Genomic DNA, 72,089 nt, shown 5'->3' with positions numbered 1-72,089 from the left:
TTTTGGAGCTAGGTTTGCATTCCCGTATCGATAACGCACTGAAATTTGCTGTAAAATTAGGCATACAGCCGACCGAGTACGTTTGCATTTCGTGTGATTTTAAATGCAAATTATATTATCGGAGTAATAGAGAAAGCTGTTTCTTGCGATGTAGTAAGTGCAGAACGAAGACTTCTGCCTTTGAAAAAACATTTAAAAGTAAATTTGGCCACATTTCTTGGGGTTGCATTCTGTCGTTTATATGGCCACGTAGTAATAAATCGAACAGAGAGAAACGCCAATCGATTGATAAAAGAGCAGCCGAATCGAAAAGAACAAGGAAAAAAAGAGCCGCACCAAGGGAAAAGGAAAGTATCGAGGCTGGCAAAACCGAAAAAAGAATGGATCGGAAAGGAAAAAAAAGTAGGAAGAAGTAGGCAACCACCATCGAAAAGTGAGTAAAAGAATTTTTTTTTGTTATTTTGGTTAACGTTCACGGAGTCTGCAGAGAAATTCAAGATTGCAGCTGGAATCGCGGCTATCTTAAATCAAGGGATAAATTTTTCCCTGTCGCAGTCTCCAACGTAGGGAATAATTTTTTTCGTCGCCATCTTGGATCCTAGGATAACATTAACTCATTTTTTAAATCGAAGTCAAAAAACTCCCGCATTTTGTTTAAAATTACATTTTTTCCCCCCGTCTATTTTTTTGTTTTACAATTCAAAGTCATGACCTACCAAAGACAACTTCATGCGACTAAATTGTAACTTTCTTTATTGTTCTTACTTTTTTAAAATTTTTAGTGTTCAATAAAAACCCCTTTTTTTAAGTTATAAAAAATAGACTTTTATTTGAGTGAACTAACGCTACATTGATTACATTTAATTTATATATTTGGCGGTATTTTACCAAAACAAAAATTTTTGTGTACAAAAGTTATTACATTAGCATCGTTAAAATATTTACTATTAGGTTGTAGTTCTTGTAAATCTTGATTTCTGGATATTCGGTAGAGAAAAAATAAGCAAACGTATTAGCAGGTAAGACTATACGGGCCCTGGAGCGTTTTTCGATTCCAGCATAACTCCATAGAATTCTGTCTAATTGATTTTATAAGTTTCGGAATTTTTGGAGATAAGCCATAAGGGTCAAAATAATGAAAAATTGAGTTTCGAAAGTAAATACATATCCAGTGTTGTCCTGGACTTTTACTGCTGTCCGTATTAACGATAAATCCTCTCTTCTTTTCGATTGTTTCAGGTAATAAATCCGATGGATAGACATTTCCAAATGTTTTGCTAATTTTAGCATCTCCTAATGCCACTTTCCATAGCGTAATTGTATCCAATATTTTTAGTAGTCGACGTAAATATTCCGAGATCGATCGATTTCTATTGTATTGCGATATTCTAAGAAGCATATGATGTTAATTGTTTCTGGTAGAAGTCTTTTAAACTTTAAATCAAAACTAACATTTCTATGTGTTAAAATAGAGGTGTGATTTTCAGACGCTAACCGGTCAGAGGGGGGGTTAATTAAATGTTTTTTTTTATCAGAAACAACTCTCTCTTTCTTCAAAAAAACATTATCATTTAAACAATGGGATAAAATATTACAAAGACCTCACCTTTAAACAAAAAATCAACTTAGCTTATTTCAGGTAAAAAAGAGGTTTTCGCGAGTAGAATCAGGAATTTAAAAATTATTTACAATGTTATCATAAATGTAATCTCGAATATGTTAATCTGAGTATTTTTTTCAGAGATATAAAATAAATATTTTCTATAAAATAGATATTTTCTATAAATTTTAAGTATTTTCTATAAGTAGATATGATGTATCTACTTAAAAAATATTTAAAATTTATCAATTGTTTGAATTTTAAACTTCCCATTTCATTTGATCAGATATCAAATTTTGAGAAATCAAATACTGTTGGTACGAATGTATATGGTTATAAGGATATTGTATTTCTTTATTATATAAGTAAAATTAAATTTGATAAAAATTTAAATTTATTATTATACAAACATCATTATTTTTTAATATGAAATTTTAATAGGCTTTGACACAAAAAGCAATGCTCTCTTTATTACTATTGCAAAAATTGTCTGAACAGATTTAAACGCAAATGAAGTTTAAATTTACATAGAGAAATATGTACAAAATTCAAATTTCAGAGACTGTCGGTTCCTATAGTCAAAAATTCTAATTTTAAATTTAATGATTTTTGTAAAATGCTTAAACATTCTATAATAATTTTCGTAGATTTTAAATGTTTAAAGGAAATGGCTAATGCAAAGAAATCTAATGCAATGCAATCAACCGATACTAGTTTTAGTACTGTTACACAACTTCATAAACCGATTTGTTATGCAATGATCGTATTATATAAAAACGAAAACATTAATCTATTCTAAATTTCATTGTGGTCTAAATGAAGTAGAGGATTTCCTATCGCAATTGAAAAGACTGTCAGAACGTCTTGCTGAAGAAATAAAACTGAATATTTCATTAGATCCTCGAACGATTCCAAATTGTATGAGCCAAAATAAATGTAATCTCTGTGGAGAAAAGATTTCCTCTAATGATGTAAGCATAATCGATCATAATTACTTAAATGGCTGATTTTGGGGGGCATAGCCTGTCACGAATGTAATTTAAATTTAAATTTAAAACTTTTGATTTTTGTTGTTCTCTTTAATTTTTCTGGTTACGATTCACATGTAATTTTAAAAGATATTTCTAAAAAGTATATATCCTCTCTTAAAATAATTTTCATACATATGAAAAAATACACTACATATTCCTTAGATTGTTATAAATTTTTAGACTCTTATCAGTTTTTAAACGCTTTTTTAAATAATTTGACAGATAATCTAGTAATGTCAAAGTATGACTTTCCAATCTTTAATCAATATTTTTCGATAATAAAAATAGCTATCTGTTGAAAAAAGGTGTTTTTCCATATAGTTGGTTTAATAATATTTCAAAATTAAATAGTAATACTTTTCCCGACAAAAAATGCTTTTATAATGATTTAACTAGAAGGCACATAAGTTCGGAAGATTACGATGTAGCTTGTCTTGTGTGAAAAGCCTTTAATTGTAAAAAATTTTCTGATTATTTGCAATTATATCAATTTGTCAATACAATTTTACTTGCAGATATTTTTACAAATTTTCGTACTTTATTATTAAAATATTATGATCATGACCCAATTCATCTTTTAACTATCCCAAATCATACATTTATTGCAGGATTAAAAATGGCTAAAGTATAACTAGAGCTAATTACCGATTTAGATATGTATCTCTTCATTGAGTTTGGAGTTTGAGAAGGGGTTTCACTGGTATTTAAGCATTATAGTTGTACTAATAATCCTTACATATCTTCAACTTACAATAGTTCGAAACCTCATAGTTATATAGTGATGATTGATAGCAATAATCTATATGGATTGATTATGGTTTAATATCTCCTATATAGAAAATTTCGTTAGTTACGTCAAACAGAAATTTACTAATTCGATATTTAAAATGTCTTCATAGAATTTAACATAGGATATATACTCAAAGTTGATTTAGAATATTTCGTTTCGCTACATAACCGCCATAGCTATTTTTTTTCGCAGTAAATCATAAAAAAATAGAATACAAAGATTTATCTGAATATCAGAAATCACTTTATTTTTCTTTAAGTCTAAAATTTAACAATAATATTAAGTACTTTAAAAGATAAATTTAGTTATATGATACACTTTAGAAACTTAAAATATTATCTAAAAGAAGGATTAATTTAAAAAAATGTATAGAATACTTTTATGTAAACAATTTGCATATTTAAAATAATGTATATTTTTTAATAATGAAAAACGAAAATTCAGCAAAAGCCAATTTGACAAAAATTTTTTAAAATTAATGAATAATAGTTTTTATGGAAAATGTATGCAAAACGTTTGTAAACGAATTGATTTAAAAGCCGGATTGAATAAACCTCAATGTAAAAAATATGTAAATGTTCCTGCGCTAGGGAATTTTTCCAAATAACAACCGATGAGTGTAGCATTTTCAGATTAAAGATAAAAATTTATTGCTCGATAAACCGCTATACACAGGTTTTTGTGCTTTAGAGTTAAGTAAGTTACATATGTGTTACATATATTACGAGATATTTAAAAATTATTATAAAGATAGGGTTAAACTTTTGTATACAGATACCGATTTTTTAATATTAGAAATTTATACGGATGACGTCTATATTTATTTTAAACACAATCTTAGCAACATATTCGATTTTAGCAAGTATCCATTAGATCATACATTATTCTCTGAAAAAAATAAAAACAAATTAGCCTATTTCAAAGATGAGGCGAAATCCATGCCGATTTCGGAAATTTATTAGTCTAAAAGCTGAAATGTATTCAATTTCGGAAGAATGTTTTGAAAGAAACAGTAAAAGCTATAAATAAATCAGTTGTTAGACAAACTTTTATCATGATCTTAATAAAAATACACTATACACTACTTAAGAAAAAACAATTTGGTCACACTCAAATGCAGATAGTAAGTAAGAATCATGTAATTATGATGCAATTACAAAATAAAATCTCACTTTTGGCTGTTTATGATAAAAAATATATTTTAAGTAATGGAATAAACATGTTATCCTACGGTCATTATTTAATTTCTTCTTAAGCATTTTTAATACTTATTATCGATTTTTTTACATATTATTCGTATAATTTCTATTTTAAATAAAAAAATGTAATCATTTTGTATTATTGTAATTTTTTATCTTTAATTCATAAATGTAAACATTTTTTAATTATTATAACCCTTTATTTTTAATTTGTAAATAAAGAAATGTAACCATTTTAATGTAAGTGTAAGTATTTTTATTATAACGTTTGTTCTATATTTCCAATAAAAGAGAGAGAAAAAAATTATTGTTGCGACACGAAAAAAACAAAAATCTTGTTCAGACCTAAAAAACTAACAAAATAAATATAGCGTAAAATAATCGATAAAAAAGCAAATAGCAAATTGCATGATTTGATTAGCGATGGTTCATGTTATTTGTCATCTTTTTAACATCTAATTTCGAAGGAAAAAATAATATATTAAATAATACAAAAAAATGATGTTTAATATGTTGGCAAGAGATGGTGCCACCAAGCAGAAATGTTTAAATATTAAAGTTATATATAAATATTGATCTCTTTTAATATATATAACGTTAAAAATATTGATTCTCTTAAGGAGCAAACATAAATAAATATGTTAAAACATATCAATTTTCTTATATTTATATAAAACAACGATTTATTTCAAAAACGCTTGTTCAAAACATGCTGGAAAGTATATCCAAAGGGGCACCATAAATGGGTATAGTTTTGATGTCTAGAAGAGTTTATGGGATGCAAACAATTTCAGAAATGCTCGAACGATTTACTAATTATCATAAAATCCATCGTGTTTTTGCCCCTGCTTGACGTCTTTCCTGCCAAATCATAAGCAATACTATGATAAAAGTTATAAAATGTTAAATATATAACAAATTATCTCAGTTTCTTAACTCTATACTACTTATAACTAAACCTACGATACATATAACTAAACCTAAGATTCGATGCCATTAGATAAGGTCAAATATACACACCTATGGCATGAATTGACAAAAGTTTTTTATCGGCTTGCATGCTGACCTAATAACCTAGCTATGTCACTACTAACGTTGAGAGGGACTTTACAAGAATCTATAGATTCCTCAATATTCGTTGCTCAAATTAGGTGACATTCATTTGATCGGAATGAAAAAAATTGGGAGAGGATTGGCAATTGTGTGACGGGTTTCCTTTTCATTGACTTGCATGAACCAGGACAGTTTGTTTGTGGAGGTCTGCTAAACGTGGCACCTAGTTGTTGATTACTCCAAGCACTAATTAATTTATTCACTTTCCTTCGGACTTTGTATGGGACAACTGACCGGAACTTCGGTGTCTTTGCCTTTTATGCCCGGTGCCTGGAAAAATGACCATGCGATCACTATTGACATGTTGAAGATTAATTCCAGGTACCAGCATAGGTTTCTTCTGTCGACTTTGATGACGTTTGATTGCAGCTTTCCCTCGTTTAGAATAAGATGTTTTATTTTTGACATCTTTTTAAAATTTCCTTCTGTTTGTTTAGAGAGGATGTCATTTTATCTGTGATCCCGCAAGTTTTGATGAGCATAAATTCTTGAGTTTAAAGAGGTTCATGACCGGCAAGTTACCACGGAAATCGATCAGATGTCATCTTACACATCCGATCTGATCGAAAAGAGAAAAAAAAAACGCAAGTCATTGTACGTCAACAAATTAGTCATCGTACGTCAACAAATTAGTCATCGAACGTTGAACAACAGGTTGGCTTAGTCCGACAACGAATGTATTAAAACCCCAACGACACTGGAAAGAGCGCAATGGTCGAGAAAGGTCTGAATAGTGTCGCCAGTTTTGATCCAGTTTGAGGAAGAAACAGGTAGAAAACATAAGACTAATTTCAGCTTGCATAGTCCTGGAGGTCGTCACATATGATGATTGGACTGTATATGGCAGTAACCTGATGTGCATGAACCTTTGCAAACTCTCTCCCGCTAGAAGTTAAACACGTGACAAATTTACTAGTTAGATCACCGTCAGTGACAGAGATATATTTTATCCCCATATTAGCAGTAATCAGTTATCTTTATTATATGTGTATTCGCTTTTATTATTTAATAAACCTTTATTGTTATTTGTTAAACCTGTCTCCTGTCAATCTAAAAATGCCAGTCGACTCACTCACAACCTCCCCACTCACGTTTTGTTCTCCTAGCCATCCATCGACGCCGAGGTCAAGCTCTACCAGCCCATGCAGGGTAAGTGATCAGGAAGGGATTAACCCCTGACCCACTGCTTATCTCACACATTCGTTCTAGTGCAGTGTTTTTTTAACAGTCACGTTAAAAAATTAAATTACAAAGTCGTAATTTTGCGAGAAATTCGCTCATTTCTTCGCTCAGGCTCATAGATAAGTCTGCGGGCTTACACTATATTTTCCGTGTGTACTTTTAATATAAAGGAATCACGTATATACAAGAACGACGCTAGCCATTTTGCCAGGGGGGCAAGATAATGTAAATTGATAGAGAATATGAATTGTAAGTAGGTAAAATAAAAACGATTCATAAAGTTTTAATCATTTACTATGTACCGGTGAAGAAATATCTTAATTAAAACATTTTTTTAAACTTACAACAAGCCTAAGAAGATTATTTTAATTAAAACTTAGCATTTAAATAATTTTTCGAATTTCTAGGGGAGAGCAGCTGCTTTTCTGCTCCCCTGGTGACACTCTTGCGTATGTATATTATCATTTTTTCTATTTTTGATATTACATTTGTTTTTTGTAAATTCGGACATGTATTTATTTAATAATTTACTTGAATAATTGTTTAATATAAATGTGATTTTTAATTCACTTTCTTATTTTTCTCTAACTTCTGCTTTAGATATTCTGTTCCATATCTTAGATAATGCATTACAGAATTATTTTTTAAAATTGTTATAGAACAATTCGATTTATAGTTTACATTTTTATTCACATTGCAACTTTTTTTATATGGTTTTATATTGAGTACATTTTTTTGCAGTTTATAGCTATGTCTAGATAATTAATTTTATTTTTAGTTTCTATTTTTTTTCAAATTTTAAAGTATTGCTTAAGGTATTCGCATAATTACATATTATATTTTTATAGTTATTAACGTATCATATATTACTATGATTGTAAGATTTGCTAACTATAAGGAGGTGCAATCAATCCCGCATCAGAATCCAGTGTAAGATTAGAACTGGTGTGCGGTTATAGTTTTAAAAAATAACAGTTATCTTCTGTTTTAGCCTTTGAAGTGTTTTAATTTTTTAAGAAGTTTCTTTAATTTTTAAAAATTTTTAAGAAGTTTTTTATAAAGTGTTTTTATTTAAAGTAATAAAACCGAACCATAAATAAGTATATATTTGTTAATTATATAAAATGTTTATTTATTTCGATATAAATAGTACACTTTTATAGCAATAATACACACAAAAAACTTTTCTGTGAAATTAAACTTCTCATAATTAAACTTCTTAATTTTAATCACACAAACGTATCTATCTAAGAGAAAAGGATAAAGTAAATAAGTTGTCAATTATTTTACTTAACGGACTTTCTTATATGTTATGTTAAATTTACTTAGAAAAATTTGCTTTGATTAAATAATAATTGTGCTGTACTATGAAAAAATTGTTGACTTATAAATTCTCAATGTCATCAGTCCAACTGTCCACTTAACCGTGGGATTGCAGTTATGTAGATGAAAGTCAAAACTAGATTTGGAAATCTTAGGAACTGGAAGCTTCGATTAATTATATAAAAACTTTCGATGAAAACCGAAAATTACGTTATTTCTATTCAAATATTTCCTCTGGAAAGGTTAACACCTTTGTTCAGTTAGATAGATGATCGGCACGGCTTTATTGTTAACAGAAAAGTGTCAGATACAGGGGCAAGCCACTACTAACTTGAGGTGGAAAGCATATATTTTAAATTAAATTAAAAATTGCAGTCTTGCATTGTGACGATGTCACAATAAATAATTGCTCGTTGTTGCTTAAAACCTTCTTACAAGTATTAACATTGAATGTAATTTACTTGTTAAGGTATTACTACTACAGTTTCTGTTTGCTTTCAGTTCTACAGGTGTTAGATAACTTTAAAATTTCAGTAAAACCTGTTCATGGCAACCACCCTCGGTTTATTCAAAAAGTGGTCTTTTACACAGGTGGACGTCCAATACAGGTGGTGCTATAATAACGTATTTTCGTACGTATTTTGCCCACTTTTCGACCATTTTTATTAAGCAAAACTCGAGGTGAGCAAAAATAAGCGAATTTTTTAACGATAGAGCTATATTGGTAATAGCGAGGTTGAGGCCAAAGTTTTCAACTTGAAAACATATACGTCAGACATACAGCGCTGCTTTCCTGTAAGCCTAGAAGTTTGACAATGGCGTTTGGAAAGTGGAAGCATGATTCCACTGACTTTGCAAATGCCATTGTCAAAGTTTTTGGCTTACAGGAAAGCGGCGCTCAACGTCCAACGTATACGTTTTTGCGTTTAAAACTTTGTCCTCAACCTCGCTGTTGTATTTTATTTTTATTGGCTAACTCGATTTACAGGAGTCGCTGTGATTTTATAAGACAGGTTTAATACCAATATTTTAAAGATTAATACAGTACTCGCATTTTCTCGATTATAATGCAGACTTTCTTTTTTCCGACTTAATTAATTCAGCGTGGTTCTTTTCATTTGCTCCATAATTACATGTATTACGTCTTTGATATACAATTGGTCGCGTTACACAGGTGGTTGTTAAATACAAGTAACTTATACGAAAATTCTATGAGTAAAATATTCTGTGCCAGAAATGTTTGCCCATTTTGACAGGTGCCTGTCAAATGAAGGTGGTTGCCTATGCAGTTTTCACTGTATCCTCCGATATATAAAATTTATAGAGAAAAACTTTCACTGTAATTTAATTTTGTGGTTTTCATTCGATTAATTCTAATTGGTGTTTTTACTTAAATTTAGTTATTGATTACAAATTGTTTAATTTCATGTTTTCGTTAATAATTCGTGAAAAAACAGATTTTATATACTGGAACTATTTTTTTTACCAGATGTGAAATATCAAGATTTCCATCTCATGAACTTTCGAAATTACCATTAATGGACAATAATCAGTTTCAGCTTTTGCAAGTAAAGAGAAAGGTATTTTGTTTATTTTCTCATTTAACAGATATGTTTACAGTGTCTTTTATATACACTTTATCAGACAGCATTTAAAGAACAGGTAAAAATAATCTATTTTAAATCTTTTTTTCATGGCTGTTTTACAGAATTTTTTACTCATGAGTGTTATGGGATAGATTATGCCCATTAATATGGACGTAGTTTTGAGGATGAGAACGATATATTTTGCCCAAATTATAAATGAAAACTACTTGAGTTTCAATTTGGGTCAGATTTTCGTGAAGTAACCTTTAAGCTTTGAACTATCACACGTTTTGCAAAGCTTGTTTACATCTGTCATTGTTCGTAAGTCTACTATGACTTTTAACTGAAGTTTATACACAGTATAAACAAGTTAGTGTATATTGTAATGTAGTATAGGCTATAAAATTTACATTTGATTTAAATTTCACAGAAGTTGCGGTAACGATTAATTTTCACTTAAATATTATAAATATGAGATTTAGACTAACAAAGGATTTTGTAATTAATGTTTATAGAAACATTTTCTGATTGGAAAGAAAATGTATTTTAATTAAAGGTTGACAAGTTAGATGCTAAAATTTTACCTATAAATCGAAAAATAAGTATAATTAAATCAGTATAAAATCTGATACATATAGAAGTAGATACGCATATTAAATTTAGATGTCACGGAAGCATTTTTATTCTTAATCTGTCAATGATACTTACAAACTATTAGTTACATATATTTTATCACTGCTAAGCAAATATTCCTAAAAAATTCTGTTGATTTGAATTTATTTAATGAAAAGTATTTTTAATGTAATTTTTATTAAATATTTAAATGTAATTTTAATTAGTAAAATCGAAAATATTACCAAATAAAATAAACTATTCTAATGAGTAGACTGTTTCTACAAAAGAAAATAAATTGCAATAGTTATATGGGTGATAAATTTTATCCCAGATATCACCTGTCATGAAGTTCCCGATTCTGAAACGGGAGATCTGATATAAATTTTAAAAACGTGAAAATAGTAAAGTGTTATAAAGCGCTATTGCTTCTCGTGATATATAATCTTCAGAGCCATGCCATGTCACTGGAAACATCTGACAATATTCCTATCGTGCAATTTGCAAAAATGCCAAAATAAACATCTTACGTTTGACACGTGCAATATAAAGAAATCGAATTTCATTTAATTTCCATTATAGATAAAATACAAATTAGATGTTCATTGCAGCATTTCACAATAAACACTATGTAGTTACTTGTGAGGCATAAAAATTAGGTTAATGTGAGCTTAGGTATACAAAATGGCGGCACTTCCGATAATCTCGAATGCAATGACTGAATGACTTAGGTAGTAGAGGGAGCTGCTGACGATCGTGTCGTTTTATGCAAATTAATTTTTGAAACGCCTTTTGTGAGGAGACACGTTAGGAGAATTGTATATTTTGCGTTAATACCGAATTTGAGTTTTTTAAAACTCCTAATTTTTCAATTTAGATATTTATTAATAGTAATTTGTTAAAAATGGGATCGTTTAATTTTGAATCCGAAGCATTTTGGGCTGAATGCACCTCTCAATCGTTTTTTTAATTGTTCGAATCTGACTTTTCCGAATTTGGTATTGATACCCGAATTGATAGAGCTTTTAAATTTGCAGTAACGTTAGGAATTCAGCACGTACGGGATTTGTGTAAAAAGTGTTCTAATTTATGTAAAATAATTTATCGAATTGACAGAGAATCATGTATTATGCGATGCCAAACATGTAGAAGCAATACTTCAGCTTTTGAGGGAACGTTTAAAGGAAAATGCGGCAAAATCTCATGGAATCGAATTTTTTCGTTAATGTGGCATTACATTGGATTAGACTGTTTTACTACAACTGCTGCCTTAGCTCGGGTACTTCTAATAAAGCCGGATAGACTGGTCAAACCACATCCATTTTGTAATGATGGTTGCTATGCATATTTTAACTACATTTAAAATTGGCTGGCCAAACAAAACAGTAGAAATAGACAAAACAGTCATATGCAAACGCAGATGTGAAAAAGGACAAAAGTTAAAAAGTACAAAATGGGTTGTCGGTGAAATATGCAAAGAAGACAGGAACTGCTGTCATTGTCAAGTGAATGATCACTCCGAAATCACTTTAAACTGGATAATTTTTAAATTTGTGAACTCAAGGAGTACAGTGCTGACCAACGACTGGAAAGGCTATATGCATATAGACGATCTGCATGGAATCGATATTGAGCACAGAACAGTCAACCATTTATAAAATTTTGTTAATCCAACTACTGGTGATCACACCCAAAACATTGAAAGACTCTGGGGGTATTTAAAAAATAAACAAAAATTTACCGAAACATTATACCGACAATCTATCTGATTCGTACATGTATGCCTTTATGTACGAGAAGATTTCAGATTGGCCATGTAAGAAACCCAACGAAAGGTTTTATATATTCTTACAACATTTAAAAAAGATATTTCCGGGATCTGGCAGAATTCCCAAATAGAAAATACCAAAGACTGTTCCTGCCGCTCCTGTTAGTACTAATAAGAAAAAAGTGAAAAAGGAAACATGCAAGAAATGTGATGTTACAAAGAAAGCGAAAAAACCACTAAGAAGAAACGAAATCAGACCGATTCGGCAAAATTGACTGTTGTAGAAAACAAGCGTTGGAAAAAAGGGAAAAGAAGAATCTTAATGTAAGTAAATCTGTTTTTTCAATTTAATAATTATCTTTTTACATAAAATAGATTTAAAATAGGGATTTAGTGTCTAATAATCTGCGAGGCCTAATTTGCATAAATATTTTCGCCGATAGTCGTAATTAAGATGGCGGCCAGAAGTGCCGCCATTTTGTTATATGTAAGCTTACATTGACCAAAAATTATAACAATTAATAAAATTGTTCCAATGGAAGATGTGAAAAAACTCAGAATTTCAATTTTATTTTACTGATTTATTTGATATTTATCATTTTATAAAATACACAGACTAATAAAGGTACATCACCGAATTTCTGGCACCATTCGTTTCAAAGCCTTGTCAAATTAATTATTTTTTAGACCATTTATAAACACATGTAATAATATTTGATCAACATGCCTCCAATTCATAAATTTGACACTTTCCATTTGTCCAAAATGATATCGTAGGCTACTACAAACTGAATGTAAATGACTGCGTAATGAAATACAGGTACAGCAGTAGTATAGAATTGACAGCTTCTGAAATAATTTTGTAAAAGTTCAACAGTTTATAACTTTTATTCCAGAGTCTATCACCTTCTTGAGGGAAAGATGTCCAGGAGCGGAAAAAATACGATGGTTTCTGGGATAATTCCAATTTCGGTGCACAGTTTCTGAGGTATTTTCTATTCCCGAATTCCTCATGTACCCCAAAACCCTCAATTTTTTCGATGCCCTTTCGAATATACTTTTCTGCATGATTTGAGAGAGAGTTTCTGAAATAAAAACTTAGTTACATTGGTTATTTAAATATATATATTTAAGTAATTAACGCGACTAAGTCCTTTTTCAAGAATATATATACAGTAGAGCAATGGTGGCCAACAAGTCAATCGCCAAGCCAATTTTGGTCGATCGCTTGCGATGTCTTGACTTAATGTATTATATTTGTAACCGAACACAACTGTATGCATGCAGTTATGACTGGACTCATAAGCAGTGAGTGCACTTCGTACTGAAACAGTGTATAAACATAGTATGTATTTCACACTTCCCTCTCCCCACTTAGACTATGCCTATGACAACAAGTCGATCGCAACACATTTTTCGATAAAAAGTAGATCTTATGTGCACAAAAGTTGGCCAACCCTGCAGTAGAGCATCTATTATCCAACTCCCAATCCACCATGACATCGGTAACCGACCACGTTCTAGTCGGCAAATTTAAATGTTTGCTAGTGATGTGGCACTACAATGTTTGGCTATGTCTTGGCTACTTTAATATTATTTTTGTTAAAGTTTTGCGTGTTTAAGCTGGCAACACTGGCTCGACCATGAAAGAGAAACCAGTATTTAAACCAGGCTTAATTTTATTTAATGATGCTATCCAATTGCTATTTTTAAAATGTGTGCAAGATTCAGTGGCAAAAACGAGTGTCAGCTGTGAAGGAAAAGAAAATTTTGGACTTCTTTTTCTAATGTATAGGCTTAATTTATGTAAAATATGTAACTGGAATATATATATACATATTTTGTTTTATATTTTTTAATATACCGTTTAGTACTGTATTTATTTTGTGCAAAATAAAGAAATAATTTTTAACAATACAATAGCGACAATTATTATTTTTAAAAATTATTGTTAGGTTTAACATCTATGAAAATTTAAGGGGAAGTAGGTTAATAGCTATATACTATTATAGTAATTACATGGGATATATTAATAATGCATTTTTCATACTTGTTGGTAATCCGTTTTTTTAGTTATTCGACCATCGAATATCTGACCAGTTGGAGATTCCAACTGGGTCAGATAATCGATGGTCTACTGTATATATATATATTTTAAACTAATATTTATTTAAATTTTATATTTTAATGTATAAAAGATTATTTTGTAATCAGTGCCATTTGTCAATGAAATTATTATTATTATTATTATTATTTAGATATAAAAAAGTAGCAAATAGTCTGTACCTATAGACTTATCCATTGCTAGTCAGAACATGCTACTCATTATTTTACATTTTATTTATTTTTTATACTACATATACGGTTTTTGTTTTGTTTAAACAAATGACAACTATGAAACTCTTTCTCTCTTACTCTCTCTCTCTATCTTTTTTATTAGAATAAAAAAAAACATTTGCATGAATTCAGAAATAACTTTTAAAGTTGATTAATTTGAAATTATACAAAAAACATACATAAGTGTATAAATTTATTAATTATATTCAAAAAATGTATCGAATTAATATTATATTAAGTTATTTAGAAAAAAAGATTAAAAAAATTACAGCTTTTCACATATTTTTGATAAAACATAGATAAGGGTAAGATTATAATTATTTCCTAGAAATTTTGCTGATAATTGTTTCTGATCACCAATGATGGTACACTGATGATAAAGTTTATGCTTGCTTCCATAAATTATTTAGATAAAGGTAGATATTTTGAAATAATATCTCAATCCACATTGTTTTCAAGTTCTCTAATAATTTCTCCATGCAATTGTTGATATCTACAAACAAGTTTCATATTGAGTAAATGTTTAAAAGTTAATATGAAGTTTTGACTAAGCCTTTGATGTTGAGAAACAAGATCCCAGTTTAGGCGATCATAATATTGAGTCAAAGAGTTTTCTGTTAGCTGTTGATAATGGTAAACATAGTCTGAATTAATTCGATGAACATACTTTTATAAAAAATCTGAGGAGTATCGCCTGCTTTAGCAAATTTTATTCCAATTTTATTTATGTTGGAAATCATTAATAAATTCATTACTGAGATTTTTTCAGAAATAATATCCCAATAAATGTTATCTTAAAGTCGTCTTATTACTTCTGTCAAATTTAATCTAGAGAATTTTTACTAATTAAAATTTGAATAAAGTTTGCCAGTTAGCATGCCTACATTTCTCAGATTCATCACAATATGAAATGATAAATTTATTTCTGTCTTTTTCCTGTGATATTAATATGAAGAGTCATTAGTTATATTAATTGTGTTGCTTTATATAATCTTTTATGATGCAATTAACTAAATTTTTAAGGTTTTTGCTAATAATTTCGTTTTAAGTCAGTGAACATAAAATATTATTTACAATTAATATTTTTTATTATTAAATAAAACAAGACACGAAATTTGTTCGAAAAATGTATTCTTATTAGTTTTTACATTCGTATTCAAAATACATTTAGAGAATATTATTTTTTGGTCCACATCTTAGATTATTTTTTTCAGAATTAGCCAAACAATCATCAAAATTTTTGAATGTTTTGCTAGATTCTAATAGGATTTGGACACTTCGATGATTGTAAGTTTCCTTCATTGTAAGCAGCCATCAAAAATGTTACTTTTTGTCAATAACTTAGATTTTAATTCTACAGAATATAGAAGTTTAATGATCAGCAGAAAGTTTGGTGATCTAGCCAATTTTTCTGCGAATTTGATGCAAGGAAATTTCTTAAAAAGAGGCATAGGGGACTAATAATTTTTCACTGAGTGGAAAAAAACCAGTCCAAGTGTAGAGAGGTAATATATCTGCATTATACTCCTCCATTTTTCTAATAACATAATTTTGAATTTGCAAGATAGCTTTATTGTGTTTTCACAAATGCGCATTAGTGTTTTTGTTTCATTTAATACACTATGATTTGGGTTTCAAGCATTATTTTTACGTCGTGTCATGTAAACTACTGGCTGCAATCGCTATTATAAGCTGTTTAGAAATATTTTCGGTAATAGTTTTTATAGTTTTATTAAGTAGACCAGGTTTTAAGAAAATTAATGTAAAAAATACTTTCGAATATTTTTTATAGTTAGATAAAATCTTTTATTTACATAAATGTACAAATGCTGGATGACTGCATATGATATTCGAAAAATTAACGACTGAAGGACTACCTTATAAATATATCAGTGTGCAACTATTAAAGAAGGAATTCAACTTACTCTGAATAAAATGCATTTAAAACATCCATCGATTTGTATAGTTGTCGATCTGTCTCAATCTGGAAAGGCTTTTTTAGTTCGGAAAATGCTACGTGAAAATATCTGTGTGTGAGTAAGTCGTGGGTAAAATAAAGTCTGTGAATGACGTTTATACCACTTACGCAACTAAACCAATTGGTGAAACCAGCCTTGGTTGTCAGTTAAGGATGACTTCTTAAGATAATATTATTTATTAGATCTTCGCGGATATCTAATATCAGAAGTTCGCGAAAACCCTACAATGACGTTTTCTCCTGACACAAGTTAACCTTTAAGAAGTTAGCGGGTTAACGCGCTTTAAACCTCGCGAAATAACGAGTGGGAAGGTCGCGAGTAAGTTTGGAAAGGTGCTGGAAGAATTTAAGTCATTGATGAATTCATTTAAACAACAACAAATAAGATTTGACGAAATGCAAAATTGATACAGAACAAACGATAAAAATTAATGCTATTTTAACTCTAGATTGTAACCGCGTGAGAGTGAGTTTACATAAATGACTTGAACATCATAATACCTCATTAATATTAGCAGCCTCGTTGTCTTTCGATTTTTCGCACAATATTCGAAGCACGATATTACAGACATTTTATTTTTCTACTTAACATCAGGCATATATTTGTACAGAACTCAGGAATTAAAGTTTAAATTCAATAATGAATTTTACCAAGCGTACCTACAGAACGCCAAGACATTAATGTTTGCGAAGTCCTGGTATTTGTTCGTATTTTAGAAGTTTTGACTCATGTCCAGCTGCAAAGGTTCCTGACGGAATAAAGAAAGAAAATAAAAAAAAGGACTCGAACTTTTTGTTTGTATACCTTGGAAAATTTATTATTTAATTAGGCATATATTTTAGAGTAGGACTTGTAACCATATTTAACTATTTGAGAACGTTGCTTAGCGGTCAAAGCTTTAGGCGGACTGCTCTAAGGTCTATGTGAAGAACTTCTCGTAGCTTTCTTATTGAAACGACGTTCATGGACGATCTCCTCGGTTATTTATTTGGAAAACCCTATTGGCAAACTCTTACGATGAAAGCTTTTGGCTTACTTCCCGATTTGAGTGCGAAGCTTGATGATAATCTTCAGTTCCACCTAATCAAATCAGTCAAATCTTACATCATAAAAGGAATAAAAAAAGGGGTAAAGTCGCTTGATGAGTCAATAACAAAGTTGATGGTAAGCTATCTTTATAACGGAAACTAACTTCTTTTTTAACTGAAAAGAGTTAAAATCCTCCCTTTACAAAATTAATGAATTTAAGATATTTTTGATCCTTCTGAAGTTAAATCAATACAATATTTGGTTCAGAAAATCAACTAACAAACAGATTGTATACAAATTAGGACTTTTTATGATTATTATTAACAGGTTGATGTAAAGGGAGGAAAAATGACATAATTGTGTTTATCACATCAATTTCGTGTCAACACTTTCTTCTAGATTCTGACTTGTTTTGTCAAGTAAAAAATATTCAGATAATATTTTAATAATAAATTTAATAAAGTGTAAAAATATTTACTTTAACTCTTAAGAAATTAAAAACAGACAGCTGGACCTCACATATGAAAAACCGCTAAAAAGAGTTATGTGGTGTTACTCTATGTTTCAACTATGGTTCGTGAAAAAAAAAAAAAATATTCATTTTAAATGTGGCATTTCTGAAAATATCGAAACTTTGAATTTAATAAATATAGGCAATTTAATGTATTCTATAACCGAAAAAATTGTCGAATTATTTACTGTTCAATCTCATCATTAAAATAGGTGTTATATTGATAATGAAAAATTTATTTCTTTGTAATAAAGTAATGGGAGATATAAGTTTAAATAATTATTATTTGATAATATTTGAGAATAGAAGAGATGAAAGTCAAATCAACTGTTTTGCTCTTCAAGCAAGTAAGACAAACTTACTTTAAAGATGCATATTTAACTGCAGCATCCAAACCGTACAGATATTTATTAGTCAATTTCCACCTGTCTAAAAATAAAGAATTATGTTTAAGAGATTCGTGTTTTCCTGACAACCAAAACATGCATTGGGTTTATATTCCACATAAATGAAGAATATCAAGAAAAATCATCATTTGTTAAAGGCGCTTGCAAAGGTAACACCCACTAAAAGAAAAGCTTAGTTAAAAGAAGCAGTATCAGATTAAATATAAGTCATATGTGAAATTTGCGACAACGCACTTAAAGGTCGTTTACCTGTTAATGTCAACAAGTTGAAAAATATAAAAAAAAGTATATGAAAACCCACAAATAAAAAATAGGTCTCCATGCTAGAAAGAAGATTTTGGTAAACGAATCTGGAAAATTTTCAGATGCGATATTAGATCTAATAATATTATTAGCTATAAAAATTTTTGGATTATAATAAAAAATAGCTCCTTGAATGGCATTATTATCCCTGAATTAGTTCCTGAATATTAACTACAAAGACCAGAAATACGGTTACAAAATAATATTCAAAATTTATTAAGAGAAAGTACTTTGTGAGATGACTTGAAAATTAAACTATTAAGTCAACCAATTTCAAGATTTAAACAAACTATTCATGCATCAAAAGAACCGATTTGAGTTTCTTTAGTATCACAACCAATTGAAGAATCTTAACAGCAAATGTCTGAACCGATAAAACTATCATCTATCGAAGCTCAGATAACAGTTTCAGTTTTACTAGCATATCAAAAACATGTTCAAAATATTCGATTTCTAAAGCCTTATTAATACAATTAGAATAAAAAACGAGAATTAGCAATTAATAATGAACCAATTATGAACATTTACGTTGTTGATTTAATGTCATATGTGAAGAGTACGAGAAAACCATCTATTATGCCTGTAGGATTTAATGAAGTTTTGTAGGAAATAAAAAAGTGAATGTACCATAAGAATGGATTAGAAATAAAGTATTACCAACTCGGTTAACAATAGGAAAATTGCGCATACTTTTTCTCCGAACACCTCTGATTTGAATACTTCTGATTCTATCACCTCTGAATTGATCAATTAGTGTTAGAAAAAACCTGTGGGAAAATCGGCTACAAAAATTCCTAAACGTATTGCATTATCTTAAAAAAGCATATTTCGTAGAAAAATTATTGAAATCTGTTTATTATACTCCATCCCACTCCACATCGTTCGGTGGTGTAACAAGCTTAACAAAAGCAGAAAAGTTGCCGAAAAAAGTTGTTGAAGAATGGCTATTCAGTCAAGATACATATATGCTACATAAACCAGTACAAATAAATTGTGTGTCATAAAACTAAAGCTCTATATCAAAAAAAATTATTTTAATCCAATCTTTTGGATGCTTGACAATTTTTGAAAGACAATAATGGAATAAAATATTTATTAACAACTATTGATGCTTAATCAGTAGTTGTTAATAAATATTTGTGTTCTAAATATGCCTGTGTAATTCTGGTTAAAGACAAAAAGCCTGAAACGATTTAAAAAAGTTTCAAAAAATATTTATAAAAAGAAATACCCGGGTTTCTCTATACTGATGAAAGAAAAAGTTTATGAATTTTGTTATTAAAAATTTGTTTAAAAAACATCAAATAAATCATTATTACAGCAGAGCGTCGGAAAGTGGAACCGATTGTAGGCTGGGGTCCTTCCAGTTAATGATTTGTTTCAGTTTCCGGCTTTGTACTGAAAAAATACATTAACCTGTCCGATGTTCAAATTTTTGTTCGTTGCGTATCGCTTCCTGTTGAATTTTTCTCCGTTGCGTGTCGCTTTGTGTTGAATTTTCGTCGATTTTAAGCCTAACGAAAATTTTTATAATAATCATCAAGACTATAGTATCGTTAAAAATTATTTCTGCATTTTGTACAAACAAAATAAATATATTAAAGAATATAAAAAACATGAAAATTATACTTTAGAAGTAAATTTAGTATCAAAAACATTCGATTCAGCACGACACAGTCCGACTGAAAATCGTTCCACTTTCCGGCCATTCTACTTACCGACGTTCCACTTATCGACGCTCTACTGTATATTTATTTTAAAATGAAAGCATTGGTAATAAAATGAATTAATAAGACTTTAAAAATAAAATTTATCATTTTATTACTTATTGAAACTGTATAAATATATTGATAAATTGAATTGGTTGGTAAATTCAAATAATCATAGCATACATCAAAGTATATAAATGTTTCCAGCCAAGGTCGAACCTAAACATCATTTGCAAATTTTAATCAAAATTTTTTATGGTAAAACTAAAGCTAAAATAAAATATAAATATAAAGTCGATGATAGAGTTAGAGTTTCTAAAAAAAGAAAAACTTTTATGAGAGGTTATTTACTTAATTCGAGTAAGGAAATTTTCGTTATATAAGAACAACATTCTACAATACCTTCCACTTATGTATTGAATTATTATAATAACCAGACAATTTAAAGTCAATTTTATAATAAAGAATTGCAGAAAGTAGAAAATGGAAAATTTTTATGTGACTCTAATAAACACTGCAAGTATGGATATTTTCCAAAAAATACTCAATCGTTTTTCATATCAAAAATAAATCTGCCTATAAATTTAATGAGATTTTTGAAAGTGGCATTATCTCAGATAACAATACCTCCTTAATGGTTTAATATCTCTAGTGAAAATAACAAATCTCTTATTACTACTAAGGAAATGAAATCATTTAGAATGAAAGCTGAAGATTTATCTACTCTAATTCCAACTACAACCTATAGGAGAAAACAAATCATGTAATATACTCGAAAAAATAACAAATACTTTGAAAGTTGTAAAAAAGGATCATCTTCTAGTGCTACGCTGCTATTGTAAAAATTATTTATCTTGTTTTGTGATATTTCTATGTATTCGTATTCTATTAGCCGTGTCAGGTTTTTGTTTGTATCACGTGTGTGTTTCGTTTTGTCACATTTTACCATTTATCGGGTCATGCAGCTACGCATTGCAAACTAGCTAACTTTTATGTCATGTGATCAGAAAATCCCCGGATGGAGGGAATTATAAAAGCTAAACATACGACCAGAGGAAGCATCTTTTTCTCTAGCGCTTTTGGATGTTCAGACAGATTTTAAGGGAATCCGAGTTATTATCAAGTGAAGAATTGATGTAGTCGTTTTGCTATTCAAAAAAGTGCGAATCCCCAAGTCTCAACGGAAAGACTAAAATAGTGAGAAGATACGCGTGAAGGAAACTTATAAAAAAACAGTTATTGTAATACAATCGGTGTTTGTTTAAGAGCACATTGTGAATGTATATGACATTCAAGTAAAGAAAAGATCAATAACCAGGAAGGACCCCTGTTCTGTGCCAGGAGGACTAAGGTACACGTGTTGTTTAATCCGGTAAATATGCTCACTCTCACGTGTTATATCCATTTGATTGTCAGAAGAACCTAAATTTTGTAATTGAATAAGCATGGTATTTAATCTTTGTACTTCATAGCGGTCAGTTAACAGATACCTGAGGTGTATATAAATAAATTTGTTACCAATCTCCTAATGATTATCTTGTGAAATCTTATATTCTACCCCTCATATAAGATATAATATACCTTCGTATATATAAGTCTCAACAATATTGTTAAAATTTTTTAACAAATCCGATAGCATGGTGAAAATTTAAGTCACTATTGATTGTGAAGTCACAATCAATAGTGACTTGAATTTTCACCATGCTATCGGATTTGTTAATAAATTTCCTATATCTCCAGATACTTGTCCTATATTTCTCTCTATACTGAATTTAGATAATCAAAATTTACTCATTATAATAGGAGAATAACAAACATTTCAATATACTCCATCGTTAAAAGATTTTAATGGAGGATTTATTTCTTTAATGAAAAAAATTTACAAATAGTAGAAATAAGAACCAAAAATGTTGAAAGTATCTAATAATATAAGCCATTGATTGCTCTGTTTGTGGGTTTGTCTAAGTATGCCTAAAACACCCACTAGGGGTGCCCTAGAAATGATTTTAAATTAACAATAAATTATGTAATAATAGTTCTCTTACAGACTTTATTTATTTTGCTTATTTATTGACAAGACTATGTTTTGTTTATAAAATCGTACTGTCGTTTTTATTACCAACCAGGAGTTGCAATTTGGCACAGAGTATAAGGTGCCCAAATCATTTGCGCGCAAAAATGTCCAGACTTGTAGGTAGCCAGGGGACCAAGAACAGAGTCAAAATAAAATACAAAATGGCGATTATTTTCTACAAACTGGCAAAATAGGCACCTCACCCCACCGATGTCAGGTGAAGAGAGTATCACCCACAGTCATTCTAAAAAGTGAACTCTGACGTTAGGACTGCACACAGTATCTTCTATTTTAAATAAAACTTGTAATCTAATTTCGTAAATTTGGAAGTGCTTCAAATATGACGTTAAAACAGGGTGATATGCTGTTACATGTAGGATTTTTTTAACATTATCTGGTATAGTAAAATAGTTTAACCAATAAAAATTTGAAGTATAGGACAGAGGGCGCCAGCGCGTGACTTATGCTCTTTGACCTCACTTTGCTACTAAACTCTAACGAAGAGAGACGTTTTTTTTTCATCCAGTTAATTTTTTGCTTCAACAGCCGTGCCGATCTTGGATTTATATTATTCCTCTACACTATTGTAAATATCGCGCAGTTAATACAAATTAAGTAAATTATCATATTCTCAGTTAATTTTTACTGGCAGAACGAAAGACGCAGAACACGTGGTCGAGGGTCAACGTGGACATCACGGACGAAATAGAACATGCCATGTACAGATTTTAGCTATGCCACTAAAGATGTTATATTAGGGTTGTCATTACATTTAATGATGTTATAATTTGATTAAACTGTATATTGTTTGTGGAAAATAAACAACGTCTCAGACAATACAATAGCCACGATTATTTTTTTTTAAAACGGGAAATTTTCGTTACGCATTGGCAAAAGTTCAACCCTGGCCATCACCTGACAAATAAAAATTTTGACATTGGATAGAGTATACCTGGATAAGTTAATTTCACTGAAAATGCATGGTGGACGACCTCGTGATTGTCGCTGGCAAAGTTTGAACGATCGTGCTCAAAACCAGCGATACCAAAGAAGATTGAAGAATGAGAATAAGACCCACTTAAGCATCAAAGTGATTCTGCTTAGTAATGAGTCTTTGAGACATGGTCTTGTTCCAAATACTGCTTTGCCGTTTTACTTGTTTTTAATTATACAGTGAAATATTATGTAAATTTAAAATGAGAAATGTCATCCTGTTGTACTCAATGTTGGAATACATAGTTATTATAAGTTTTTTAAAAGTAGTATCATATTGTCAGGGGAAATTATTATATTCAACGGCTTATTTTATTATTATTTTTAGTGTTTCGTAGTAATACTGCTGATGATGGGCATGCAAACTCGAAACACGTGTAATATGTGTACAGGGAGAATTACTGCAGGTGATATAATAAAAAAAATTTGTTTTTTCTAAACTAATTCTCATTCTTGTGTCAAATCTAAACACCAGTATAAGGTCCTATTAATGAGTAATGTCTATGTCAGTGATTCTCAAACTTTTTCGATTCACCACCCCCTTTGTTTTATAAAGTTATACCCAACTGTGAGAAAGTTATACCTGTGTGAGAAAGGATTGGAAATATTCTTAGGAAAACTTTCCTATGAATTTCACACTTTGTGCCTTTACCGTACATTGTTCTCGACATCTAAAAAGCATTAAATGCAATGTTTCCTCTTATCCGTTTGACAGAGGAAAGGGAACTTTTACCTTTGATCACCGTTGAGTACCCTTCCTCCAGTGCCCCCTAGATTTACTCACTGCCCACAAGGAGGCGTTATTGCCCACTTTGAGAAATGCTGGTCTATGTAAACAATTAAAAATAACAATAAGTTATTTTTATTTGTAATAGGAATTTATTGATATAAATTTATTATCTATATCATGGAATGATACACTACTGCTGCTAGAATGCCCTTTCCATGAAGGAGAGGAATATAAATTTTTCTTCTTCGAGGGGAAGGAAATTCCCCACATGTAAAATAAAATAAATTCTCCATTAATATGAATTATACCATGAAATGACATCGCTTCTGCTAGAACGCCCACTAGGGAACAACCTGGGCTATTAGTATTACATATACCGAGAGAACTATATGGATCAAAAGAATTTCTTAAAGCATTTCAAATAATAACTTCTTGTCTGGGAGCAATTTAAAACTTATTATTGAAAATTTCACAGGAATCTTCCATAAAATTTAATAGTCAATTGAAAAAACATTAGGATCGATTAGAATACGCCGAAAGAAAATTTATAGAAACTAATCTTTTAGAGTTAAACGCAGGAATGATGGAAATATTTGTATATTTTAATATAATAGAACCTCATCACGTAGGTGATACTTTGGCTCCATTCTATCAAGTAATTTCAGTCATGGGAGAAAAAAACCAAAAAATTGTTAAAATTTATAAAACTCCATTATTTTTTCCTCTTGGAACGAATTACATCGAGACTATTTGTATATCTATGCTCTGCAATGAGTGCATAATTTTCCAGAACTAAAAACATAATTTTTAGTTTAGGAAAATTACTTTTCGTATTATGTTTTTTTTCGATAGGTATAAAATACCATTTTTATGAAACAATTATTTATTTAATAAGATGAAACTTAAACCAGAAGACTTCACTGCTTATTATCCTTTGCAGACAGGGGAAATTTTTTTATCCTGATCCTAATTTATGGACAGGAAAATTTTTATTCCGATCCTATATTTCAGCAAATCTGTAATTTTGCTCCACAATTGGAAAAAAGATAATACTTTGAAGGTTGTCCAATCTAAAGAGGATATGGATATTTTGGAGACGTGTGTTTAGACAAGCCATTCCAATATTAAAAGATGCAGGAAAATATATTGGAAAGAAAGCATTAAATATGGCAAAAGAAATCATATCAGATTTACTTAGTGGGAAATCATTGAAAGACCCAGCCTTATCGTGTTTAAAAAAATCGGAAAAAAATAAAAGATGATGTCATTCAATAAGTTCAAAGTGGGTCGGGTAAAAACAAAAACGTTGAAGACAAAAAAATATTAAGAGAAGAAAAGGAAGTTGATATTTTTTCTTAAAAGAAAAATGGATCCTCATACGTGTTCTTGTTTGAAATTATTCAAACTTAGTTGGCTATAGAAATTACAACACCATCTAACCTACTGCAAGCATAATTGAACAAAAATCACCTGTCTAATTTCTAATCTCAAGTTCAGGCAAAAGCTTAATAGATTTTAGCAGTATTTATTTTTATTAATGCAGAATTAACTATTTGTGAACAAAATGAAGTATCTACTTTGAAAACAATAAAAATAAAGTATCTACTTAAAAAAATATTTAAATTTTATAAGTTGTTCAAATTTAAAATTTCCTGTTTCATTAGTATATCATATAATATTGTTATAATATGGTATATATGGTATATAACCATATACTCATGTATATGGTTATAACAATATTGTGTTTCCTTATTATATAAGTAAATTTAAATTTGATAAAAATGTAAATTTATTATTGTACCAAAATCAGTATTTTTTAGTTCGAAATTACAACAGACTTTTACATGAAAAACAGGTGTCTTTATTACTATTGTAAACATTGCTTAAATCATTTTCAATGCAAATTGAGTTTAAATTTACGTAGAGAAATATGTACAAATTTTTCAAATTACAGAGACTGTCAGTTTCTAAACTCAAATACTCTATTCTTAAATTATCATAAAATGTTGTAATTTTCTGTTTGTGTATTTGTGGACTTTGGATGTTTAACAGAATAAGAAAAAATTATCTATTTTAAATTTTATTGTAGGGAAAATTTAATAGATAAATTTTTAGCAACATTAAAACAGCAATACAAACATCTTATTAAAAAAATAGAACTAAATAGTCCATTAGATCAGTGGTTCTCAAAGCGGTTGCTGCGGCACCTTAGAATGTTGCAAGTACGCCACAAGGGTGCCGCGAAATTTTTAAATAATTAAATTAAAATTACTTAAAATAATGGAATTAAAGTATTAAATTAAATAAATAATTAAAACAACTATAAAAAATGAATATTGGTTTTTTTCTACTAAATTTGTTACATCACCACTTGTCTCAGTGACTCGGTAATTGGCGGCACGTAAATACTACATAAAAAACGAACTAGTTACTAGTTGTCTGTTCTTCTGTTTCTGCAGCGAGTAGAAGTGCAATATAAATGCGTTGAATTGCAGTACGTAGTTGTCTTTATTATTGTTATATGTTCAGACAATAACGAAAAAGCATCGTATAAAAGTATTTTTTTTCTTTACAGCAAGAAAAAATAAATTATAACCTTGTAATTGAATTTTATAATAAAATATCAAAGTTAATTATGTCGTTCAATATCATGAATAATTTTTTCATTAAAAAAAAACGTGAAGATTCTAATGATCAAGAAGTGGTTACTGGTAGCAAAGCTAAGAAATCAATTAGCACTAGTAAATCATCAAAAATTGAGAGCTCATTTTATCACCTTTATAATAATAACTTTTGTTTTGAATGTTTTTGTGTTGTTTGTAAACAAACTTACTTACTTTAAAAACTTTTATGTTTTTTAAAGACTTTTCATTTTTCCGATCTTTACTAACCGTAAAAAAGCAAAAAATAATAATACTAATAAATATAATAATAATAGGGGTGCCGTTAATTTTGTTTAATAATTTCAGTGTGCCACCAGACAAAAAAGTTTGAAAAACACTGCATTAGATTTTCACACTTGCAAATTCTATCAGTCAAGATAAATGTAATATTTGTGAGAGAAAGTTTTCCCTTAATGATGTAAGCGTAGTTAATCATAATTATTTAAAAGGTCATATTGTCAAGTAGCGTGTGAATGATGTAAGTTAAATTTAAATTTAAAATTTTTTATTCCTATGGTTTTTTATAATTTTTCTGGTTACAATTTAAATCTAATTTTAAAAGATATTTCCAAAAAATACATATCTTTTCTTAAAATTATTTTTATCAATATATAAAAATATACTATATATACTTTAGATCGTTTTAAATTTTCAGATAATTATCACTTTTTAAATTTGTTCTTATCTAGTCTAACAGACAATTTAGTAAATTTGGACTATGACTTTCTGATTTTTAATCAGTTTCTTCTAATAATAAAAATAGCTGTTTGTTGAAAAGGAAAGGTTTTTTTCGATATAATTGGTATTATTTAATTTTGAAATATCATTATAATTTTATACCGAATAAAAAATGTTTTTATAATGAGTTAACTTAAAGTCACATTGATTTGGAAGGTTACAATTTAGCTCATCTTGTATAAAAAAACTTTTAATTATAGTAACATTTCAGATTATTTGTAATTACATCAATTCGTCAATACAATGTTACTCGCAGATATTTTTACAAATTTTCATAATTTATCATTACAGTAAAAACCTGCTTAATGTGGGGGATGAATTTTTAGAAGACAAAGCGCTACATGAAACAAAGTGATTTTAACAGAGTAAATAAGAAAAGGGGAACACATGACCAAAGATATAATAATGTAAAATTTTAAAAAAATCTGTTTATCTTAATTTTCATAATATGTTAAATAACACATAAACATATGCACACAAATGTAAAGTTCATTTTTTGATGATGAAGGTACTGGCTTTTTCTGAAATTCTTGTTTTTGTGATAAAGTTGTTTAATTTCTTTTGTCGCATTTTTTTCTTTCCTGAAGCAACTGTCAGTAGCAGAAGATCGCATCCAAAATGCTTTGTTTTGCTTTTGAACTCTTTTAAAATCTGGATCATTCACTACAATTTGATCAGCGATTTCAGTTGTCGTTACTAAACTTATTCTAGGAAAATCTGTGTAGTAAAATTTTTTTGGTTTTTCGATCTCAGAATCTCTACTTTCCAATTTTATATGAATTCCTTGTTGGTAAAACTCTTACCATAAACCTGCAGTAACTCCTCAATACTCTGCTTGTCTACATCTCTTTGTCTTGCTGTATAGATTAGGTTGAGTTTGGTCAACCTAATGATACAGCAATAGGCTCTTCTCGTTGAGAGTTCTTGGATACCTTCGGCCATAACTTCTTCCATACTCCATTTATGCATTTATCAGTAATTCTTGCCGAGTGAACTCGATATTGCCTATGGCATCTATGATGTTATATTTTTTTCAAAATTACACAAACAAAACATAGATGTTAAAAATGTACAGTGCGACAACGAATTGCCATCTTTTGCAGATTGGTTTACGTTTGTAAACAATTCTATTATATACGAATCAATGAAATGCCGTGATAATTTGACGTAGCATAAATTTTAAACTTTTTTAAGGCCTTTAGTAGACCATGTTATATCAAATCAGCGTTAATCGAGTCAGCATTAAGCGGGGTCTCACTTCATTACCATCTCGATGTGCTTCATTTTTTAACTTGTCCAAAATATTACATTTATTGTTGAATTAAAAATGGCTAAAATAAAACTAGACTTATTTAATGATTTGAATATATACTTATTTATCGAATCTGCTAATCAAGGAAAATTATCTTTAGTTAGCAAACGATTTTCTCAAGCAAACAATTCTTACATATCTCATACAGATAATTCGAAATCTCATAGTTTTATAGTGATGATTGATAATAGTAATCTATATCAGGGGACTTCAATCTTTTACACCTTTAGGAACACTTCAAGTACATGGTTTTTTTGAAAGAACCTCATGTTTCAGTAGCAGATAAAATAGTTTATCAAAGCTTTTTTCTACTCAAATTTGCAAAATTATTCTTGTATCTGTATTTAATCTTAATACGAACATCTTAATTAATAAGACAATGAATAGTTAGGTAAGAAATCAGGTTTTATTTTATTTATTTACTAGAATGTATTTTATGAATAATTAACTAAAGGAACGATATTTTATATTATAACAAATTAATAAAAACATTCTTTTAATGACTTTACTGTGCTTGTTTTTTTATTCCAAAGCATTTTTACATCGGAAATAATTGTTTAAATCTGCAACTTAATGTCAGCTTCAGCATCCAATCTGTTTCTGTATTTTGTTTTTGTGGCGGCATACAAAGAGTAAGATTTTTCACATTTATAGGTTGACACAAATGACATTAGATGATTTACAGCTTTTTTGGCAATTTTAGGATATTCATTTCTAATGTCAATCCAAAAATGAATAATACCAATTTGATTCAATTTTAGTTTCAATTGAGTATTGGTTGATATATCAATTTGTTGTTCTCTTTCTCTTATTGGGAGGTTGGAGGTGTCACAGTCTTGAAAATGATTTTGAATCCAAGATAATTATTTTTTTTGAACAAGAAAATATTTAAGAAATGTTCTTTGGAGATTCAATAAATGTTGGACCAAATTATTTTTTACATTTTTATCGAGATTGGCATTACTGTCTACTAAAATATTGTGCAAATTAGGGAAGCATTCAATATTTCCTTTCAGAATGCAATCTGCCCAAAATTTCAATTTTAAAAAAGTAGCATCAATTTTACTTCGTACCTTCAAAATATGGATATTTGTTTTCTGGAGCGATGTGTTGAGCTGATTTAATTAGGTAAAAATATGTGCTAGATATGCCATTTTCTAAATCCAAACTGCGTCATTTAATTTTTGAGCTAATTGAGATGCATGTTCAGTAAGAAAATTCTTATTTCATCTTTTAATTCGCGAAATCCTGCTAACACTTTTCTATGAGATAACCAATGGACGTCTGTGTGCAACAGTAGTGTTTTATGTAAACTTCCCTTACTTTCACACAATAAATTGAAAACTCTTAGAATTTAATGGCCTTGATAAAATTTATAATTTTAATATAATCATTAAGTATGTCTTTACATCTTTCAGCTCTTCTGGCATTTTCTTAACTGCAAGAGCATGGCGATAAAGACAAAAATGAGTACTTTTTATGTGAGTGCTTTTGTTTCATGAGTGCAACTATGTCTTTCAATTTACTAACCATAGCCTTGGCTCCATCAGTACATAATCAGTACATACTTGGTGATATAAATTACAAGATATATTTTGCTTTCTAAAATATGAATCTATCAGATTAAAAATTTTTGTAGTTGTTCTGGTTGGCAAACTTTTGCAAATTAGCATATCTTCTTGAGCAGCTGTTTCATGGATTTATCTCACAGTAACAACCAAGATCGCTAATGCAGCACTATCTGTAGTTTCGTCAAGTTGAACAGTAAATCCATGTTTAGAAACTTGCAGATCTTTCATTAGCTTATTTTCACAAAAATTAGACATATTTTTAATATGCCTTGAAATTGTACAATCCGTAAAGGGATACAATCAGCTAATTTAGCATGTTTTTCCCAATCATGGAAGTAACTACATTTTTTACACATTGCTGAATTGATTTTTCTGCGATCATATAAGCTTCACCCTGTTGAGCAATACGATAACTGACACGATACGACACTTCCAAAGCATTATCATTATCGTTTGTAACTTAATACAGGTCTTTTTATCTATTTTTCAAATCATTACATTTTCTTTTAAAATAGGGTAAAGATGCCTATTATGAGATAGGCGCCAAATTTGAGATACCGAGGTTTTGGCCAAACTATTAACGGCAACCATTTGGCGCTAGTGTCACCCGAAGCGTCCTGGCAACACCTCAAAACGTATGTCAGTGCGTGCCGGCCAGAGACACTGTTAGAACGTGGTAGTGCGAATTTTCATAGAAGTACGAAACAAATTTTTTGACATTAAATGTTTACGAGGTATTTAACAACGTTATTATTACGCTAAATTCTTTTAATTTACATTCATTGTATCAATTATACGGTCAATTCCACGATATTAGTGTGGTACTGTTGTTTTCTTTGTCAGCAAAAAAAAGTAGGAAGCCATTTTGTAAAATTTGGATGTGTTCTCAATATGAGACACATGGGGGTTCCTAAAATGAGATATCTCATATTATGATACATGTGTATCCTAATATGAGATATCTCATTTCATATGTGAGGCGAAAGTATACGTATTAGTTTAAGTTATTTTTTATATATTTTAGATGGCTCCAATTAAAAGGAAAACCTGGGATCACCATGCCATGATACGAGCCGTGAATGCAGTGCGGAGCAACCAAATGGGTTACTTAAAGGCATCAAAACAATTTGGTGTTCCTAAGGGTACCCTAGAGCGCTACGTCAAGAATGATGCTCATGCTGAAGTACTTGTAAAGGTTCGTATGGGAAGACATCCAGTCTTGCCTGACCATTTAGAAGTAGAGCTGGAAAAATATTGCAAAGAAATGGATCAACGATTTTATGGCTTACGTCTGAAGGATATTAAGTACATGGCGTATCAATTGGCTATCAAAAATAATCTTAAACACCCCTTCAGCTTGTCTAAAGCGTCTGCTGGAAAAAAATGGCTACGTGGTTATATGAGAAGACATCCTGCTTTATCAGTTAGAACACCTGAAGCAGTTTCTGCTGCAAGAGTGAAAGGGTTCAATCCTGTTGCCGTCAATAATTTCTTTGACTTATATGAGCCAGAAATTGAAAAGATAAAATCCTCTCCACATAGAGTGTACAACGTTGATGAGACCGGAATAACAGTAGTACAACATAAACGGTCCAAAGTCATCAGCGTGAAAGGCAAGCAACAGGTTGCTGCGTTGACATCATTGGAAAGAGGCAAACTAATGACCGTAGTGACGTGCATGAACGCTTGTGGTAGCTATGTGCCACCATTGATAATTTTTCCAAGGAAAAATATGGGCCAAGAACTAATGGACGATGCACCTGCAGGTTCAATAGGCGATTGTCATCCCTCTGGTTGGATCCAAACACACCAATTCACAAAGTGGTTTCAACATTTTATAAATTTTGTAAAACCAAGTGAAGATGATCCAGTTATTTTGATTTTAGATGGCCACTACACACATACACGCAACATTGATGTAATAAATTTAGCTCGAGAAAATAATGTAGCTATTGTTTGCTTACCGCCACATTGCACGCACAAAATGCAGCCCATGGATGTGGCGTTTATGAAACCACTGAAAACTTATTACGCCCAAGAAATTGAAACATGGCTGCGAAATAACCCAGGACGCACAGTGACCAACAAATACGTAGTTAGATTATTTGGCATTGCTTATGAAAAAGCTGCAACTATGAGTAACTCCGTCAATGGTTTTCGGAAAACTGGATTGTTGCCTTGCAATCGCTATATTTTTACAGATGAAGATTTTTCAGTTTTTAATGATGAAGATCTACGTCGAGATGTACTGAATGACCAGACAGATAGACCTTTCCAGACTCACCACGTTTCACCTGATCATGGAGTGTCAAATGAGAATCAGGAGGATCAGAGAGCCGAACACTGTGTAACCCCTTCAATTGGAAATCCTCTTGATGAGAATCACGCATTGGCATCTAGTGCTGGCTTATATGAAAATCCAATGCCTTGCACATCGTCTCATGTCTCACCTTTTGCACTTAAGCCAATACCCAGGCTGTCTAGAAATGATTCTGCCAAGAAAACCAGGGCTGGATCAGCTGCCATAATTACTACTTCTCCATATAAAAACACACTTATAGAATGTTTAAATAAAAAGAAAGAAAAGGAAAATAAAAAGGATCAGAGGAAAAGCTCTAAGAATGCAAGCAAAGAACAACAGACAAAGAAGAATAATAAGAAAGTTGCGAAGAAAAAGAAAATTAAAGAGCCGGACGGTTCCAGTTCTGAAGATGATAACGTACCGGAGCTCGCAGATAGCAGTAGTGATGATGAATCATATGACGCTGAATGTCCATACTGCAGTGGGAGGTTCTCGGAAGACACGAGAGGAGAAAAATGGGCTAAGTGTCAAGGTTGTTTCAAGTGGACTCATGAGGAATGTGGAGAAGTAACGGAAAATCGTTTTTTGTGTTCTTTATGTTTAGATATGTAAAATTTGGAATCCTTTTGAAGAGATCTCTACGCTATCTATATTTATTGATTTTTGATATTGTTTCAAAAGTGCCATTATAAAAATCGCTGTAATTATATTTTTGTTCTTTGATTAATAATTAACAATAATTGATATCTCCTTTATTTTGAAGATTGATGTTAGTGTACATTTAATTAATAAGTGCAAATTAAAAGTGTGATTTTAATTGGGTATGTTTTGTTTTTCCATTTGTTATTTATACTATAAACCTGAAGGAACCTAATAAGAGATACTATCTCATATTAGCAACCCCTAATATCTCATAATAGGAGACCATTTACCTAAGACGCAATTTCGGACTTTTTTCATTTTATCTAACATAACTAAAAATGTATTATACTTAGGACTAAATAGCAATTATATTGCTAAATATATTAAATTCCCTATTCAAAATTGAAATTTGTGACGCTCCAAGTGTAATAGTTATTTTTTTATAGTCAAAAATAAAAATGGTATCTCATATTCGGCATCTTTACCCTACTCAACTTTTTTATTTCGTAAAGTTGGGTGATGTGTTTTTAAATGTCTTTTCAATTTTGCAGGATTAAAACTGCTGTTGTGCATCACATGTTCACAGACAATGCATGACCCTTTTGGTTCATTTTCATCACCAATCCATGTAAACCAAAACATACACCATTGCAATGTGTCTAAATAATAATTTTATAGACAGATGGCATTGATCAGAAAATAAAGTCTTATATATATTAAAATATAACAGTTATATAAATATTAGTTATCTTATATATTAAATTATAATTTTTAAATAAATATTGGTTTAATATATATATATATAAATTTAAATAATTGACACGACTAAGTCTTTATCCAGAAACTCTCGCTCAAATTACGCAGAAAATTAAGTCTAAAGGGACATAGAAAAGAGGTGCCCCTGCTTGACGTCTATTTTTAAAAAAGCTGACAGACTCTGGAATAAAAATCATAAACTGTTAAACTTTTACAAAATTATTCCAGAGGCTGTCAATCCTATACTACTTATAGCTGATGAACCATACCATAGATATCACATCATTACGCACTGAAACCGTTGTTTTAACAGTTTTAATTCAATGGTAATCTGAAAATATACATAAGGTTGTGGTTATGAACTGACGAATTTAATGCAAGACTGACCACTCAGAAGTCAATTCTACTTTATCTTAAACGATAAGGACTGAGTTCACGTTTGACAGCACCATTATAATCATTTTCTGTTGTTGAAGCATAACTAAAGTTAATTTTAAGCAAAATAAACTAAGAATTTTTCGCAGATTGCTGTCCTACCACAAAAAAGAGCAGCGCATATAATATAAACAAGGCTACACACAATGCCAAATGTGGCTGCCCAATAAACTAGTCTGGTGCCGAGGGAATTGTCAGTTCCTTCTAGTAATTTCTTCCGGATTAAAGGAGAATATATACTAACAATTGCCGGAAAATCGATGGTGTACATGTACTAATAATAAAAAAAAATGTGTAAGTTTATTATTTTGTCAATGTAGCTTGCAGATATTATAACACATCCTATTGCACTATCTTACGAGAGATGGCAATATGTGGACTTCTCAACAGTGTCGAATGTTGAACCAATTCATTTCTATATGAAACGGCACAAAAAGAAACTCACTTGGCAAACAGTTGTGAACCCGTTCACAAAAGAGGTAGAAATTTCTTGATAAGTAATCTAGAAATTCTGAAATCGGGTGGAAAAATTATTTCCTTTAAAACGTATAATTTACTTTTCTTTATTGTTCCATGAAAGGTTTGGTTGGCCTTGATCTTTACCATTACAGTCTTTGGATTAATATTCCGAAAATTCATGAAAAACAATAAAGGGGAACCTTGGACTCTAGGGAGAACGTACTGGTATCTGATGACGACGTTAATGTATCAAGGTAAATCTACACAATATACACTGTTTTCTAATTTATAATAGTGAATTATAATCTTTGGCATTAATTTTCAGGAGTCGACAACAGCAACGTAAATCGTTCATCTTCTAGAATAGCATTTGGCATCTGGTTGCTCATGACAACAGTCTTGATCTGGGGTTACGCCGGAATATTGACGTCATTTATGGCCGTACAGGGTGACGAACCGGTTCCAAATACATTCGACGAATTAGGAGAAGCCATTAAAAGAAAAGAATATACATGTGTACTGGTTCCGCATCTGTACTTAAGTATATTCTTAAATGTAAATAGTACATTTAAATGTTCTACTATTTCATTTTTATATTTTTTATTTTGATTGATATAAATTTATTGGGCTACAGTTTGAAAAAATTGTTGACGTATAAGTTCCCACTGTTGTCCGTCTGTCTTTCTCTTCTTAATCGCGAGAATTGAGTTAGATAGGTGAAATTCGAGACCAGATATGGAAACCGTCGGGCAGGAAGCCTCGATTTACTGAATACGTAATTCCGATGCAAAATCGCGTTATTTTACTTGAAGTTTTCCTCTGTAAGAAGTAAAATAAATAATCGCATGACTGTTGTTAACAGGAAAAATATAATGTACTGGAGCTTGCTAACAGGATAAGTATTATGTACAGGTGAAAGACGCTACTAATTTGAGTAGAAAGCATATATTTTAAATTAAATAAATTTTTAAAATATGATTAAAAATTGCAGTCTGGTATTGTGGCCACGTGACAATAAATAATTGTTCGTATTATACTTATTTTCTGCTGTTTTGACATTAAGATAAAGTATATATTTAATCTCTTAAATCACTAAGACATTGTTTATGATCAAAATCGTGACTTTGGCAAATTTCTCGTTGAATGTTTCACAAAGATTTCTACGTTTCAATGACATTGTTACTGATGAAAACAAGAAATACATAATATATTATTTTTGCATATATAAATAATTGCTTAAATATATAAAATCATTTTATATATTTAAGCGATTATTTATATTGGTGATATCTGGCGCTCACACCAAAAAAAAATATATTTTTAAGTATTGTATTATGTATATATGCAATTAAATGTTATTTGATTAGAAATTATTTAAGATAATGACTACTTCTCTTATATTAAGTGGTTCGTTTACGAGAAATTTTAAAAAGACTAAATGTAATTATCAACAGATTTCAATTTTTAAAATTATAAAATTATGATATTTTTAATTTCAAATCATTCGAATTGCGACAATCGTAGTTTGTAAACAAACGAAACATTTTATTTTGGTCACGGTTTGCGTTTGTGAGGTCAAAATTAAACTACAGGGTGGTTAGAATTAAACTGATATTTCTCATACTCTATTGAACGTAATTAAATGAAACACGGTATGAATTAATTTGGATTACAAGGAAAAGGATTAGGTGTGAAAATTAATTGAAATTATCACCATCAGAGAAATTTGGCAGAAATCGATCAAAAACGTATATTTAAGGCCGTAAATTTATTTAAAAGATTGTGCTAAGCGGAGCGTGTGCACACCTTATCACTGGTGAAGAACAGCATAGTAGAACATGTCTTCATATGCCTTCTGAAAAGTAACATTAGACAGTTGAAACTAAGGTCATTGTTATAGTAAAATATTATCTACTTGTCTTAAAACTGTCATTTTTGCAGCGCCACATTTTCCTTAGTGGTAAAAATTTCAACTAAATTTTTATATTTTTAAATCTCTTCCCCACGAACTGCGTTGCGTGTGTACCGAGTTTTGTTCGTTTTTGTTCAGTGGAGCGGCTCTACGCATGTCTAAATAACATTAGGAAATACGGGGTAGTTAGAATGAAACTAAGTTGTAAAAATTTCGATTTTCAAAGAATATTAATTAATGAGATTTGTTCTACTCCTTTGTAGCAGACAAAAGCAAAGCACGCAGAACTTTTCATCAAAGAAAGCATAAACCATATTGTCGTTATGAGTGCAAAAGTGGTACAAAATGCTAATTTTGAGAAAAAATTTCACACAGGCATTTACAGATTCCAAAGCTAAAAATAATCGTGAGGCAAAGAAATTTACAGCTAAATGGCTTTCCAACATACTTACAAAAGATGGAATGGTGGTTATCGCAACTTCTGAATATGAAGCTCTTGTTGCAAGTGTTTATGAATCAAACTATGTGAAATCTGATGAAGTTCTTTTTACAGTTTATGAAGCATTTGCCATAAGCAAAGGATTTCCGTATAAAAAACAATTTAACAAACTGTAAGTTGATAATTTACTAATGATCAAATATTTTAAAGAATCACAACCATTACAAATTATATGTTTATTTCTAGAATACGAAGAATATTTGAGACAAAAACTTTTTGAAGATCGAAAAGCTGTTAATGTTCCCAGTTTTGAAGATGCGGCGAAACCTTTATCTGTGGAAGATTTATACGGTGCACTTGGAATCCTCGTTATAGGCTACACTTTGTCCTTTGCTTGTTTCCTCACTGAAATAATTCTTGGAAAGTTGCTGAAATAGAAACCTTGAGTTACATGTTGCAGCCACTTAAGATTAACCTGCACGGCATCAATTTTTACAAACTTTACATATGTGGAGGGATTCGGCGAACATCAACGCTGCAGTTGCTGTAATATAGCGTATGGCTAAAGTAGTGTTACGTGACGTCGCTATCTGAACGCTTTTGGAAGCAATCTGCCATTGTTTGGGCAGATATTTACTCAGTTACAATAAATCGCTTTAGAACAGCACATTTTGTTTTTTTGTGAATCATTTTATATAATAATTACAAAAGAATATTAAAATTACAAAAACTTATCTTCAATTCAAATTTATCGTAAGCGTTGAAGAACAAAAAAAAATTGCAAATACAAAATTCCATACGCATAAATGTTCTGCTTATGGTTTCTCAATCAAAAATACATTTCTTTATAAAGCGAATACCACTAGTTAACCTTGCAGCACTATGTAGAATGGGCGGTAAATGAATTCATTCTCTTCACGTTTTATCCAGTTATTTTCGTGTACTTGACAAATGCATTTTTAAATTATATCTTCTAATGTGAAATATTCAAAAAATGTTGCTCATTCACGAGTAGTGTCTAAAACTTAAATATAGACTAGTTTCTCTTAGAAAGTTCTTCCAAAAAAATCTCTTTTTGGCATATTGTATTTTGTTTCGATATACAAATTCTTCAAACCATTGCGCTCGGCTCGGCGTGTATTTGTACAGGTAATCTTTTAAATTTTAAAACGATATGAAACAAAGAGGAGTGAACTAAGAATAACGTAATGAGTTTCCCTACATCAGTCAACTGTAGAATTACATTTGACAATATTTTCCATAAATTTCAGTAATTTATGATGATTCTCAAGCACTAATCGTGCTACTATTTAAACACTTGGTGTTTTTCCATGTTTATTTAAATAATACGATTATTAATACACATTTCGGGTGATGCCCCTTCTCAGTCAACTTGTATCCCCTCTGTATATATGGAGTGTTGTTGCTGAGTTGTGTGCATTTTTCGCTATCAATGATGGTTTTTCAAATTTCTATACTACGTGTGAAAAAAACGATGAGATTGCTATTGTATATTTGAATAATTCGGTGGCGGAAAGAATGTCGAAAACCAGGTGTTTCCAATCAGCCAGATTATACAGGCATTAACACATGCGCTTTACAGAGCACCAACGTCACCCGGTTTAGCTGGTGGATGCTTCACACATAAAGCTTCTAATTTTATATCCCGGACCAGTTGTGGGCTGTTAGCCGCCTGCCTGCTAGATATTCGGCCGCCCTCGCCCGATTATGCGAATCACGAGTAGACTAGATCAAAGGCAGGCAACCCCCGGTTCGCGGGCCAGCTACGGCTCGCGAAAAGTTTTTATCCGGCCCGCGAGATCTTTAATAGATAATTAAATTGGAAAAATAACTATTAATTAGTTATTTTTCCAATTCTTTTGTAATTTTCGAAAACGATAAGAGAAATAAATGTAGTAATTAACTTTTTATTTATTTATTTCATATTTGCAGACTAAAAAAATTACAAGTCACAAGAAGGCGTCAATTAACAACTACGGCCCGCGGAAAAAACATAAAATTTATTCTGGCCCATGTTATAAAAAAGGTTGCCCACCCTAGACTAGATTTATAACTTAACCCAACAGATAGGAGTTTACTAACATGTTTTTACGATAGTTCCGTATAGTTGACAAGAGTTTTAAAAAAATCCATTAAAATTGATATATTTATTCCGCGTTTATTCCGCTTTCCCACCTTATATTACTTACGGATTTCAATGTTAAACCGGTGATATTATGATTTAGTACGTCTTATCTCTAAGGGGATGCAGAAATAACGTGTACAATTCTAGTAGTGTTAAAAAATTAAGTGTTACTTTGGCAGCATCCAACCAAATTTAATGAATGAGATGCAAAAAGTACAAAAAAGCTCTAGAATTTATTTTCCTTAAATTTACGATTTACGCATCGGTTGACATAAAAGTTTCTTTCCACTTCTTTCCCAAGACTACAGATATTCGAGTACAAAGTAACCGGTTTCGACTTATTTCTACTTAAGAAGTAGTTAAATAATTAAGCGATTAGGGAATTAGAAACATAATTAAAACCCTGATGAAATAGCCGAAATTTTACTTAAACAGAAGCTTAACCGAACCAATATCTAACCAATATCTTCATAATATTAGATGTAATAAAGACAGAAATTTTTCCAGTTTAATGACAGTGACCGAAAACTTGTAAATTTTGAAAATTTTCGTGAATACTTGGTCCTAAAACGAATTAGTTAGAAAACGAACGATAAACAATCTGTTAAGTCAACATATTTAGATTTTTACAGCTACAGTGAGAAATGTTTAAAATCTACAACAACCCGGTCGCGTGCTTTGAGATATACTAGTGATGCGACAAAAGAAAAATTTGACATTGACCGGTATCGGCACCTTTGGGATTTGGCACGCACACACCTACCTGGACCGTCTCCGATTCCATTCATTAGCCACTCGTAGGGAGCTATTTCACTAAGTGGATTGTTTTAACCTTTAAAAAGTAAAGAATATTTTGTTATTTTTATGTACATTTCTTCACAAAGTTATATTTAATTATAAGTTTTTTTAAAAGTATATTCATACAATTGAAGAATTTTTGTACTAGGTATGTATATTCATCACACAAAATGAATATATTTGTATGTATATTCATCACACATTTTACCAAGTAAGTATTTTTTTATAATTTTAATTTTAGCCTTTATATCGTGACTAGTGATTCCATAATTTATTTGAGAAAGTTTTGGCTTAAGACCGTATAACGAAAAAGAAAACATTATTAAAGAGAAAGACCAATGCCTAAATTAAATATAAATACGCCGACAAAAAATTCCGACATTTTGACGATAAAATTTATGACGAATGACGATTCTTTCGTAAAATTGAAGCAATTTGGTAATCAAAGCGGAATAGAATTTAACATTGGTAGACAATATAAAATATATATTGAAAATTATAACGAGATAATTATGATTAATAGATAAATCTAAATTAATAGACGTTTGTGTTTTTTCTCAAAGCGAGAATCGGCATTTAGAGGGCGTAGGGAATTTATTGAATCTAATAACAGAAATAATTATATTGAACTTTCTTATTTATTAAGTACGTCAAATAATCTATTTAAAATACATTCAAAGAAGTATACGGTTATTACTGCCTTATCGAACAAGCGAATACGAACGAGCCTTGACGCGCGATTAATTGATTGCCCCTGTAAGTCGACTTCGTACAGAAACACAGCTTCCCTGTCATCAAATGTCACGGCACGCCACTGATATACATAATTTTTAACATTAATTAAAGGTCTGTACTTTATTGGATTTTTATGCGTTTTTACCCTAATATTGAATTTAGGAATACGATTGTTTCTACTTTTAATTTTTTAAAATTCTTCATCGGTTATCAGATTTCGTTCTTTTATATCTTCCAATTCTTTATTTAAGGCATTTTGCAAACTTTTTCTTGGGTCCTTTTCTAATAAGATATATCCACCTCCTTGTATTAATCCTGTTATAATTTCATTTTTCTTTTCTGAATCTATGATTATCGTTTGTTTTGTTTTATCACCTTGGAGTATTTTTAATTTATTTTCTATTAAAAAATTTTTAACGTTTTATAAATGTATTTTATAATGTGCTTTATCTATCGTTTTGCAAAAATTTATTAAATTGATAAAGAAAAAGAAAGCACCAAAAAAAATGTTCACTGTTGGCAGTACAAAACAAATAGTTTAGCCGTTTGAACATCTGCCAAATTATTTGAGTGCAAATCTCTAAAATATATACAATTTAATCCTTGATGTAATTTATGTATGGTATGGAAAAACATAGGCTGCAGGAAAATAACCTCTCTTTGATTTAATTTTATCTTCCCACCAATTTTGGTCCGATCTATCGAGTACGGTAATAATGTCACCACGACGAAATTCCAGTTCTCCTGGTTCTTCAGGCTGGAAGTCATACATAGCTTGCACTAAATACTCTTTAGGTTGAATATCTTTCAACTTTATATCCTGTGAACGACTTGTATTAAAAATTTATACATTAAAACTTAACATTAAAAAATTATAAGCACAAATTCATAATTTTTTATAACACTTATTTAAATAATTATGATTGATAAAATGTTAAATTATTAAATTGAACAATATATATACAATTACAGTAAAATATGATGTATTATTTAATTTAACATTACCGTCGATAATTTACTAAATATGAAATCATCCAAAATTGGAAATTTTTAACTTACAGCATTCATTCAATCTAGTCATAATAGTGCAAATTTGATTCTGATGTTGAAGAAGTATTTGAAGGTATAATAAAAAAATCTGATGACATTATTATTACAGAACAAAACATGTCAGTTCTGATTTACACTTTTTTCCAAAATTTTGTGCAGAATATGTTTTTTTTTTTTTTTTTTGCAGAATAGATATATATATAATTTGTTTAAATGTAAAAATATATGTATATATATAATTGTTTAAATATAACTATATAATTCAAATGTTTTTTTAATGTTTATTATTTATTTTTTAAATATACATACATATATACATATATATTGAAACAATAAATAATAAACATTAAAAAAAATTCAATTAATAGAACATGAAATATTTCACTTGAAACTGTATTTCACGAATACAATAATCTTATATACTGTAATTATGTTTTCAAGATAAACATCTGCAGCGCCATCTATCGTTTGAAAAATCAGTTATATTAAGTAAGAGTGACCCGTTATCTATCGCAAATAATTTGAATTATTTAGACGTTATTCGGAAAATCATAAATAAACATATTTTCAATAAAAAATTCGATTACATTCTTGAAAAATAACGATAATAAACAATAATTATAATTACGGAGCCAATTCGATGTTTAAATAATTTTAATGTTTTATTATTTCTAAAATATCAACACAGTAATGAATTATATAAATTATAAATTCAGTTTATTTATAAAAAATATTTTAATCTATCTATATTGCGATAAGTGTATAGTGTTGAAACTTCTATTTTGTTTACTCTTATTTATATTATATTGTCACTAATAATATATTATGAATTATATATTTAATTGTGTGATTTATATTATGAGTATGGAGAGAATACGACTGATTGATCATCTGTGCTGGACTGTAATAGCTCACAAAGTCAGGTTGATACTAAGACTCTTATAGATTTACCGTTTCTTGATGTCAACTAGTTTTGTGAATCGAGTATCTAAGATATTATATATATCCTTTTGATGTAGTTTACATAAGGACAAAGACAAATTTTCTATATACCTTTTTATACATCTAAATTGATTTGTTCTCTTGTAATAGAATATTATCCTTCACAAAACCTCTCCTCATCTTATGAGTAATAACTGTGTTTAATAATGTAACTGTTGAGCAATACAATTAAAGAAAGAAATAAAAAATAAGCTTAAAATGAAGTTGTGATATATCAGATGCTGATGCTAGAGAACATTCAGAAAAATTGATTTATCACTATGGACATAAAATAAAATAGAATTGTGATGTTAATACATCTCAATTGAGCTTGATATGTAATAATACTATCTACATAGAGTGATTTTGTGTGAAAATTATCGTTAGACTTATAATATAAATATACATTTGCAATAAGCTTTCCATACAAATACTTAAAATTTTAAAGATGTATACGTATGATATTGTACACAACAGATAAAGAATGAGTGCTATGTCATATAGTGTAGAGAAGTTTGACATAATATATTCCAATATATGTATAAGTGAGAGATTAAAACATTAAAAAAATGGATGAATAGCTATAACAGTGTGGAACGAATAAATATATGTTACATAAAACAATGGAGTATAATATTGGCTAAAACATTAATATCTCATTTTAGAGTCTTTATGAGAACGAATAAATTCCATGACAATAACGCAGGTATAAATAAATTGTGAGAGACATCATGGTTCATGTACAACCTTAATTAGACAGGTATAATAAATTATATGTGACCAATGACTGTAAGGATTTGTTCATTTTCTACATAAATTCATCATCAAAGTGAGATATGATAGTAAAAGTGTGGAGCTGCCTCTCTCATACAAAGATAAAGTATAGATATCTAATGTGAAGTTTAATATCACTCTACTTACACAGATTCTAAAATAAGTTATAAAATATGTAATAAATTATAATTTAATTGTTATATATAGTAATTTTCTTTGTTATACATAAGTATATTATTTTAGACTTATTTATAGTTAATAACGATGAAAGTGATTATTAAAAAAAAAATATTCTAATATAACACAAATTTCACGTAATATAAGTAATAATTCAAAAATTCACACGTAACAGCTTTCACAGGTCAAAGGATTGTTCTCAATCCTAAAATGAATAGTCTATAATATATATTAAATCGCAGAAAGTAGAAAAAGATTATTATTTTAAAAGAATATATATTATAGATAAGTATCATAAATATCATTTTTTATAATTGTATAAATTTTTCACATAGTGTTTTGAAATTTTAAAAATAACAAATACATTCTAATACAATATATATTATTATTTACTGAGTGGATATAGATATATAATATACGAGTGAATTCCATACATTTACAAAATTAGCTTATAATTATGCCATAACAGTGAAACATACGTAGCTCTTTCTCGCCACTTGATTAGTATAAAAATTTGATATAACACAAATTTCACGTAATCAGTAATATGATCAAAAATTCACGTAACAGCTTTCACAGGTCAAAGGATTGTTTCATCTAATATCTTATAATTCGCGAAAATATATAAGTATACAAACATAATATACATGAAAATGTAGAAAACAGAATTCTCCATTTAAATAGCATATAGCCAAACAGAAAATACGAGTTTGAATGATTTTATTGTAATTTGATTGGACATGATTTTACAAGTCGTTAATGTAAACAAAAGAAACAAGCTAATTTTTTTGAAAAAAGTAAAAAATACATGCGAATGACAAATATACCAAACAAAACTGATACTTGCGTATTAGAAATATCTTTTGTCATACTTATATTATAAAAATTTGATTTTATACGAAGTTTTAAAGTAATACAAGTACATTGACCAAAATGGCCTTCAACCTGCCCTGACACTTTCATTGCAGGTTGTAAAACAGCTACCTTTAGGTCGCTACCTTGAAAAAGCGAAAGGAGGATACATAATATATGTTCAATATAGATCCAAGGAGTTGAGACATCCAGATCTAATATCCACATATATGTTATATGTTTAATAAAAATGGAAGCAACTGTAATAAATGTTATCTGTGTGAAATAACTTCAAAACACGTGAATGTTTGTTGCTTCTTCAAGCGAATTACACCATTGATGTGAGAATTTCTTGCGTATTGATCATATAATTTAAAATAATTATACTATTCGCTGAAAATTGAGAATTGTTTCTATTGTGTTTTATATTTATTTACACATTTTAAGAATATAATCTAAAAATTATCACTAAATCTATCGTTTTTAATGCATATATTACTATAAAGTGGAAATTGATAGTATAAGCTCAAACTAGTTTCTCTAAAAATAGTGTACATAATCAACAAGAGATCGAGATCATGTGATTAATGAAAAGTAAATCATTATTGACTTTTTTGTACTACTTAAATTTTCACAATCGTCTTCCGTGGAATGCAACTTACGAGTTTATTATTGTCTCTAGATTCGGAGGCCACGACTTCATGTGCACAGGATGCTTTTTTTAGATACAGCAGAATGTAAAAAATAATTTGTTTTGCATAAGACTCGGAACGATATTATGATATTCTAACTATATAGCTCGCTATTCTAGCAAGAGATATTGAATATTTAGGCTCTAAAAGGCTGATGTCATTTGTGTCGACAAAATTGTATAATATTCGCTATGAAGACCAGCATATGAATGGAGTATTAGCATATGTTCGCATGTCAGTAGAGTCAATTTTTTCTACTGCAAAATTATATGTGATTGAGCATTTTAGACTCTGATAATATTTGCAGATTTGTTAATAACGGGACATTCTTAAATGAAATATATTATATTGAATGAGCCACTCATATCAGTAATAGAACTATCAGAGACAATTAAAGAGACAGTATATATTCGAGAACGGTACTACAGACGATAGACGTTTTTGTATTAGTGTGTTGCTCTCGAGTTTGTTTCTCTAAGAATATCTCATGAACCATAGGAAATTGTTTGCAAATTTACTATACATAACATTTTTATAGACCACTAAAACAGAAAGGAGAGATATGAAAGGTCCAAGTTTTGTTCAAAAAATAAAAAGAATTATGAATAGTTGAGGAGGTAAGATAGTATTCCGGCCTAACAAGCCTCATGATTTCCGAATTAATGTGAGGAGCCAATAATTATGTCAGTGCGTGATTGTAGATTATATTTAGATCAACGCACGATATGCGTGCTGCACATAATGTAGCAGTATTATCTCGCGCACTACATTGTGTCAATACTAGCATAATTGCGACTTCACAGTACTTTGTGCTTTCAGCACTCCATTCTCAAGCATTTTTTATATGAATTTCTCCAGTTTACTTTAAAATAGATGTATTTTATATTGTGTCATATTATGCTATATATTATAGATTTTATATTAAAGTGTGTTATCACTACCTCTTAGCATTAATGTATAACTATGCTCTAGCATAGTAAATTCTGTCTATACCCATGTTGTGGGTGGCTCAAATTAATTATATTTCACTATGTAAGTGTATAAGACGTTCACATGTGTTAAATAGCCATGCAATCATGAATTTCGGAATTAACGTGAGGAAAAACAGTTTATTATATATAGATGTTAGTATGTGTCAAACTATTGTCAACGCATTATAACTTGTTATTAGAGAGTGTATTGCTCTATAACTTTCACTAATAATCTGAATATCTTTAAACTGTGTTAAATTAAGCACTACACTCTATTAAACTCATCTCTATTATATTTATTCTGGACGACTGTTATCTTGTATAATAGGTAGTGACACTAATATAAGAAACAAATACCCTAGTTACCAGATACTTGTGGTGAGATAAGCGCAGTTTATAACTATCACTCTCCTAACCACATAGTGTGAGTGTGAATATCAAAATAATTAATATTATAACTGGAGGTGGTTAAATCTTATGATATAGATATGATATATTATTGTCGAGACATATTTCATAGTTGCTAAAATTAGAGAGTCTTGTTTTTTTTTTGTGTACTATGTCAATTACTTTTCATATTATTATATGGAGACACAGATGAGATGTATCAAACTGTCTCATATGCTCATATTATGTTATATTAAATGAGAAATTGCTAGACGAGTTGTCGTTCCGCTCTCACGTGAGATCACTTATTCAATATACTAATAATATAATATATCGTTACTCGTTCTTCATGCGAAATAGATAAAACTAATTCTTCTTATATATTATATAACGCAAGTTTTGAATGTTCCAATAGTAGATAAGATGGCTACGTTTTAGTCAAAAATCATGTTAAAGAATACAGGAGTGCCTATGGAATTCCGCCGAGCTATTTCGGAGAGAGAGATTTAATAAATGTATCTCGCCGAATGAGCGAACATAATTAGAAAAACATCAGAAGTTCTTACTACAACACTACCATAAAGACATAAAAGCAGGACATTGAAGGCGACTACTACATTTCTTACCACCACGGAGTTTATGCTTCAAATAAGTATCACATATATTAATTACAATTGTGGTTGCTAATGAAGAAGGCCCGTCAATTCGGAGGGCCCGGCTTTCCAGATCACATAAAATCTATTTGTTCTTTTTACATATAAGAGGAGATTATCATATAATCACTTAAAAGCATAATATCTATAATATTATGAGCCTAGGAACAGACGTTTATGCTCATAATCAAGGCGAAACTAAGAAGATCAGACCACTAAATCAATACAACTCTTCTCAACGTGCATACGATTTTTTGTCATAAGTGTATTCTATCGACAATTAGATATAATCACAAAACCGAAATGAGTTTATAATATATTTCGAAACAGGCTGATTAATCGAGCTACGATGTATATACAGTAAGAATCGCCAATAATTATTCGCTGTGAGAGAATCATACAATATTATTACATCACATGCTGCTCATCTCAGTCTTGACGGAGCTCTAAAAAAGAACTACATCAAATGTATATGCTTGTATTCAAGAGCCCTTAGTGAGTCAAATATAATAAGAGTGCGCGTAGCTACTCATTAGCACTTCTAATCTTTCAGTGCGAAAGTAGAAATTCATAAGAAATTGCAGTACGCAATAATAGGCCCGAAACACGAATCAAATGAGCAGACTAAATTGTGTGCCACTATAGTGTCTGTGAGCTGATGTAGCATTAATATATAAACCGTTCATGGAGAACCATAATGATTTTTGTTGTTGTATCAACTATACTATATATGAGGAAAAAATAGTAGAGCGATAAGAATGAGGCATAGACATCATTACCAGAGTAGAGAGTAGCTGGTATAGACTTCTCCATGGCAAGAAATTAAACTGATACAATGCACATGAACGAGTGACAGAACGCAAGCTAAATAGTGCTTATGTAGAAGGTATCCAAGAAATTTAGTCTCCTTCGTGAGAGAGTAAAGAGTCTATCGCTGTATCGTTAGGCCGATTGAGACGAAGAGAGACTGTCAAGCTTCGACTACGTGACTTTCAATTATGGGTAGACTCGAGCATGATACTCTCGAGGAGAGGGACGTCTACCTATTTATGCTTTTTAGAAAAACCAAGGACCTCGACAAGATTACTAGGATGGTCATAGTCAAGCACGTAATTAACCCTACATCAGAGACGTCAGTTCAAGATACACACAGAGGCAAAGAACAAGGATTCAGTCAGATGAATGGCATGATATGACGAGATAATGTCACAATCATAGTTATTCGAACAGTGAACCAAATAAAGAACTCTTGAGAGCATTAAATGTGATGTGTCTCCTTGAGCCAAAAAGTATTGAATATATGAGATTATACATCGATTCATTAGTGTATTATCTTAATTTCCAATTAAATAAAATATGTGAGGTAAACCTAGGGCAATGGCCAACGCATGCCTTGGACGAGGATGTGCAGGTGAAACATTAAATCTCACATAGGAGTCATTTCATATCTCATTAGCGTAGTCACAAAATCATGAGAACAACAGGCATATCTTAATGCGATCCTCTATGCAATACCTATATAAGTACCACTGAAAATGCTGGAATCTACCAGGCAAAATCAAACAAGGTTTCTCACTCAGAGAGAGTAAACATCAACTTATGTCTCTTCAAGCTTAAGGGAGACAAAGTAAAGTGCGGACCTATGAATATTACAGAGACTTGTCATTCGTGACAAAAAACAAGTTATTTTTAGATTATTATTGGCATAATTATACTTTATCCTATGGTACAGCGAAATTAATACTATTATAGAAACATGATAGAACTCAATTTTAGTGAATGTTTGTTTATATATTTAAAATATCAATACTAAATATTCTTTGATCATATATATTTGTGGATTTTTCGTCATGAGTGTGATTTGTTTCTCTCGAGTTAAATATATGATACTTTATACTTGAGGTGAGATAGTTTATAAGCACTTGAGGTATCTCGTTTGAATTGCGAGAGATGTTCGTCTTTGTTGTCTCTTTTGTGTCGCTTGTAGAGTGATCGACAGACAATCTTGAGTCGCCGTAGTGTTAGTCGCATGACCGTGAGTATATCTCTATGTGTATGATCGGTTATTCACTCTATTGTTGCCGAAATATACTTCTTTTGCCTTGTACAATTTAGTATGTCATTATGTGAGTATTATGTCTTGTGTATTTTCATCTATGATACTATTAAAAATAATTTTTCTACATTAAGTTTATTTGAGATTATAATCTCTATGAGATGAATAGCTGTGTTTAATTCTATCAACTTGAATCTTTAAATAGTGTGGGCCTATACCAATTTAATTTTGTTCTAAAATACGTCTCAGAAGGCTTATCCCGGCGCTGACCATCAATACCTTATCATGTACATGCCGATGAGCAAATAAGATATCGGGACATAGAATACAAAAATCAATTATATATTAGCATTATTATTTATATCTAGTTATGATATCTCTGATAAGAATACTGATAAGATTAAGATGCCCCTTTATTTCCATATTCTTATTGAACTTTAGTCTATTAATACGGTTTCTATATTATATGTAACATTAGAAAGTGTGTTACTTCCACCATTAGTTAGGAGTGGAAGCGTATGTTTCTTTGAGTTATGTATTTATATCTTGATTTAATGCTAAGCTCACCAATTGTGAGCATCGATATAAAAATAAATATTTTTCTTAATTATTATTCAATTAAAATTGAAGATATCGATTTTAACTATCACAGTTTTACGCTATACATATACATCTGTCTAGTATTCACGTCCACTGAATAACTATTAACTCTTGACTAAAACTATGGAAAATTTCAATGCACACAGAAACCTATATTCCTCAAAGACAAGAGTGACTATGTGATTTAACTGAACAACTATTTATGTATGGAGAATATATTTTTAATACATGAGTGAGACAATTTCGAGTGGGGTTACAATCTTCTATACTCAGAGTGTCTATATTTTGGATTACGTAAACCTTCTCATAAAATGTGTTTGAAATGTAATTCTATCATAAACTGAGGTTTGTGTGAGAGGAGACATGTGTGGTATATTCATTCATTAATTATTTGATTAACGATATGGTTTCTTAATATATAATGAGAGTGAAGTATCTTATATAAATAATTAATGAAGGAAAACGAACGAATTACTTAAGTCAAAGTTTTTTTGTGGACATACGTCCATTCTACTACACGAGATTAATTCTACAATTATTTATTATAGTATTAACAAGTTACTATTTAGAATGTCGATTTAACTCAGCAAGAATACTCCTGTTAGAAAGATTATTTCAAGATGGTGTGTATATTATTGTTAATATTATTCGGTACTAACCTTTTTTAAGACTATTCCGTTATGAGGTGTTTATGTCACCATTTGCCGAGGCATTTCTAACTGTCCTTCGTTTAGTTTATTTGTGTTTCTTAAGCCCCTTCCCCATTTCCTCCCACACTTCGTCTACCTCCATGCCGTTGTTTAGATTTATTGTGTTGCTTTTATTGACTATTGTAAAGTGTTCTTTGAATTTTCGTAAGTAGTTGTCCTTCTCTCTGTGGATTATTTTTACACTTTTTTTATCGATTGTGCATCCGAATTTGCTGCAGTGATCGGTCCATGGTGATTGGTTATATTTGAGTCTGATTGCTGCTTTATGTTCTTTAATTCTGGTCTTTAGTTGCCTTCCTGTTTCTCCTATGTATATTGCTGGTTTTTTGCATGTGCATTTTATTTCATACATTACTCCTGTTTCGTCTAGTTTGTTTTCATTTTTGATTTCGTTGATGTTGATGCTGTTTTTAATTTTATTTTTTAGTTTGGCTGCTATTATAATACTATTTTTTCTGAAGACTTTTCTGTATTTTTCATATGTGTCTTTAATATAGGGGAAAGACGTATATGTAATATTCTCATTGTTATTCTTGACGTTGAATCTGTTTTTAATAAATTCAGTTGTCCATTTTTTTAATAATCTGTTTGGGTAATCGTTTAGAATAAAAGTATTTATTAGGTCATTTTTTTGTTTTTCTCTCTCTTTAACTTTAGATGTTCTGTTCCATATTTTAGACAATGCTGTTATAAAGTTGTTTTTTTTAATAGTTATGGGGCAATACGATTTGTAGTTAAGGATTTTGTCCACATTGCTGCTTTTTTTGTACGGTTTTATGTTGATGTTGTTTCCTTCTCTGGTTATAGTTGTGTCTAGATAATTTATTGCTTTTTTACTTTCAGTTTCACTTTTAAATTTTATTGTGTTGCTTAGTGTGTTTGCATAGTTGCATATTATATTTTCATTGGTTATTGCTTCGTCGTATATTATTATTATATCATCTACATATCTAGCCATAAAGGTTATCCCATTTGTGTTTGCTAATTTTTTATCTATTTCTGTCATGCATATTTCGGCGAGTTGGCGAGTTTCGGTCCGATTATTGTTTTCATACTAATGCCATTTTTTTGTCTATATATTTTTTTCTTTATTTGGTAGTAATTATTGTAAAAACTGTATTTTATTAGTTCTAGTAGTCAGTTATGTATGTCTATCTTGCGTAGGCTTTCCTCAATGAGTTCCCATTTTATTGATGGGTACATAGAGATTATGTCCAGACTTAATAACCTGTATGTTGGTTTCATTTTAACCGTCATTCGTTTCCTTATTAGTTCGTCGGTGTTCTTTATAGAGTAGGTTGAGTATGGGACTATTTTTAGTTTTTTCTTTATGAACAATTCTAGGTTAGATAATATTGTGTTCTTAAAGTCCACTAGTGGTCTGCATATCTCGCCTGGTTTGTGTGTTTTAAGACAGATTTTAAGTTGTGGTTTTCTAATGTCTTTGTAGTTGAGTATTTGTTTTTTTTTCCCCGGTGTTATTTTTTGTTGTTTGTAGTGTTTCGTAATTTCTTTTTTCATCCATTTTTCAATTTCATCTTTTGGGTCTTCGGTTAGTTCAACAAAGTCATCTGTTTGGACTATTTCTGATTTTTTTTCCCCCATTCTTTATTAACAATGATAATTTTGTTGGTTTTGTCAGCTTTGATTATGTTTAAGTTATTTTCTTTAAATAATTTTTTACTATTGTGCATTTTTTTGAGCAATCTTTTCTTCCTCTATCACTTAGCATTTTTTCACCTAGTTTATTGTTGTTTTCTAGTCTTTTTTTGTCATTTCTTATTTGGTGTTTTAGATTGCTCTTGTCCCCTATTTTTAACTGATTTACTGCTTTATCGATTTCGGACATTATATTAATTGCTTTGTCGCTTAGTGGCATGTTGTATTCCAGACCTAGTTTCAGGATGTTTGTTATTTTCTTAGGTATGCTTTTAGTTGTTTTATTGACTATTAACTTACTTTCTTATCTTCTTTTTTCACTTGGCATTGGGTATCCGAACATTTTTTTTAATTTCCGGTTTTTTCTTTTTTTGTATTTCCAATCAGTAAATTCTTGGGCTGGTTCTGTGTTTCCTTGCAGTCTGCTTATTTGTCGTTTCAATATGAATATCTTTTTTATTTTGAATTTTATTGTGGCTTTTATGATTTGTCTCTCGATCTCCCATATGTCTCTACGTTGTATGTTTGCTGAGATGGATTTGGGTAGGCTTAGCGTATTTGGTGTGGACTCTTCTCTTAGAAAACATTTGAAATATTGTATGCCTATTATGCATCTTGACTGAAGTTTTTTTAAATACTGTAGTTTTGTCTCTTTTTCCATATCACTTATTATAATTATCTTCTATAAGTATTAGACATTAATGGTGCGGTTTTTTGTATATATTGCTTAAGTATCAATTTCCCTTGAAAAAAAATTTTTTTTTCAATAAATTAATTGCTTTAACTTCACAGTTAGTTTAACCGTAGTTATTTCGTCTGTACCGCATTTCATCAGAGACAAAGACTATTGGGTTTTATTCACATCATTCTTTATTTCACTATGCATTTCGGGTGCAATCTTTTTTGTTTATTTTGCGCCCCTCATCAGGTGTTACATTTCTACAATTGGTTGAGAATACATTTGTTACATTAATTATTATAGATGGGTTTCTTAATATATATAAGTTATAAAAGATTATTACAGTTTTTTTGGACTAGTCATAAAGAGTTATTACAATTATTATAATTATTACATTATTTAGATTGATTTAACACAAATTATTATAAGGGATTATTTCAAATTGTATTATTGTTAATATTATTCGGTACTAATTTTTTTTAAGACCATTCCGTTATGAGGTGTTTATGTCACTATCTCCCGAGGCATTTCTAACTGTCCTTCGTTTAGTTTATTTGTGTTTCTTAAGAATATATATATATTTTTCCTCATATATATTATATATAGGGGAGACCGGGGCAACTTCGGCATACGGGGCGAGTTTGTCAATCGCATTTTCTCAGAAACAAAATAAAAGAAGACTCTGGTTAGAGGTTAGGCAGTTGAGTTTTATAGGTGGCTTGTTGAGTGTGGTATTTGTATTGTTCTCCAACAAGCGCAGTTGAATTAACAATTAAGTTGTCTTTTTCATTCAATTTTCTATAATATTTTGCTTCCATTTATATAGAATTGGCATGTTTTGTTATAATTTTATAATAACGAAAGTTACTTTATCTGTTAGAAGGATAAAACTTGAACTTATTTACGTGGCCAGATCATGGCTTAGTACCCTGTTCTCAGGGTTCTACTTAATGTTTCAAAATTATGACTAGTGGGGCAAGATCGGCAACACGATCCGGGGCAAGATCGGCAACACTGCCGATCTTGCTCGGATCGTGTTCTGCTATGGTTTGATTAAATTCTCAAAATACAGCATTTCCTATTGCAGTGCCTTCTACTCCTGCACCGATTCCTTCCTGTTCTGAGCCGTTGCCATCTTCTTCTTCATCTCAAATTACCATGTCTACTGGTAAAAGCAATAGTTGTACAGAAAATAAAACGATATTAAAAGTTTCTGATATATCTCCACTTGCGAAACCCAAACAAACAGTTTCTAATCGGAAACGCGAAACAACAACAGGCAGAAGAAATAACAGGATCCCCATATAAAACCACATTAGAAGCAAAGGAAAAAAATAAAAAATCCGGATCTTGCAGAAGGGCAACGGTTTTAGAGAATTTGGATTCGAAGTTAACTAAAAGGAAGAGGCAAAAAGATCCCAAGGAACCGGAAAATGACGGTAAAAATACTTATTGTATATATTGCAATAAGGAATATGGCATTACTCAGGAGGAGTGGATTATATGCTGTAAATGTAAAATATGGGCTCATGTGGACTGTACGGATGTAGAAAATAAGTATGCTCAATTTATTTGTGATATGTGTAGAGAATAAGAGAATAAACAATATGATTTTTTATTGCTTTTACATTGCTTTAGGATGTTTTCATTTATTTTCTGTTTCATTTTTTTAATTAATTTTTGTTTGCATTATTTATTTATTTATATATATCTTTGAACTTGCATTTCGTTGTAATAATATTAAATAGGTTTTCGGACTTGTATTTCTTTGTTTTAATAGTGAATTCCAACTGATAAATTGTTAATAACACAAATTTATATACCTGCCTATCTTGCCCCATTATTGTTGTTGAAGTTGCCCCTGGTATAGGCGCAACTTCGGCAATTGCTATCTTTTTGTAAAGTTGTTATTATTTTAATTATTTTTATTTCCAAACTTATTTTAACCAGTTCTATAGTAAGTTAACATTCTAGTAGACAATAAACAACGCTTTTATTTCAGTTTACAGCAGTATTTGTTACAAAAAAATTAAATTATTCTTAACATGCCGAAGTTGCCCCGGTCTCCCCTATATTATATATTATATATAAATATATATATATAATTATATTATATTATATATTATTTTATTATATTATATTATTATATTATATATTATTATATATATATATATATTATATTATATATTCCTCCTCATATATATTAAGAAACCCATCTATAATAATAAATGTAACAAATGTATTCTTCACCAATTGTAGAAATGTAACACCTGATGAGGGGCGCGAAATAAACGGAAAAGATTGCACCCAAAATGCATAGTGAAATAAAGAATGATGTGAATAAAACCCAATAGTCTTTGTCTCTGATGAAATGCGGTACAGACGAAATAACTACGGTTAAACTAACTGTGAAGTTAAATCAATTAATTTATTTGAAAAAAAAATTTTTTCAAGGGAAATTGATATTAAATAATTATAGTTTAATGTTCAGCATTAATTAAAGTTACCAAAATGATTAATTTACTGTGTTTTTGTAATTTTTTACTCCTGTTTTTGAGTATTCGGTATTCTGCCGAATAGTGATTTGAATATTCGGTATTCAGCCGAATACCGGATAGTAACCGAATATTCGTTACGTCACTGGAAATTATACTGGAGTTGTAACCGAGGTTCGTTGAGTAGTCGAAGTGGTGCACGGTGTGCTTAAATAATTCTAGAAAATTCTTAACTGCGATTTAACAGAGCAAACTCTACCTAAAATAAAAGTTTCATTTGTATTACAAATTGTTTAGATGACATGTTTGGTAAAAACTAATTTCTGACAACGATAAAGTATGATACAAAAAATTATTCAATGTCTTAATCTACGTAAGAAAATCGCAACTGTTTCTGTTACCGTTTTGTTTCTATAAAAATAAAAAGAAGCTACGTTTTTTTGTTTGAGATTTTCGTATTTGAATTTGTCTTGATTTAGGCTACACGAAAATCACGACCCACGTATAAAATTTCGCGTAGAGCAGACATTGACGATGTGTTCAACGTTAATTCCACAGTTTCGGTCATTCAAAAAATGCCAGCGTTGTTATCTTATGGCAAGACAAAAAATTTGACACGACCAGCCGGTTTGTGAGCCACAAACCCGCAATCAATAAGTAAAGTTTAAAAAATAATTTTCACTCGAAATTGAATTGCATAACTAATTCGATGTGTGAAATGCAGATATTTCATTTTTATGATATATAACTTCTTCCCTGTGACACTAACAAGATCTTATTAGTAAGTCTATTTTGGACTTTGCCGGGAACATAATACGGAGACGGTTGGTAAGAAATGGTGCCCGTCATAACCAGATAGACAATCCCCGAAAAATTTTCGAATATTTTTTACCCCATCAAATTCGCCACGGGTGCCTCAAAAATAGGCTGCTGCTTTCATCGTTCGGCCATCCAGTGGTCTCTAATTCTTGAACGACTTTTAAAAACAATTTAGATCATTTTCACTTAAATATATAATTTGCATTATCATGTAATGTAATTAAAGAAATAAAATGTTTTATTGGTTTTGTCGAAACCGTGTAACGACTTACTGAATTTACGGACACTTGGCTAATAAGTTACCATCAACTTTTTAATCCGTAACCTTTATTTATAGAGACGCATTTCAGGCTTTTGTCCCTCTGCAGTCTGTTACATAATAAACATATGTATGAGTTTCTCATAATACATAATATGTTTCTATGGTAATTAGAATAAACCGACCATAACAATCTAGATAACATACATGTGACGATCAAATCCCCCGTTTTAGAGTTACATTTATTCTATAGATTTAGTTTTTTATAGGTGTTTTCCTCGTAGATAGACTGTATCTGGTGGACATCTGTCCAGCGCCTTTTACACTACGTCTTCCCACCTACCTTCATCTTCCCTGCTAACTTGACTGCTTTCCCCGTTTGCATCGAAACGTGCGACTTCTCTCCCAGAATGCTGCACACAGCCACGCCTACAACTGTATAAATATTTACCTTGAAATATTCTATTTTAATAGTTGTATCCAGTTTTTATGAATTTCTATTCTTAGGTTCTTGTTTTGTCTGTAGTAATTTCGAAGTTTTCTTTAAATTTTGTTTTGTACCAATTTTTTTTTTCTGTGTAATCTTACAACATTAGTTTTATCCATGTTGCAGTTATAAGTTGTGCAGTGTTCGTGAAAAACAGAGTTGATTCTATTATATTTTACATCAGCGATGTGTTCTTTGTATCTTGTTTTCAATTTTCGTTTTGTTTCTCCAATGTATGCTTTCGGTGGTTCGCTTGTGCAAAGTATTTTGTGAACGACGTCAGTAGTGTTGTATTTATCTGGTTGTCTATTTACACCAGGATTAGCCTGTCGGATTCCTTTTGTAAGTTTCTATAAGTTGGTGCTAGTTTTATATTTATTTGATCGAAACTTTTATTCATCTGTTCAGAGAATCCACGAATGTAGGGAAGGGATATGTATCTAACTTTGCTTTTATCTTTGTTTTGTTTATTTTTCAGCCTTTTATTGTAGACTTCACTTTCCAAGTTTTTTATTATTCGTTGGGGATAGCTGTTTAATAGCAATTAAATTCGTAGTTCGTTAAGATGTTTTTGTGAGAACCCAAACGAGGTTCGATATGGCATAAAATGCACAATTCTTTTGTGTACAAATAACGATGAATTATATGAGAAAAAGAGAGAAATATTGATCAAAACAACGTGACGCAAAATGTAAACTACGAGTTTCCGGACAACGCCAACATGTGATAAACGACTTGTTAATGTTAAACGAAGGTAAAACTCTGACACACGCGCTCATAAATAGGTATATGTTTGACTCAAGTACTCATAAATAAATCAACTTAAAAAAAGAATTTCAGAAAAAGGGAAAAATTTGAAGATTAAAAAATATCGCATGATCATTAAAATTCCAAAATGACATCATTTACAAACAACGGATCAAATTATAAGTGCATGTGTTGTGGTTGTATCAACAATCTCCGAGCATAGTCGACAAAGGGTGTCAAATAGACACCTCGAATCGGAACTTTTCCCGCGACCCGAGATGGTCTCGTTGTGCGCTTAGGAACAAAGGGGAGACCAATCGTGTAGCGAAAAACGGGACAAGGAACCAATCCGAAAGGTGGATAGTGCACGAGAAAAACGTAAAAAAACTGGGACTTCAAGGTCGAAAGAAAGTCTCCTCCGAAATAAGAACCTTCGCCTCTGGATCAAGCTCACCGTGTGCTTCATAGTGTATTGTGCCATCGCCCGAGACATCTCTGTGTATCTCCGATCATCCCCAACACTCAGCGATCCTTCTCGTCCGCTCGGGACTGGACTACGACCAATCAACCGAACTCTCACGTTTCGGAAGAACGCCGAAGTTTGAAACTGTCTAATATCGATGTAAGCATGAATTAGACCAAATAAACGGTTTTCGAGTGAAAACACTTGTTTTCATTTGCCTCCTTCGCAACCGCCCACATACACGGTTTCCCTAAAGCCCTGGTCACACTATGCGATTTCCAGCCGCGCAGGCGACTGCAATCCGAACAAGCGCGAGTCGCGCGCGTCTTCTCGTGGTCACACATTGTTCGTTGACGTTGCAACTCGGAACACGTGACCCTATAATAAACCAATAAAATTACGGTTGCTTGTTTTTGTCTACTTTCGTGAGTTTACCGACAATTAACGTTTTACTTCAGAGTATTTACGGAATTTTAGCTACTTTTCTTATTAAAAATAGCAAGCAGTTCCTTTTCTGGAATGAATAAAAGAAAAAAGGCGATAATTTTGTTAGAACTGGAGAGAATATACGAAGAGAAAAATAAGAAAAAACGTTCATGCTGGGTTAAAACTTGGCGAAATAAAAATCAACGGGCTAAACAATCGTGCTTTCACCAGCTAGATGAACGAATTAAGGCTTTCGGATGCCGAAGGTTATAGGGGATATATCCGTATGAATATAATTTATAATTATACATAATTTAGGCAAAACGTTTCGTAGTTTGGCAAACCAATTTAGAGTGGCCCATAATTCGATATCAGTCATTATCCCAGAAGTTTTGGATGCTGTTTATCGAACGTATAAAAGTAAATATCTGAGGATAGGTGTTGTTTAGAGGAAAGCTTGAATAATTTAATTCATTTCTAATCGATGTATTTTTTTCTTTTATGTAAGCATTTATTTTATTCAACTGTATATTATTAAAAGTAATCAACTTTTTTAAAATAAATTTAACAATAAGTTTTAAAAATTCAGATTTGATTTATATCAAATATAGCATTTAAATGTACTGAACCTGAGTTAATACAAATGTTATAATCAAGATATGTTGACAAATATACAACACAAAATATGACGTGGCACAAAGACGTTTTCCGATTGGATGCGCGTTTGCAACCGTCGCGCGTAGAACAAACTTTTTGTTTTCTAGTTGCGGTTGCAGTCGCGCCGGTTTTCGAGGGGGATTACTACTTAACGATAACAGCCGTCGCGGTTGCAGTTGCCCGAGCGGCTGGGAATCGCATAGTGTGAACCAGGGCTTTAGGCTTATTCTGACGCGGAATTAATTGTAACCCCCTTTAAAGTCGGCAAATCTTACATTGTTTGTTCTTCTGCAATGAGCTAGTTCTGTTTACGACTTTTTCATACTCCATATTGAAAATGCTTTTTTTATGTACTGTGGGATGTTTGAATTGTAGTTGATCACCTTATTAATTTCGCATGGCTTTGTATATGGCTGGAATTCAATTCTCTTTGCTTTTCTGGTTAATTGAATGTCTAGGTAGTATATTTTTATGTTTGTCTCATTTTCAACATTATATCTAATATTATCAGTCAATTTGTTTTTTTTTCTGTTACTTTTAATTTCATTATGTTTTAGTAATATAGTATAATTATGTCATCCACATATTGTTTATAAAACTTTATGCCTGTGATGTTATCGGTAGCTAGATTTATATCTACCATAACAAGTTCTGCTAGTTTCGGGCCTACAAGTGATTCCATGCTTATGCCTGTTTGTTTGTGCATAGAACTTATTGTTAATTTCAAAATAATTATTTTTATATACGAATTCTATTAAATTAATTTCTTGTTTTTTGCTTCATTCTCTTTTAGTGTACTTTCTATTAGGTTCCAGGTTATCGAAAAGTAGATATTTACTACATCTAGGCTTGCAAGTTTGTAATTTTTGTTTATCTTTATATTTTTCATGTCGGGTATAAGTTCATTCGTGTGTTTGTCTCTAGACATTAAATTAACCAGAAAGGCATAGAAAAATGAATTTGAACCATATACAAGCCAATGCGAGATTAATAAGGTAATCAACAACAATTCAAACATCCTACAGTACATAAAAGAAAACATATTCAACATAGAATATGAAAAAATCGTAAACGGAACAGACTAATTTCAGAAGAACAAAAAACATCTTAGCGAACTACGAACTTAATTTCTAGTAAATGGCTATCCACAACGAATAAAAAAAACTGCGAAAGTGAAGTCTACAATAAAAGGCAGAAAAATAAACAAAACAAAGATAAAAGCAGAGTTAGATACTAATCCCTTCCCTACATTCGTGGATTCTCTGAACAGATGAATAAAAGTTTCGATCAAATAAATATAAAACTAGCACCAACTTATAGAAACTTACAAAAGGAATCCGACAGGCTAAACCTGGTGTAAATAGACAACCAGATAAATACAACACTACTGACGTCGTTCACAAAATACTTTGCACAAGCGAACCACCGAAAGCATACATTGGAGAAACAAAACGAAAATTGAAAACAAGATAAAAAAAACCGTCGCGAGTATTTGCGAGTATTATATTTTACATCGCTGGTGTAAAATATAATAGAATCAACTCTGTTTTTCACGAACACTGCACAACTCATAACTGCAACATGGATAAAACTGATGTTGTAATAATACACAGGGAAAAAAATTGGTACAAAACAAAATTTAAAAAGAGCTTCGAAATTACTACAGACAAAAGACGAACCCAAAGCATAGAAATCCATAAAAACTGGATACAACTATTAAAATAGAATATCTCAAGGAGAATATTTATACAGTTGTAGGCATAGGCAATTCTGGGAGAGAAGTAGCACGTTGCGAGACAAACGGGGGTAGTAGTCAAGTTAGCAGAGAGGTTTAAGGTAGGCGAGGAAACGTAGTGCGGAAGGTTCAGGACAGATGTCCACCAGATACAGTCTATCTACGAGGAAAACACCTTAAATAAACTAGATGTATAGAATAAATGTAACCATGAAACGGGAATTTGATCGTCACATGTATGTTATCCGGATTGTTATGGTCGGTTTTTTCTAATTATCATATAGAAATATTATGTATTATGAGAAACTCATACATATGATTATTATGTAACAGACTGAAGAGAGGCGTAAGCCCAAAACGATTCTTTATAAGTAAAGGTTAAGAATTTAAAAGGTGTTGATAAATTATTTGTCAAGTTTCTACAAGTTCACCAAATCGAGACATTGAGCCTTGCAAAAAATGAAATGTTGTCGATGAGTAAAAAGGAAACTCGCATTTTTCAATTATAAATTACATTTAATTCACACATTATAAGTCTGATACTTTACAGTTACAATACGGTATGTTAATTATAATACGGGTAATTCTACTGATAGGTGTAATTTTGTAATTATAAATTACATAAATGAGAAAATTATGAAGACCTCGAATTGCATTAAAGAAGGTATGGATTTTTCTCTCTGTGTGAATATCAGCTGTTCTGTAACTCAATTCTAAACTTAAAATTTATTCTTAGTTGGTACTAGATAGAACAAACGTGTTTACTTTCATCTATTAAAATATAGAATATGTAAATTAAAACCAATTACAACAATTTCTTACATCGTTATTTGAGTAAATTACTGAAATTTGTGTAAGCGCGATTTGTGTTTGAGAGTCATAAGAAATTAGAAAACACGGTTTCAGACAATTGAAAACAAATTACATAAATTGAAACGGCGAATTTCCTCACGAAAAATCATCAACAAAGGTCATCAAGAAAAGCCATCACCGAAAGCAAAAATGCACACAACTCAGCAACAACACTCCATATATACAAAGGGATACAAGTTGACCGAGAAGGGGCATCACCCGAAATGTGTATTAATAATCGTATCAACTAAATAAAGATGGAAAAACACCAAGTGTTTAAATAGTAGCACGATTTGCGTTTGATAATTATCATAAATTAATGAAATTTATGGATAATATTGTCAATGTAATTCTGCAGTTGACTGATGTTGGAAAAACTTCACTACATTATTTTTAGTTTACTTTTCTCTGTTTCACATCAATTTAAAATTTAAAAAGTTAGGTGTGAAAATACACGACGAGCTGAGCAAATGAGTTGAAGAATATATATAACGAAACAAAATACAATCTGCCAAGAAGAGATCCTTTCCAGGAGAACTTTCCAATGGAAACTGGTCTGTATTCGAGTTTCAGACACTACTCGTGAATGTGCTACATATTTCCAATATTTCACATTAGAAGATATTTTTGTGTACTTGACAAATGAACTTTAAAAATATAACTGGATAAATCGCAAAGAGTATGAATGCATTTAGCACCCATTCTATATAGTTCTGCAAGGTTGGCTAGTGGTATTCGCTTCATTAACAAATGTATTTTTGATTCAGAAACCATAAGCAGAACATTTATGCGTATGGTATTTTTGTATTTCCAATTCTCTTTCTTTTTTCAACGCTTACGATAAACTTAAATTGAAGATAAGTTTTTAGAATTTAAATATGCTTTTTTATTCATTTTAAAAAATGACCCACAAAAAGGCAAAATGTGCTGTTCTAAAGCGATTTATTGCAACCGAGTAAATATCCGCTCGAACAATGGCGGATTGCTTGCAAAAAGCGTTCAGATAGCGACGTCACGTAAGACTACTTTAGCCATACGCTTTATTATAGCATCTGCAGCATTGATGTTCGCCGAATGCCTCTACATATGTAAAGTTTGTAAAGATTGATGCCGTGCAGGTAAATCTCAAGTTGCTGCAACGTATAACTCAACGTTTCAATTTCAGCAACTTTTCAAGAATTATTTCAGTGAGGAAACAAGCAAAGGACAAAGTGTAGCCTATAACGAGGATTCCAAGTGCACCGTATAAATCTGCCACGGATAAAGGTTTCACCGCATTTTCAAAACTGGGAACATTAACATCTTTTCAAACTTCAAAAATTTTTGGCTCAAATATTCTTCGTATTATAGAAATAAACATTCATTACGCATTCATAACGAAAATATGTTTTTCGCTTTCTTTAATGAAAAGTCTTGCGTGTTTTTGCTACAAAAAAGTAAAACAAATCTCATTAATTAATATTCTTTGAAAATCGAAATTTTTACAACTTAGTTTCATTCTAACCACCTTTCATTCTTTTATTTCTTAACGTTATTTAGACATGCGTAGAGCCGCTCCACTGAACAAAAACGAACAAAACTCGGTACACACGCAACGCAGTTTGTGGGGAATGGATTTAAAAATATAAAAATTTAGTTGAAATTTTTATTACTAAGGAAAATGTGGCGCTGCAAGGATGACAGTTTTAAAACAAGTGGATAATATCTTACTACAAGAATGACCTTAGTTTCAACTGTCAAATATTACTTTCCAGAAGGAATATGAAGGCACCTCCTGCTTTGCTGTTCTTCACCACCGATGATATGTGCATACTCTCCGCTTAGTACGACCTTTTAAATAAATTCACGGCCATAAATATACGCTTTCGATCGAACACTGCCACATTTTCCTGATGGTGATAATTCCAATTAATTTTCACACCTAATCGTCTTCCTCGTTATCGAAATTGCATGCGTACCGTGTTTCATTCAATTCGGTTCAATAGGGTCTGAGAAGTATCGGTTTAATTTTAACCATCCTGTAGTTTTATCTTGACCTCAGAAAGGTAAAACGTGACCAAAATAAAATGTTCAGTTTGTTTACAACATAGAATTGGCGCAATTCGAATGATTTCAACTTAAAAATTTTATAACTTTACGTTAAAAATTGAAATCTGTTGATAATTACATTTAGTCGTTTTAAAATTTCTGGTAAAGAAACCACTTAATATAAGACAAGACACCTTTTTAAATAATTTCTAATCAAATAATATTCAATTGCACTAGATACGTAATAGAATACTTAAAATGAAAATAATTATTTTCCTGTGTGAGCACCAGAAATCACCAATAAAAATAATTACTTAAATATATAAAACGATTTTATTTATGCAAAACTAATATATTCTGTATTTCCTCTTTTCATCAGTAAGAATGTTATTCGAACTTAGAAATCGCCGTGAAACATTCAACGAGAAGTTTGCCAAAGTCACAGTTTTGATCATAAACAATACCTTAGTGATTTAAAAAATTAAATATATAATTTATCTTAATGTCTAAACAGTAGAAAATAAATATAATACGAGCAATTATTATATTTATTGTGACGTGGTCACAATACCGGACTGCAATTTTTAATCATATTTGAAAAATTTATTTAACTTAAAATATATGCTTTCCACCCCAAATTAGTAGTGTCTTTCTCCTGTACATAATACTTTTCCTGTTAGCAACACTCATTACATTATTTATTTCACCCCTTACAGGGAAAAACTTTAAGTAAAATAACGCGATTTTGCATCGGAATTTCGTATACAGTAAATCGGGGCCTCCTGCGCAACGGTTTCCATATCTCGTCTCGGATTTGATCTATCTAACTCCATTCTCGAGATTAAGGAAAGTCAGACAGACCGACAACAGTGGGAATTTATAGGTCAACAATTTTTTTAAATTGTAGCCTAATGAATTTATATCAGTCAAAATAAACAATGTAAACATGAAACAGTAGAACATTTAAATGTACTATTTACCTTTAAGAATATACTTAAGTATTGATGCGAAATCAGTACACATGTATATTCTCCTCTTTTAATAGCTTCTGCTAATTCGTCGAATGTTTTCGGAACCGGTTCGTCAGTCTGTACGGCCATAAATGACGTCAATATTCCGGCGTAACCCCAGATCAAGACTGCTGTCATGAGCAACCAGATGCCAAATGCTATTCTAGAAGATGAACGATTCACGTTGCTGTTGTCGACTCCTGAAAATTAACGCCAAAGATTATAATTCACTATTATAAATTAGAGAACAGCGTATATTGTGTAGATTTACCTTGATACATTAACGTCGTCATCAGATACCAGTACGTTCTCCCTAAAGTCCAAGGTTCCCCTTTATTGTCTTTAATGAATTTCCGGAATATTAATCCAAAGACTGTAATGGTGACGATCAAGGCCAACCAAACCTTTCATGGAACAATAAAGAAAAGTAAATTATACGTTTTAAAGGAAATAATTTTTCCACCCGATTTAAGAATTTCTAGATGACTTATCAAGAAATTTTTACCTGTTTTGTGAACGGGTTCAGAACTGTTTGCCAAGTGAGTTTCTTTTTGTGCCGTTTCATATAGAAATGAATTGGTTCGACATCTCGACACTGTTGACATTTCCACATGATGAAATAACTTGTGAGATAGTGCAATAGGATCTGTCATAATATCTGCAAACTACATTGTGACAAAATAATAAACTTACACATTTTTTTTCCGTTATTAGTAGGCCTACATGTACACCATCGAACTTCCGGCAATTGTTAGTATAGTATTCTCCTTTAATCCGGAAAAAATTACTAGAAGGAACTTGCAATTCCCTCGGCACCGAACTAGTTTATTGGGCAGCCACATTTGGCATTGTGTGTAGCCTTGTTTATATTATATGTACTGCTTTTTTTGTGGTGGTAAAACAATCTGCGAACTTCTTAGTTTATTTTGCTTAAAATTAACTCCAGTTATGGCTTCAACGACAGAAAATAGTTTTAATGGTAGTATCAAACGTAAACTCAGTCCTTATCTTTTAAGATAAAGTAGAATTGTCTTCTGAGTGGTCAGTTTTGCGTTAAATTCGTCTGTCATTACCACAATTTTACGTATATTTTCTGATCACCGTTAAAGTAGAACTGTTAAAACAAGGGTTTCTGTTTGTAATCATGTGACATCTAATGGCATGGTTCATCAGCTGTACCTGAATTTCATTTTACGGGGTTATTTACTTTGATTTTGTAGTAACCCACCATATAATTTTGGACACGTGGGAAGTGTCTAATTTGTAGGTTGGGAACATGTTAATCAATTATTATTACATGTGGTCACGGATGGTCCGAAAAATAATTAATCTAACCCAACTTTGAAACGAATGGTGCCGGAAATTCGGTGATGTACTTTTATTAGTTTGTCTATTTTATAAAATGATAAATATCAAATAAATCAGTAAAATAAAATTGGAATTCTGACTTTTATCACATCTTCCATTGGAACAATTTTATTAATTGTTATAATTTTTTATGCTTCACAAGTAACTACATAGTGTCTATTGTTAAACGTTGCAATGAATTCGTAATTTATATTTTATGTATAATGAGAAATTAAATGCAATTCGATTTGTTCATATTGCACGTGTCATGTGTGAGATGTTTTTCGGCATTTTTTCAAATTGCATGATAGGAATATTGTCAGATGTTTCCAGCAACGTGGCATGGCTCTGAAGACTATATGTCGCGAGAAGCTGTAACGTTTTATGACATCTCGCTATTTGCAGGTTTTTAAAAATTTATATTGGTACAACGAATCAGATCTTCCGTTTCAGGATCGGAACTTCGTGACATATCCGGAATAAAATTTATCACCCATATAACTATTGCAATTTATTGTCTTTTGTAGAAACAATCTACTCAATGGGATAATTTATTTTATTTGGTAATTTTTTCGATTTTACCGCTTAAAATCCTATTTAAATATTTAATAAAAAATTACATCAAAAATATTTTTCATGAACTAAATTCAAATCGACAGAATTTTTCAGGAATATTTGCTTAGCAGTGGTAGAATATATGTAACTAATAGTTTGTAAGTATCATTGACAGATTAAGAATAAAAATGCCCCGTAACATTTAAATTTATATGTGTATTTACTTCTTTATATATCAGACTTTAAACTGATTTAAATATATTTATAGCACGATTAGTAGGTAAAATTTTAACATTTAACTAGTCAACCTTTAATTAAAATGCATTTTCTTTCCAATAAGGAAATGTTTGTAAAACATTAATTACAGAATCCTTTGTTACTCTAAATCTCTATATTTACGATTTTCGAATGAAAATGAATCGTTACCGCAACTTCAGTGAAATTCAAATCAAACGTAGATTTTATAGCTTTCACTACATTACAAGATGCACTTGTTTATATTGTGTATAAACTTCAGTTAAAAGTCATAGTAGACTTACTAACAATGACAGACGTGAACAAACTTTGCAAAACGTGTGATAGTTCAAGGCCTAAAGGTTACTTCACGAAAATCTGACTTAAATTGAAATTCAAATAGTTTTCGCTTATGGTTTGAGTAAAATATATCGTGGCTCATCCTCGAAACTACGTCCATATTAACGGACATAATCTATCCCATAACAGTCGTGAGTAAAAGGTTCTGTCTAAACAGCGAGAAAGAACGGATTTAAAATAAATTTTTCCCTCCTGTCTTTGAATGCCGTCTGATAAATATTATATAAAGAAACTGTAAACATATCTGTTAAATGAGAAAATAAAGAAAATACCTTTTCCTTCACTTGCAAAAACTGAAAAGTATCATCTCCTTTAATTGGTAATTTAGAAACTGCACGTAATGAAAATGTTGACTTTTCACATCTGGTAAAAAAATAATTCCAGTATAAAATCTGTTTTTTCACGAATTATTAACGAAAACATGAAATTAAACAATTTGTAATCAATAATTAAATTTAAGTAAAAACACCAATTACAATTAATCGAATGAATTCACAGAATTAAATTACAGTGAAATTTTTACTCTATAAATTTTATATTTTGGGGAATACAGTGAAAACTGCTTAGGCGACCACCTGCATTCGACGGGCACTTGTCAAAACCGGCAAAAACTTCTGGCACGGAATAGTTTATACATAGTGTCTTCGTATAAGGTTCTCGTATTAAACGACCATCTGTGTAACGCGACCGAAGGCATCGATTTTTGGTTCGAAACAACATACAACAACTGTAATTAGCGACCACTTCCACGAATATATCTGTTCTAAACTATTGCTCGAACCCGTCGCAACAACGTTTTCCCCTCCTAATGTAATAAATTAGTCTAACTCTTGATCTGAGTACCGCACTCTCTACAGCACTCTCGGAAGGCTGAGTGGGAAGTCCAAAGTAACAAACGACGCCATAAAAAAGCAGATGGCACGTTTGTAAAATCGCCCACAGAACGACTGCAACGTTGGAAGAAGTTCTTCAATAACCTGTACAATCATGACGCACCCCAGGGAGTACCAGCAGAGCTATCGCCAATTGACCCGCCCGCGACACCTATGCTAGATGCAGCGCCTATAATTGCAGAAATTGAAGCAGACACTAGATCGCTGAAAAATGGCAAAGCTGCTAGACTAGATCTGGTCACTACAGAAGCGATCACGGCTAATGGTGACATCCTGCACCATCGTCTTCATCTACTCATCAAAACAATATGGCACACAAAACAAATACCAGCCATTTGGAAGAAAGCCATCATCGTGCCAATCCGCAAGAAAGGAGACAGACCAGATTGCAGTAATTATCGCGGTATAAGTGTCCTTTCCATTGTCGGCAAAGTATTCATGAAGATCATCCAATCAAGGTTACAAAAACACCGCGAAGAAACTAGCCGAAAAGAACAAGCAAGGTTCCGTCCTGGTCTTGGTTTCTGCGATCAAATGTTTTCCCTATTATCCACTGAAGAAGCTGACAAGGGAAAATATATATGGATAAAATAAAGTAAGAAATAGTAAAAGTGATTTACTGGTCTTTCTCTGTTTTTAAACTCTGTCGAATCGAAATTAAAAAAGTGAATTTCACTTGTAGTTCTTAGGGATTTTAAAGAAAATTTCTTGGAATTTATTATTTTTAATATTTGAGTAACCGATCCCATTGTTTTATTGTTTATTTATCATTTGTTGAGTGTTATGAACAGAAAAATGGGAATAGAGGAGTTGAAGCAGCAGATGGCCAGATTAAAGACCGATAGAAATTATTTCAGGTGTTTCTTACGTGAAAAAGAAACTCCTACAACGTTACAGTTGCCAGAGTCTATTAAATCCAGTATTCGGTATGGAGATATAATTTAAATAGAGAGATCAATTATAAAGTCAGTAATAAGGGAAAAAGGTAAACAAATATTTTTATTGTCTAAAAAATATAAAAAAATTAAAAAGAAAAATAATAATAATAATAATATTGATAATGATGGAAATAATAGAAGTGATCAGTATAATATTAAAAAGAATATTAAGTTGAATAAAAAATTTGATTACTCTTCAACTGCAGAGAAAGAAAAATAGTTTGAAAAATTAATCATAAATTTAACAGATATAGAAGTGCCAAGGGATAGAAGGGCCCACCTTTATCTTAGAAAAAAGGCTACATGAATATTTATCCTCACAGATAGAAGACGATAGACTGGTGGCAAAAGATCCTCTTGTCGTAGTGAAAGAAATGCAAAATATTTCTTTAATGGAGGACGAAGTTGCGACCATTTTAGATTATGAAAGTATGTATCCTTCAGTAAGGATTGAGTCATGTGTGAAGGCATTATTGGATTTCATGTTCAACAACAACCCTCAGTTGCTTAGTTACACCCAAGACCTAGAAGAACTCGCTAGCCTGGTATGTTATCAATCTTGTTTTACATTTTGTGGTCGAATTTACAGGCAGAAAAGAGGGGTTCCGATGGGAAGTCCCCTCTCTGGAATTCTTTGCGAGTTGGTAGTTAGAAGGTTGGAAAGAGAAGCTCTACAAAATTTTAAGGAAGATATCATACATTTCATCAGATATGTGGATGACGTTTTTATATTATGGAGAAACTGTGGCAGGATACATGAATTTTTGAATAAAATCAATAATAACAAAGATGGTCTTAGATTAAAGTTAGAGCAAAAAAGTTCCGTGAGTGTGCACTTCTTAGACATTAATATCAAGTTCATGGGAGATCATTTGTCCACAAGCGTATATGTTAAACCTACTCACACCCCGCTATATATACCAGCACAGTCCATGGATCCATATCGATATAAAATGGCTGCGTTTCAAACTTTGATAAGAAGAGCCTATTTGTATTGTGATAGAATCGGTTACAGAAATAAAGAAATTGAAAGAATATTGCAAGTAGCTCAGACCATAGGATACAAGAAAAGCACCATAGTAGGATTAATCAAAGAATATGAAAAGAACAATGAGAAACAAGGATTAAATACGGCTCACAATAGACGCTTGAAGTTTACGTATAACAGTAATTTGAGCAGTATTATGAAAGAAGTGGCTAATAAGAAACAAGCAAGAATGATTTTAAAAAGAGCCCCAAATTTATATAAGATATTGAGAAATGATAAGGATAGAATAAAGACAGAAGAGAAACCAGGTGTCTATAAAGTTCCTTATGAAAACATCCAGCTAGATGTTAAGAAAGACTACATCGGCGTCACCAACAGGAGCTTAGGGGTAAGGCTAAAAGAACATCGGTATAACGTAAAAAAAGGATCCAATACCACGGTTTTGTCACAAATGTCGCAAGTCCAAGGTTCGATAGTAAAATGGGACGAGGCAACGATTATAAAACCAGTATCTTCCCCCACTTTATCAATGACAGCGGAGAAGATTGAAATATATAGGAGTAGGCTACGGGAAGGGTGTTTGAATGCGAGAGATGCTGAGAGCCTGTCGTCGGCGTGGAAATACATGATTAAAAAATTCACTGAAAACTCATGCTAGAATCAGTTATGGGAAGATTTATTATGTATATTATATTTTTTAGTTTATTTTTATTTATTCTCTTGTATATTTTAATTTTATATTTTATTCCGTCTCTATTGTATATTTTTTAAATTTTTGTTCTAAAAATTTTGATTTAAATATTTATATTCTATACATGGAACGTTTCTGTTCCATTATCGTTTTTTAGACCTGAAGATGGCCTGTTAATCAGGTTGAAAGCGTTTGTGATTAAAATATCTAATTCTCAGCAAAATTAAGGTGTTGTATTATATATAATTTTGGATGTTGGAAATTTTCATAGTAAGGTATATGAAATTTTATTTAATTTATATAAAAAGTACAATATAATACAAGAGAGGGCAAATTTAATTTTTTAAACTTAACCGAAACAATATATAACATAAAAAGTTCCATCATTTGACATTGAAAGGTTGGGAGTACCTAAATCCTCAAATATTCCAAAAATTGGGCAGATAGAAATTTTTATTCTCTTAATGCAAATACAATTATTTAGACATCGAACTTCTTTGGATGTCTAAGATTGGATAATATTTTAAAAAATTGTTATTACCACAAATATTTTAAAAAGAAATGTTCTTTTTGCGATATTCTATTTTACGAACAATTCTTAAACAAAAAATAGCTGTTTTCAAAATGAATACATTGTATAGGTATTTAATAAATAAGTAAGAAATATAATTTAAATAATT

General features: G+C 30.7%; 3 protein-coding genes across 4 annotated transcripts; 2 read left to right on the top strand and 1 right to left on the bottom strand.

The window, feature by feature from the left end:
• The first annotated feature begins 31,089 nt into the window (after positions 1-31,089).
• Positions 31,090-33,684, top strand: LOC136970361 (uncharacterized). 2 transcript variants are annotated; one of them, XM_067264793.1, is made up of 2 exons: positions 31,090-31,294; positions 31,585-33,684. In XM_067264793.1, the coding sequence occupies exon 2, from the start codon at positions 31,585-31,587 to the stop codon at positions 33,472-33,474; it is 1,890 nt and encodes a 629-aa protein (XP_067120894.1). In that variant the 5' UTR covers positions 31,090-31,294; the 3' UTR covers positions 33,475-33,684. The 2 variants fall into 2 exon arrangements, with proteins under 2 accessions (XP_067120894.1, XP_067120893.1); XM_067264792.1 differs by having other exon boundaries at positions 31,090-31,501; positions 31,540-33,684.
• Positions 33,685-41,374: 7,690 nt separating this feature from the next.
• LOC136970350 (uncharacterized) lies at positions 41,375-66,086 on the bottom strand. The gene is made up of 5 exons (XM_067264780.1): positions 65,909-66,086; positions 65,675-65,807; positions 65,374-65,603; positions 41,839-42,004; positions 41,375-41,583 (listed from the first exon to the last, which is right to left on the bottom strand). Exons 1-5 carry the CDS (start codon positions 66,014-66,016, stop codon positions 41,375-41,377), a joined length of 846 nt encoding a protein of 281 aa, XP_067120881.1. The 5' UTR covers positions 66,017-66,086.
• Positions 66,087-70,104: 4,018 nt separating this feature from the next.
• On the top strand, positions 70,105-71,376 carry LOC136970349 (uncharacterized). The gene has a single exon (XM_067264779.1). It carries the CDS (start codon positions 70,105-70,107, stop codon positions 71,374-71,376), a length of 1,272 nt encoding a protein of 423 aa, XP_067120880.1.
• The last annotated feature ends 713 nt before the right edge of the window (positions 71,377-72,089 follow it).

This window comes from Centruroides vittatus, unplaced genomic scaffold (assembly GCF_030686945.1).
Source record: "Centruroides vittatus isolate TY-2023 unplaced genomic scaffold, ASM3068694v2 contig_1924, whole genome shotgun sequence".
Taxonomy (NCBI): Eukaryota; Metazoa; Arthropoda; class Arachnida; order Scorpiones; family Buthidae; genus Centruroides; species Centruroides vittatus.
The sequence above is the reverse complement of the archived record's forward strand: the minus strand, read 5'-3'. Positions and strand labels throughout refer to the sequence as shown.

What these genes read in the sequence shown, in the direction of transcription:
- LOC136970361 (XM_067264793.1), top strand. Translation starts at nt 31,585, where the DNA reads ATGGCTCCAATTAAAAGGAAAACCTGGGATCACCATGCCATGATACGA.
- LOC136970350 (XM_067264780.1), bottom strand. Translation starts at nt 66,016, where the DNA reads ATGTGGAAATGTCAACAGTGTCGAGATGTCGAACCAATTCATTTCTAT. An exon ending in GACGACGTTAATGTATCAAG is followed by an intron (nt 65,604 to 65,674) that starts GTAAATCTACAC and finishes GTTAATTTTCAG; the next exon opens with GAGTCGACAACAGCAACGTG. An exon ending in TAAAATTAAATCAAAGAGAG is followed by an intron (nt 41,584 to 41,838) that starts GTTATTTTCCTG and finishes ATTTTTTAATAG; the next exon opens with AAAATAAATTAAAAATACTC.
- LOC136970349 (XM_067264779.1), top strand. Translation starts at nt 70,105, where the DNA reads ATGCAAAATATTTCTTTAATGGAGGACGAAGTTGCGACCATTTTAGAT.